Source organism: Hakea prostrata, chromosome 7, assembly GCF_041222555.1.
Source record: "Hakea prostrata isolate BN-2017 chromosome 7, UWA_Hpros_2, whole genome shotgun sequence".
Classification (NCBI taxonomy): domain Eukaryota; kingdom Viridiplantae; phylum Streptophyta; class Magnoliopsida; order Proteales; family Proteaceae; genus Hakea; species Hakea prostrata.
In genome coordinates this window covers 40,060,660-40,114,853 of record NC_142606.1, presented here as the reverse complement: position 1 = coordinate 40,114,853, position 54,194 = coordinate 40,060,660, and the positions used below count along the sequence as shown (strand labels likewise).

The 54,194-nt window shown below is 38.7% G+C and overlaps 1 protein-coding gene and 2 non-coding genes across 3 annotated transcripts; 1 reads left to right on the top strand and 2 right to left on the bottom strand.

Annotated features, from left to right (window-relative positions):
- Nucleotides 1–12,901: 12,901 nt before the first annotated feature.
- On the bottom strand, nt 12,902–12,974 carry TRNAK-UUU (transfer RNA lysine (anticodon UUU)). Its single transcript has one exon. It is a non-coding gene; the product is annotated as a tRNA-Lys (tRNA).
- Nucleotides 12,975–12,993: 19 nt separating this feature from the next.
- Nucleotides 12,994–13,065, bottom strand: TRNAC-GCA (transfer RNA cysteine (anticodon GCA)). The gene has a single exon. It is a non-coding gene; the product is annotated as a tRNA-Cys (tRNA).
- Nucleotides 13,066–31,965: 18,900 nt separating this feature from the next.
- On the top strand, nt 31,966–35,931 carry LOC149011134 (uncharacterized). Its single transcript, XM_089163418.1, has 9 exons — nt 31,966–32,105; nt 32,423–32,599; nt 32,691–32,786; nt 32,871–32,997; nt 33,095–34,667; nt 34,748–34,913; nt 34,994–35,158; nt 35,255–35,407; nt 35,497–35,931. The coding sequence occupies exons 1-9, from the start codon at nt 32,061–32,063 to the stop codon at nt 35,695–35,697; spliced, it is 2,703 nt and encodes a 900-aa protein (XP_089019544.1). The 5' UTR covers nt 31,966–32,060; the 3' UTR covers nt 35,698–35,931.
- Nucleotides 35,932–54,194: the final 18,263 nt, after the last annotated feature.

Here is a 54,194-nt window from a genome sequence, read left to right as displayed (position 1 = left end):
GACTCCATTCCCTAACCCTATGGTCATCCACAAATTGTTGGGGCAAATGCTCTCATGACCCCTCACAACTCTCGGCCGCTCCTTGGATGTCCATGAGCCCAAACCCTAACATATGCAACCCTACCATTGCATGATTAACAGTGGACCACTGAATCTCTGCACGGACTGGTTACTTCTTGTTGTAGGATGAAACAGAGTCACATCACTATAATCACAGGTCATTCGGCTTCAATTCCCCTACCGAAAGGGTAGTAGCATCTAGGTTACCTAGCCATGCAATCTAGACTCCCTATGTATGTCATCCAACAATCATGATAGTGCTGGGAGTATCAATCAGCATGTGTCCCATACCACAACCTTCTGATATCCCAAGCAGTGGATACCCAAATGGATACCCTTCCATCACAATTACATCACATCATCAACCATTATAACATAACCATTCATTCTATATCACAAAGTAATAAAATACATATAAACATCATTTATAGCATACATTCAACTACTAATCATTGAATTATACAACTACAACAAGTTACAAGAGCAATGAATAATATAAGAAATACAGGGGTTGTTACAAAGAAGTTCCTTCAACCACTCCCCCCCCCCTCAGACAACGGTGTCACTCTCATTGGGCTGGTGCGATGGGATTGCCTTTCCTAGGATGGATGATCGAAGCAAGTATCAGGAACACGAACATTTGTAGTTATGATATGATCATTATTAGTTGAAGGGGCGTGTGCGCAACTCAAGGAGTCAAATTTGCCGCCACATACATAGGTAGTAATGATGGCCTCAAATATCCTAATCGACAGCCTTACACTGGCCCTTCGATTGGATTCATCTCCACCGTCCATTTGAAATTTGAAACATCACCTTTCTTGGTACAAGTAGAGGCGTCTCTTCTACCTTCAAACCACTGCTAGTTATGCAAAGCGCTAACACTATGATTTCTATTGCTTCAAAGGAACTCTTGACTTCACTTATCGCATGCTTGAGTGTTCTTCTTCATAAAGTAAGTATCAAAATCCTTTACTCTTCCCCCGCTCATTTTCAAAGGTGGGGAGAACTTTGGTGACAAAATATTTTGATAAGGGTACCTCATTCACTAACCTGAACCCTATGAATAGGGGTGTCAATTTGTAGCCTGAACCGTTAAAACCGAACCGAACCGGCTAGTTATAGCCCGAACCGAACCTCAATGGATTGTGTTTGGGTCGAGGGTGGCAGAGCCTGCACCCACTCAAACCCAAACCACAACCATTATAACCCATTATATAATTTAACATTAAATATTGTTTGAATCATCATATTACCACTAGGTAGTTGGTATAGACTATTAGAAAAATTGAGCATCAATTCAAAGATCAAATAGCCATTCTACTACTTATAAGAGACAATTAGAAGGATTAAGTATGAATGTCCAATTGAATGTGAGACTGTTGATTAAGTATGATTATATTTATCGAGAGGTATTTCTTTTGCATATCAACTAAATACCAACCCAAAATAGAGATGGACTTCATAGGAGGGGGGGAAAAATCAACATTCTCACAAAACAAGAAGCCAATTTGAAGACAATCAATCATAATACAAGTTAGATTTTGAAATGGTTTTTGTTTTGAAGTTTGTTTCACGACTATCCGGTGGAGCCTAAGGAATGAGCTTGCAGTTTCTATGTTACTAATTATTTGAGTTCTTGATTTCTATAAGGTGGGTGGGATATTTCTACAACATGGAATGACTTTTCATTTTTTAATATAACAATTTTGTTTTCCATACAATTTTTGCTCTTGTTATAGGATGCTCGACTATTTATTTTAATTCTTTTTCTTGCATAGCATAAATTATTATCCCAAGCCGTTAGTCAACCCAAGTATAGACCGTTAGCCCAAACCGTTAATTAACCCGAACCCAAACCGCACCAAACCGAAACCGGCCCAAAACTGTTATTTTGCTAATGGGCCTTGCTTGGGTTGAGTGTTTTTGAGCCCGAAACTGTTAAGCCCTACCCGAAACCACCCCAAACCGCACCGTTGACATCCCTACCTATGAAGAATTCGGGGTTAGTGGTGATCCCTTTGATCATGGAGGATATAGAAGAGGCGGAGGATTCTTAGGCCCTTGCTAGAGTACAAGGCCACCACTCCATGGAGAATTCCAAGGAAGAAATCCCTGAGGAGAGGACTGCAAGTCCTTCTCCAGAAATAGAACCCCCCACTACCTGGACATCTAGGGTCAAACCCCTCAGCTCCTAGATCGTAGAATTTGCAGGTGTCATGAAAAAGCAGGGCCTTAGTTCTTCCCGAGTCTTTGTGTCATAGACACCTTGAACATATGAGAAGAGATTTTAGATCCCTAATGACCATGAGATTCATCTTTCTAAGTACAATGAGAGAGCAAACCATCTTCTTCCTAGGGAATTCCCCTTATAGTATGTATGATCCATGCTCAGTGGGCTCTCAGCCTCGAGTCCCCCGCCACCTATTCATAATGCAAGTGTTGTACAAATTCCCCCATTCAATTGTGTACTTTGATATCAAATTTATTTAGACTTTAATATTAGGAAAACAATTTTTCAAGAAGCTTTTGAGTTCAATAAATGAAACTAAAAGTTTGATGCTACCGAGTAAAACAAAAACATATCCATTCCAACATAAGAGAAGGTAAAGTTCATTGAAAAATCAAAGAATTGATAACCTCAATGAACAATCAATGAATTGAAACTTGAATATTAAAAATCGAAGAAACATTTAGGTAGTGAAAAAGAAAACAATTTTAAGGGCATAGATCTAATTACTAACCCAAGTGATAATAGGTAATTTGTGAATCCCTCCAATAATAGCAGTCAATATGAAAACTAAATTACAGAAACAATAGTCAATGGAAAGAGTTGCTACGAAATAGGAGTACATGCACTTATATAATAGTATGATATATAATTTGTAGCAATGATTTTTTTTTTTTTTGGTAAAAATTTGTAGTCGTGACCGAAGGTAAGGAAAATTAAACAGTGGATGAAGGTCGGGTGTGGTAAAGGTTGAGCCTTAATGGGCTTTTTTCCTTTTAGTAAGCCCATAATTCAGTCCTTTACTCTAATATTTGTTGCGAACTTGTGACTTATAAACATAACAATCTTGTCAATGCAGAGTTGGTAGAGTGGTAAAATCCATACTTCTCATTGGAGAGGTCATGGGTTCGACCTTTGCGGACGCCAAAGCTCCCTTTGAGGATGTAACCAAGTTGTGCACAAGCTGGCTTGGATGAACCTCAAACACCCGAAAAGGAAAAAAAAATTATAATAATAAATAAATAACATAACATAACAATCTTGGACTTGGGCCCATTTTTGAAGAGCTTACACAAGTCATGCAATCGAAGATTGGTTTTCACAGTAGAACTTCCATAACGCAACCAATCCCGTCATATTAGTTTGACCAATCACATTTATATTATTTTATTATTAATTTGATTGACTCATATGGTCAACAAGTAAGATTTGCATTCTTGGGTCACAGGATGCTATTCTTCTGTGGCATGAAAAATAACGACCCGAATACTGTTCCAAGGTTGTTCTAAGGTCAGTGCTATCTTTGTAGTTCAGGTAAATGTTTTTGGAACGAGGCGAGAACATTCTATTATATTATATACAAGTAATTTACATCAATAATTACATGAAAGAAGCGCTTTCCATGTGCCTCTTCATGAATGAAGCCATGAAGGTTTGCAATCGCAGCTTCTTTGGAACCAGAACTAGTCTCGCAACTTTTTCCTCACATCTTTTAACAAATCTTCACATTTTCTTAACAAATTGCAGTTTCTTGGTGGTTTTTATCTCAAACTGAAAATGCAATGGGATTTTTGTTTGAAAACTATTATTATACAATAACTTTACTTTCAAACATAATCCCCAATGCTTCTTGAACCAAATCTTGCAAATTCCTCAAAAATCACTACTTTTCCTCTTTGATCATATAATGCTTCTTGCTGAATTTTCCTTCTTGACTGATCTTTCCTTCATCTTTTCTTACTAGAGCTACTCCTATGGCATACCGAGGAGGATGCCATGGACCTATGCGTGGTAGAGCACTAGGTCTTGGACAGGGTATTAAGCGTTCAAATCTCTTTGAATCCCCAATTGAGTATGGAAGCTAGGACTACTCAGGATTTGGTGCCCTTTCAAGTAAAGGAGAGATTCCAAGCTTTTAACATTGGAAGGGTATTTTGTACCTAGATGAGCCAATCTATCCAGAGTTGGTTAAGTATTTCTTCAGTAACCTGACATAATAAGAGGAGGACAATGGCCAAGGCGGTTGGCGATTTGTGGTCTCCACTAGCGTATGTGAGACTCGCATTCACTTTTCCATCAAGGTTTTGGCACGCATCTTACGTGTGCTTTATATTCCAAATTAGTGCTAGTGGGTTCCTTTTGCCGCAGAGGATGGTGACTATCTATGTCCTTATGAACACACAACCATCTGCTCCACTCTATGTGATGTATCAACAATGGTACAAACATGCTTCCATCTACTTGTGTTCTAGACCACATCGTAGGCAAGAACATAGTGCCTAAGGAAGGGCTCCATGACAGGTTTTCTTCTAGGCAAGACTTTGTGACATTCGCTCTTTACATAGACTATCACATCGACTTAGCCTACATTATCCAAGAGCTATCCAGAGAGCTATGATCTTCCGTGTATAGGAGCCAGGGCTCATGAACCTTGCTTTCGGACGATTACTCACTCACATCTTCCAGCACTTAGATGTAAGCTTAGAGGACATTGAGCTGCTTACCAGCAGGTTGGTTGATGTCATTGGGAGATGACTGATCTCTTTGACGGGTCTCCAAGGAGAGGCAAGGTCACAAGAGTTCATGGAAGAGGAGCAAGATGAGGGTCAAGCAAACGAGTAGGTTGAGGTCCAAGAGGAGGAGCAGGAAAGATACAGGGTCGGGGATTACGTGGAGGAGGTTCTGCCTTGCCAAATGGAGGTAGGGGGTCCATCACATCAGGCCTTTTTAGACTAGCCTATAGATGCAACACCTATAGATTCTCCTTAGTAGTATAGGCATTTATCCACTTTAGGGAGGATTGAGTCCTAGTAGGATGAGATGGGGGGCCACATGACTCAAATGGATGCTTGTCCAACTTGGGTAGAGGATGAAGTCCGCCATACACGTGCCTAGGCAAATCAGTGGAGCAAATGGTTTCAAGGACATCCACCACAATAGGCTACTCACTGTAGGATTCTGATCTATGTTGACTTCATTTATAGCTAGTTTTATTTTAACTTAGTTAGTTATTCCTTTTTGTTATAGCATGTGACCACGTGATTATGTAAATGTTCACTAGTTAATTAATGAAGTTCAGGTTATGGTTGTCTCACTTTAATTTTGGTATATTATGCCTTTCTTCCCTTTATATAAAATGTGTACATTTATTTCAGCATGATTATTGTATATTATGCAGACTTGGTGTTGTATGCTTCTTTTAATTTTGATATCTAGTTCTCATTGTACCTATTATCCACTCTAGCATTTTTGGGTCACTTTTGAATCTACGACCCAAGGATGCTTAGTAATCATGTTTCAAGGTTAAGATTTTCAATGAACCTAATTCTGATACCACTCTATAACATCCGCCCAGGTGGTATCTGATCCACCCAAATACCCGAGATAGTGATACACAGTCACAAGATCAAGTTCACATGCAATCACCAACCAATCCATACGATAACATAATCATGAGTAAAAACAATAAAATCCAATAATTAATTAATACTAAGTATCAAGAATAATCAAAAGGATCTAAAATAAGCGAAAACGTAATCAAAACTGATAGATATGTCTATCTGAAAATGGAAAGTTAACTAGGAAGGAACGGGGGAATTAAATTATCCCAAGGTTTACATAATTTTTCTAAACGTTTAAAAGTTTTTCATCATTGGATCTATCTCTAACTCATAATCCCAATAACGAAGTAAACGGACCCTTCATTGTTGATCGGGGAGTACTCCAAATTGGCACACGGATCGTACCACAAGGCATAATCAACTCACACCATTGTCTAAACTGAATCCTCAAGTAAAAATACCTCTAAACTTGGGATCTCTTCTTTACCTGTATAACCATCTAAACAATATTTCCATAAGGGTTGAGTTCCAAAAAACTCAACGAGTAATTCAACAATATGCATATCAACATAATCAAATCCTAGAAAGTAAAGTATGATGATATGGTATGTAAGTACAATGCGATAAAGTAATGCTCCTATTCTCTAACCAATGCAAGTCTTTGTCTAGGTGGACACGCATTAAGGTATGCCACCAGCCTCCTCAGGGTAGTCTTACACAAACCCCAATAGCTCCAACCAAACTAGGAGTCATGACCAAGGTATAGGGATAACAATCCTCTCATCAACTATGGCTAGGGATTAGGGCCACACTCTCTTATCAAGACCATTGACATGAGAACTAGTGAGTGTCAAGGTAATACCTAGCCCAATACCAATCATCCTTAATCACATCGTTCTAGGTTCAGATACCTCCCTTATGACATCAACCAACTTGGTTCAGCATAAGTTAACGTATCCTATGTCACCAACCAACTCGGACTACGGCTCCTCTTAACCCTATTAGTCATCTACATATGATGAGAGGGGGGGGGAGCTCACATATCCTCTCACGGGTTGATCACCGGTCTTGAGTGCCCATGAGCCCAACCCTACCATATGCAACCCTACCAATGAATGGCCCCAACAGTGCAGCTATGTCCCCTCACAAGTTGGTCACCGGACTTGGGCACCCACCAACTGAACACTGTTGCTACAGTCACTCCGCATCAATATCCTCGGATTGGGTAAAGACATGATGGGTGCAACCTAACCATGTATAGCTAGAAATCCTAGGTGTGCAACCTAAGCTACATGCCCATTCTGAAGTTCCTAGGGCAATGGTCATGCCACAACCCCGGTCAAGTATATGCATAATCTTGTTATTCTCAAACTCAGCCATGTCACTTCATAATTCAGTAAGCAATAATAGAAAATGATTCTAAGTAATTTCAAAATATAAAGTGAATGAAATTACCATATAGCAGCAACATATCAGTTATTATGCATGTTCAATATCAAATTATATTTCAATGTGAAACATACACAATTGAATTTCCTCACCTGTCAAGTAGATTTGTAACCTTTCAAAGTCAACCAAAAGATGGCTTAACACATCCCAATTATCCTAATAATGGATCAATCAAGTTAGAAACCTAGGAAGTCACACGTTGAAAATCGAATAGAACCCAAAACAGCAGGGGGGCAAGGCAACCTAGGTAAGGTAGCCCTAGGAGACCCCTACCAACGACCCTAGGGGGTAGGTTGCCAGGACATGCCTAGGTATGGTAGCTTGGGGCAACCCCTGTTGCTGCGCACAAGCAGCAAATTGACATGTTTTTGATAGTTTCATTTTGGGTTTCAAACAACTTCTAGAACAATTAGGGCTTCTAAAAATATCCCAAAAACAAGGTCTAACTATAGTAGTAGATCTAAAACTCAAAATCAGATTATAAACAAGCAAAGCATGAAAGGGGTTTCCAAAATCTATCCATGAGGAAAATCAACATAACAGAGTGATTGTAAAATCACTCATATTGGTCTAAATAGGGTTTAGGTTTCCCAAATATTTACTCTGACAAAAGATGAAAAGAGATGAATTAGAAGAAAAGGAGCAATTATTTAACTTTCAATTTTGTGGTTAAAACTTTGATCGCTCTCTAGATGACCCCCGCAACTTTCTCCCTCTCCAAAATTGCCTCTTTGATATGGATTGACATTTTTAACAATTGGGATTAAAATAATTTTTTCTGGGACGAAAATAGCATTAAATAGGGAGCCGTAACACAAAATCCCAAATATACCCCTTTTCATCCGCGAGCACTAGGTAGGGTTGCCCTACCAATCGACCCTACCCCTAGAATTTGTTCCAGGAGTGAGTTTCATGGGAAGTTGCCCCATGGCACTACCTCTACACTTAGCAACCACATCCGAAGGGTCTTACCTTATCTTGGAGACCTTCCAATTATGCTGACTATGAAATCTTAATCCACATTCCCAATCTGTCAATTCTTGTGTCAATTCTTCTTAAGAAACTACGGATTATTCATCTCCACCATCAAATTCCATTGGTTCAAGTTCTAATCCAATGGTCTCTATTTGGATGGCCCACAATTGTCTTTTACTCATGTTTCTGGTTCTTGGACCTACATGATGGATCTTCAGGTTTGGATCATAGGGGTGGTAAGTACATCAAAGATTTAATGGGACTGACTTAAGTGTAAACCATCAAGGTTTTGAACAATTGACATCCTAAGGAACAACTGAAGAGGCCCTATGTCCTTGACATAAAAAGTGGACCCAATGTGCTTCAAAAATGTAGTTAACAAGGCTTCACTACTCCTAGTGAGGATGATGTCATCAACATAGATCATAATGTAATTGATCCCGACTATCTCTGTATGGATAAACAAGGAAAATATCAGTTTTGGACCCTTAAAAGCCATATTCCAATAGAAATGTACTTAGCCTGTCAAACCATACTTGAAGAACCTGCTTGAGACTCTACAGAGAACGATGTAATCTACAACTACAATCTAGATGGTGAGCATCAATAATCGGGGGGTTGCTTCATGAACACAGTTCTCTGTAATATGCGATGCAAAAATGCATTCTGAAATTTAGCTATCTAATTGGCCAAGATTTAGAAACAACAATGGATAGAACCAACCAAATGGTTGTCGTATTCATTATAATCAAGACCTTCTTGTTAGTTGAACCCCTTAGCAACCAAGCGGGCCTTATACCTCTCAATGGAACCATATGCTTTTCTGTTAATCCAAAAGAAATCCATCGACGTTTTCTACTAGGGAAGGGGTACAAAAGACCCAGTTCAATTCTTGATTAGGACAATGAACCCCTCATCCATGGCTTTCCTCTAGTGTGGGGGCAATGGTGAAATCGGAAGGTTCAATCTAGGTGAGATCAGGAATGGTAGAAATTGTGTGAAATCCAGCCCAAACCTAGCTAAGACACCCTATCTATTTTGGGTGATGAAAGGTTAGTTTAATGCTTGACCTTGAAGTTGGACCTCGATAACAGTGTTGCTACCCTTTGAAAGCCTTAGGAAGTCATGTCAAACCTTTCCTTAGGGTAAATCCAAGGTCCCGAAGTGAAGGAAGAAGTCTTTGTGGGCCCTCTCTATAGAAGACACGGTGTGTGACCCGAAACCCATGGATATTGTTGATGGTGCTCCCTACTTGGAAGCATTATCAATGTTTAGTGAGAAACTATGCATCGAAGAGGGGTAAATTATTTGAAGTACCTAATGAACTCCCGTGCTCAATCCGAAGGTATTTCTAGAAACTAGACTTCTCAATTGACTTGTAGGACAAAACCCCATTCAATTTGACCCCGTATAGCCTCCGAATCCCTGTCCGAAGTTGTTGAACTATGCATTGGTCGACTGGTTGGTCGATTGGGGCCAGTAGACCAATCAATCGACCAATGGTGTGTTAAATCCGAGAAAACCTTCGATTTAGGGTTTTTCACTCTCTATTTAACCTGACTTCGAGTTTCTTAGTTACGGCTGCCTCCTAAACACCCAGAGAACGTGGAAGACCTTTCCAAAACTCTTTTCGGTGATTTCGAAGATTCCTCTGCAGATCTGAAGCCTCTCATCTCTAATCTGCTAATTTAAGGTTTGTATTTCTTCTGTATTATAGATTATTCTTTCTTCGATCTTGTTCTTGATTGAGATCAGGAAGAAGATGCTGCATTCTTGCAACCATCTATTCCATGATCTCATTCTATTCTTTGAGATCTATGATCATCATTGTGATCTTAACCCTAGCTGAATATTTTCTTGAAACCCTGACCCTTGTTTGATTTTTGGAAACCTTTGGTAACCTCCCATGCGAGGGAAACCTCATGGGTAATGTTTAGATTAATCTAAACTTGATTATTCAATGATTTTCTTGTTATATTTGGCCAAGCAATTTATTCCCTTTCATCCTATGATCATAGCCTTTTCATGAGAGCCATAAGGTTGAAACCCTAGTTTCTTGGTTCAAGTCAAGAACCCATCTTTTGACCTTGACTTGATGATTTTACCTTCCTATATAGTTCTAATACATTCTAGGAAGTTCCCCTTCGAATTTCGGATCAATTCGACTTCAAACGAAGAAGTTATGACCAATCTAGTTTCTACATACTGACTCGGTTGGTCGATTGCTTGGTCGACTGGATCAGTAGACCAAGCACTCAACCAATGAAGGCAATAGCTTCATTTTTCCTTCAGTTTGATTCGTTTGCTCTGATCTTTTAGGTATCTTTCCTAATGTTATATCTATGATTGTTAGGGGTTTATTTGCTAAGTTTGCAGTCTCTCTCTTTGATCTTTGGATTATCTTCGGCGATAATCAAGGTAAGGACAGTTATTTCATAATAACATAGATTGTGTATTCTCTAGTTTCTACTTTAAGAAACTCTGAGTTTATTTATTGTTCTTGTATTTTATACTTCTAATGTACTACTGTAAGTACAGTAGCACTTCACTTATGTTTTCTTTTTCATTATTCAAGCTTATATGAATTGCTTATTACTATATTGTTTAATGATTTGATTATGCTTTTGTATTCTCTTTTATATGATGAAGTGTTGATTGGATATGACATGACTGATCTGAGAATGTGTTTGATTAGGTATGGTTTGGGATTGAGAGGTGTCCTTTTGACACTTCTGTCCTTGGACATTATCGGAAATAGTATGGGATGTTTCCGGGGTTGCCCATTGACGCTTTCCCGAATCATTTATTTTCATACCTAGGACTGTCTAGCAGTGTTTGGCTAGGATGTCCCCGTTATATCAGACCCAAATCGGAAGGATATTGAGACCGAATGACCCATGGCAGCAATGGGGATTCACGGGCGCTCAAGACCGGTAACCAACCCGTGAGAGGACGGGAATCACATTGTGGGGGCCATTTATTGGAGGATTGCATATGGATAGACTTAGGCTCATGGGCGCTCAAGACCGGTAACCAACCCGTGAGGGGACATGAGAGCTTCCCGTTTACCATATGTGGATAACCAATAGGGTTGATGAGTCCGTAGTCAGGGACTATTAGGACTCTAGTGGAAAGGATATCGGAAAGGATCGCCAGGGTCGAGGAATGGATGTATCTAGACCTGAGTTGATGTAACTAAGTAGATGACTTGCATTGGCTAGGCTTAACCCTGACATGCGCCAGTACGTAGACCAATGGTGATGTGAGAGAGCGGTGACTTAACCCCCAGCCATGGAATGTCCCGAGGGATGCCGGACCCACTACCAAAAGGCGTTGTGTGATTGACCTACCCAAAGAAGTACGGTGCTATGACTTAAAGCATGTCTGCCAATAGAGACCAGCATACATAGAGTTTAGATGCATACATACATTATCTGTTTCATATTGCATTGCATCTTGTTATGTTCTGCCGCATGTTATTTATGTTGTTATGAGTTAACTTGCCTTACTGGGTTTCTTTCGAAACTCACTCCTTTTGTACCATATCTTTTGTTAGACTTCTCTACAGGTTCGGATTACTATGACGGTATGTATGAGGAAGCGCAAGGTGAAGAAGATGAAGAAGAGCCGACTGAAGATGTGGATTAGATTTCTCTTGTTTCTTCTAGACATATCTATTACTTTACTTGTATTAGCTTAGAGCTTTACTTAGATTTCAATCTACCTTTCGCATATGTTGTGGAGTATATTTCCGCTATACTCTACAGTTGTCTTTTGATTTGGTATCTTGTTAATTCGCACTCTGATATTTTTAGTGATCCTTCTGAGATCTTTTCTTGAATTTTATTATTAACTTATTAGAATACAATGATGGTTCTTGCTTTTGATTACGTTAATGTGCTAAATGGATATGATCGTTCCTAAACTTGATCTTTTGGGTTGTGGATCACTCCCCTGGGTAACCCAGATAGGGTATAGGTTGGGTGTATTTGGGCGGGATGTGACAAGTGGCAAGATAAGCTTTAGGGCTCTAAGTACCATCTTTATTGCAAGTGACCATAGGATGAGAATTTGTCGAATGGCTAACAACGGGTAGATCAACTATGAGACCGATTTGTGGAAGAGATAAATAAGGGTCGGACAAGGTTCGATCAAAGGTGTTAGACGAAGGGGAGGACTCAACCAAAGGTAAAGTGGGTAGAGGGGTGCGGCTAGGGTTGGTGGTTGAGTGTTCGCCAAACTAGAGTTTGATAAGGAGGGGATTCCAGAGGTCAAGCTAGGGTTGGATTGGGTAGGTGGAGTAACCAAAGGAGGAAGGATAGGAGGTGGGACCAATAGAGAAGGGAGAGAGGAATTCTGTTGGGAAGGGGGGTCCTCTCACTAAAGGGAAATCTCGGCTCACGAAAGATGACATGGAAAGAAATAATTAATTTCCCAGTTGTTGGATCAAAACACTTATACCCATGATGCCGCGAATTGTAACCTAGAAAGGCATGGAGATTGGATCGAAAATCAAGTTTGTGTTTGTTAAAAGGCCTGAAAAGAGGATAACCAAAACAATAGAAAACACAAAGAGTTTTATAGTCAAGGGTTTCTCCAAAGAGTTTGAACAAGGGCAAAACATTACCCAGAACTAGAGTGGGAATCATATTAATCAAAATAGAATACTTTCGAAGGCATGACTCCTATATTTGCGTGGATTGTGAGAATGGGCCAACAAAGTTAAACCAGTTTCAACTATGTGGTGATGTTGCTGTTCCACAATCCCACTTTGTTCTTAAGTGTGAGGGCAAGGTAATCTATGTCTACTCCTACATCTCCAAAAGATAATATCAAAAATATGAAACGCCGTCTGTGGGAATCGAACCCACGACCACGTGGTTAAAAGCCACGCGCTCTACCAGCTGAGCTAAGACGGCCAATTAAACCTAATTAATCAGGGCCCAACCGGGTTCGAACCGGTGACCTCTTGATCTGCAGTCAAATGCTCTACCACTGAGCTATGGACCCCGAGTTACATCAGTTTTCCATGGCTTGGTTCCTGATTATAGACTTTGCAACATCCATCCATCTTCAGCCTACTCTAGTGTCCTTCGTTGAGCTCTTTGGTTTGCTAATCAGTCATAGGTCATTGTTAAACTCATCCTCTGATTCTCTTCAGCTTACCACAGCTAATATTGTGACTTCTCAATCTGGTCATCGAACATCTGACTCTCTACTGCTCTCCGGCTTCTCTCAACACAACTTCCCATATCGTTCCAATGATGGCCATTTTAATCACAACAGCTGCTCTGTTCGTAATCATTTTAAGTAGCCACCCTCTGGTCCACGATACTCTTGTCAACAATATCCTTATCAGAATAAATCATGTCAGTCCACTGAGAAATCTAATCCTCGATTTCTCGTCATGCACCTGACTTCTCTTCACAGCAGCAATCCTTCAGTCGATCTCTGATCCAACATCCTGTTCTTCGGATCATCAACAGTCATCTAGTCAGATTTGTTTTCAAGGTGACTATTATGCTTCTCATCACCCACGACGGTTCAACAACGCATTTCTTGGCACAATTTTTTCTCTCTGGCCTGTCTTTTTGAGTCTTGCACTTTTTACTGGATCTTAGACACTAGTTCTAATAATCATCTGACTGCAGATGTGAGTAATCTAGTAGTGGGTTTCACCTTATTTTGGTTCTGACCAGATTTTTATCAGTAATGGCCTTCCTCGTTCTAATTCTGCTATGGGTTCCGCTACTTATACTTGTAATGGCTGTGATATTACTCTTGTACAATGTTCTCTGCCAATAATAATGTTTCGTTTCAGTTCTACTCATCTTTATTTCTGATTAAGGACTCTCAGACGAACCAGAGGGTGTTTCGCTGCCAGACTGACAGGAGTTTATATGCTTTGCCACTTCCACAACTATCCATTACTACAACCACTCCTGCTGATGTTCATACCAGTGCTCTAATCACCGACGGGAACTGCAGGCTTGGACACCCATCATTCAAGGCAGTTCGATACATTGCCAAGGCTTTCTATTTGCCTTGACATCTGTTAGACACACTGCTTGTGGTGCTTGTGAACGTGCTAGGAGTCATAAACTCCCTTTTCTGTATGGGACTATACTAGTTCTGCATAACCTGCCAAATATCTTTGCAAGTTTCGTCCGAAAGCAATGAGTTTTATAAAAGAAAACCTGATTTCAACTAGTTTCGGTCAAATTTGGGTGTGCTTCAATGGAAATATTGTACCGAAACAAAATCTGCCTAGTTTCGTTTCAATTTAAAAAAAAAATGCAAGCATTTTGATTGAAATTTCAAAGGTTTCGATCAAAATTTATTCCATGTTTCAAATTTCTTTCATGTGTAATAACATTCTTTTTACTTTTTTCCAATTTTTGGACTTTGCAATGCTTTCACTTTGTCGTTTAAACAGTGAATCTGATAATTAGTATTTTAGCATCCTAACTTCTCTTTCCCCTTGTAGACATTGTATTGTTTTCTTAATCTTCTTAAGGAATTGTTCATTACTTTGTCATTAACATATTTTCAACTTCTTTTGTTTTCCGGTAACATAGAAATGAAAAGAAAAATATAAAAATCATTTTATTTGGTTTAGTTAACATATAAATGGAATAAAAAATAATAAATAAATAAAGAACATTACAAAATATTTGAAAATAATTTAGAAATATCTAGATAACGAATGAGTGAATTTTGGCTCTGATTCTGACCTTGATTTTGGTCCTAATTTTGGCATTGATTTTGGCCCTGATTCTGACCCTGATTTAACCCTAATCCTGGTCCTAATTTAGGCCTATGATTTTGGTCCTAATCCTGGCCCTGATTTGAATTTGGACCCTCCACCCATATGGAGAGGAATTAATTCTAATCTACATGAGTGAATACTTGACACATGTCAAATTCCTAAAGCATGATCATGTTTTGTAGAAAATTAATAAAAATAAATTATATCATCATTCCCAATGTAGTAAGCATCCATCTAATTTTGGCCCTAATCCTGACCCTAATTTTGGCTCTAGTCTTAATGTTAATTTGAGCTTGATCATATACTAGATTTTTATCCTAATTTTCATATTAATTTTGACAAAACTATTAATCTCGATTTTGACCTTCAGTCATTTTGACCATACTAGACTATGAGTTCATTTTTTATATTATTTTTAAAGTAGTTTTTATTTTTCGAACTAAGTCATTTTTAGTTACCAAAAAACATTGATTTTTTTTTTTTTTTGAGAGTAAGGCGAGATAATATATTATAAATAATAAAAATTAGTATATAGAGAATTAATGTCTAACAAATCTACACCCCCCCCCCCAACTTTTCATCATGAATATTGACATCTTTCTTTTGCCTCAAATGTGATATTTCATAAAAAAATTATTAAGGATAGATAGTTGTGTTTGTAACTAAAATATCATTTTCTTAAACTACGAAAAAAATATCAATACTAAATTATCGTTGATTTACTTGTTAACAAAGTTTTGAATATGAATTTTTTTTTTTTTTTGTTGAATAAGGATATCAACGGGAGAGGTTTTCAATTTATATCACCAAAGCAATGGGAGACTTTCAGAGCTTAATATAGAATTATGGAGTTTGAATTTATCTATGTTTAAGGGCCTATTTGGTTACATGAATCCAAAGATTTCAAATCTTTAGATTCATGAATATGAGAATTATACCCGTTTGGTTGTAAAATTCTCTAGATTCATGAAATCTAGAGATTCACCTTTTTACACTAAAAACGTGAATATGTAGATTTATGGGTAAGGGGTGAAATCTAGAGATTTCAAAAAAGCTATACATTTGTATATTCACAAAAATCACGTCAATCAAATAGTTTTTAGGATGAATCCACAAATTTCATTCCACAACCAAACATTTAATTTTATAAATTATGACTCCATAGATTTGAAATCTATAGATTTGAAATCTCTAGATATTTGAAATCTCCAGACTCATGTAACCAAACAGGCCCTAAAGCAACACTATCAACTTATTAACTATTTTATCATTTTGTAGAAGTTTGACCATAACGGATCTATTATGGTTTGATTTAGATTTTGAATTCAAGTTTTTAATTTTGAATTCAAATTTGAAAATTTTAACGAATCTTGTACAACAGCTATGTTTATTTATAAATACATAAGACTTACCCATCAAGGTAAACAACCAACTTATCAAAAATAGAGTTTTTCTTTGCATTCTTTCATGGTATTAGAGCTAAGGTTTTGAGTTTTTTTTTTCTTCCCCCAAAACACTATATTTTCAATGCCCACTGCTAACACTCCATTTCCCATTACAATCTCTCCAACCTTGTTTCTGTCAAGCTTGATGGAGCAAATTATCTCATGTGGAGAGAACAATTAGAATCCATTTTTATTATCTGTGATTTTATGCATCATCTTGATGGTACTGGATCAATGCCAAATCAAACTGTCACTATTGGAGAAACTCAAATGCCGAATCCAACATTTCAAACCTGGAGAAAAAATGACCATTTTGTTTGAGCATGCATCAATGCCACCCTCACACCTTCTCTTTCTTCTCAGATTCTTGGCCTTCAAATAGCGAAAGATATATGGGATTCTCTTGCACAACTTTTCCAACAACAATCCACTACTTGAAGGACTTATCTTCGCAATGAATTGCAGATGATCAATAAAGGAACGAGCACAATTACGGACTATCTTCACAAAATTAAGTCCATCGCTGATTCCTTAGCGGCAATCAATGACAAGGTAAATGATTCTGACTTGATATCATATACATTAAATGGTCTTGGTTCGGATTATCTCACTTTCATCATCACTGTGAAAAATATTACCCCACCCGTTACCTCAATCGATTTAAGAGCCAAACTACTTACTCATGAGCAATGGTTACGCCGTGGCTATGGGAACATCCAATCAATCTTAATTGATTCCCATTCCCCTACTGCATTACTTGTTACAAATCATCCTAAATTTAATCGGCCTAATAATAGTATTAAATCTTATCCACCCAACAACCGAAACCCACCTAGATCTGACTTTCGAAATTCATCAAATGGCCCTCCAAGATCTCAAAATTCCTATAATCGACCAAACCAAATCACCTTTAATATTAATTCCTTCAAATGTCAAATATGTGCTAAGCAAGGCCATTCGGCCAATAGATGCTATTTCCGTTATGCCCAGAGCCGAAATAATCATAATCCACCACCTCCCATTCCTTATGCTGGCTTACATGGTACCCAAAATACCCAACACATTACACCACAAGAATGATGCACAGTGGATACCGGATTCAAGTGCTATCAACCATATGTCATTTGATCTAGCCATGCTACATCAATCTGCCACTTACAAAGGAGAAGACCAGGTTTCAGTTGGTGATGGTAAGAAACTCCCTATAACTCATATAGGCTCCTCAATTTTGAAAACAAATTCAAATCATGTATCTCTTAATGACATACTAATAATTCCCCAATTGTCAAATAATTTAATTTCCATTTCTCAACATACGTCTGACAATAATTGTTCTGTTGAATTTTTTCCATGGGGTTTCTGTGTTAAGGATTTGGAGTCAGGCATCACTCTACTGAAGGGTCCAGTCAAAGACAAATTGTACTCTTTCTCGGCCAATGCTGTGCCTCCTTTGGCTCTTTATGGAAATAAAGCTCCTTCTGATATTTGGCATCGCCGGCTTGGTCATCCTTCTTCTGCAGTCTCATTTGAGAAATAGTGTCTTATTTAATTCCTTTGAAACACTTGGATCCAATAAAATTTGTGACGCTTGCCAAGTAGGCAAACATCACAAATTACCATCTTCTATTTCAATTAGTCGAACTACTCAGCCATTACAGCCTATTCATTGTGATTTGTGGGTCCCACTAAAACTTTGTCAATTAGTGGATTCAATTCATATATTATTTTTGTTGATGATTTCAGTCGATTTACTTGGTTTTATCCTCTGCGATTTAAATCTGATGCAATTTATTGTTTCAAGCAATTTAAAAATATGGCTGAAAACCTGCTTTCTACTTCTATTAAATTTTTTCAAAGTGATGGAGCCTTAGAGTTAACAAGCGGAGCTTTCAAAAACTATCTTGATGAACGTGGCATTGTATCCAAGATTTCATGTCCTCATACTCCAGAACAAAATGGAGTTTCAGAAAGAAAACACAGACACATTACAGAGATGGGTTTATCCCTTCTATTCCAAGCTCACATGCCCAAAGAATATTGCTTAGAAGCCTTTACTGCTGCTGTCTATTTAATAAACCGGTTACCTACACCGATATTGCAAGGAAAATCTCCTCATGAAGCATTGTTTGGCTTAAAACCAGATTATTGTTTATTCAGAGTTTTTGGCTGCCTTTGTTACCCCAACTTGACACCCTACAGAGAAGACAAATTATCCCCAAAGTCCAAGGCTTGTGTCTTTCTTGGTTACAGTCTTTATCACAAGGGTTATAGATGCTTAGATAAGGACACTGGTAATGTATATTTATCTAGACATGTTATTTTTTAAGAGAAGGAATTTCCCTTTTCAAATCCCCCATCACACCAATCATCAAACAAACCACCAGTCGAACTTATTTCTCTACCTGTTTTCATCCCACACAACCCACCAAATGTACCTCCACTCACTTCACATTCTTCTTCACCTATTTCAAACAACCAACCATCACAAACAGCCCCTACAACATCATCACCAGCCATATCAATGGCAAATCCAACCCAAGATGTTAATCAATCCCCACCAACAATAGACCAACCACAGCCCCAACCATCTCATCCTATGATTACTAGGAGTAAAACCAATTCCGCCAAACCAAAAACCCCTCTCTCTTTACTCACTATTAGACACCCAATACCTCAAACCTTTCTTACCACCATCTCCAACATCCCAACTGAACTTAAAACCTACAAATCAGCCTCAAAAGACCCAAAGTGGATTGATGCAATGCAAAAAGAATACAAAGCCTTGATAGACAATCAGACTTGGAACTTGGGGCCTTACTCTAAGGGTATGAATATTGTAGGTTGTAAGTGAGGTGCACAGGATCAAGACAAAAAGTGATGATTCCATTGAGAGATACAAGGCACAATTAGTTGCCAAGGGGTTCAACCAGCAAGCAGGAGTGGATTTTTATGAAACATTAAGTCCAGTTGTAAAGCCAGCCACCATTCGAACAGTATTAATTATCGCACTATCAAAGTCACGGCCAATACATCAACTTGATGTGAAAAATGCCTTCTTGAATGGCAACTTAGCAGAAGATGTTTACATGGAACAACCACAGGGGTTTGTTTCCACATCTAAACCAACCTATGTTTGTCATCTACAAAAAACAATTTATGGTCTCAAGTAAGCTCCACGAGCTTGGTTTCACATATTCAAAACATACCTACAAGGAGAAGGTTTCAAGCAAAGCGTGGCAGATTCTTCCATGTTTACACGCAACACCCAAGGTACAATGACAGTATTGTTGTTATATGTAGATGATATAATATTGATAGGAGCCAATGACACTACAATTCAAGAGGTTATTCAAAGCCTGAGCAAAGAATTTGCAATGACAAATTTGGGACACTTGCATTACTTCTTGGGGATTGAGGCTAATCGAAGTTCAGATGGTCTTTTACTCACTCAAAGTAAATACACCATCGATTTATTAAAGTCTATAGAAATGGAGACTTCAAAGCCATGCACAACCCCAATTGTAGTTGGAACAAAGTTATCATCAACAACAGGTTATCTTCTACCTGATCCAACACCAGACAGACAATTAGTAGGAACGTTACAATATCTGACGATCACTAGACCAGATATCTCCTATGCAGTCAATCAAGTGTGTCAGTTCATGCAATCTCCCACAGAAGATCATCTACAAGCAGCAAAATGTATTTTACGTTATGTCAGGCATACTATTGGTGCTGGTGTTCTCTTGAAACCAGCCCAACTTTCTTTCATAGCTGCTTATACTGATGCAGATTGGGCAGGATGTCTAGACACACGCCGATCAACTAGTGGGTTTTGCACTTTTCTTGGGGATAATTTATTATCATGGTCTTCCAAGAAACAACCTACAGTATCTAGATCAAATACGGAAGCTGAGTACAAATCCCTTGCCATCACAACATCTGAGTTACTATGGCTTTCTTATGTTCTGCGTGATTTGCAAGTGCAACTTCCAAGAGGAATGGACATTTACTGTGATAATGTGTCTGCAACACAAATGGCTGCAAATCCAGTGCTTCATGCTCGCATAAAACACATAGAAGTGGACTATCATTTTGTCTAAAACTTGGTTCAGAACAACACCATAAAAGTGCACTTTGTTCGGTCAGATGATCAAATTGGAGATGTGTTTACTAAGGGCTTAACATCCCAAGCTTTCTTCAAGCATAGAGATAAACTCTTGCACTTGCCAATGCAGAGTTTGAGGGGGGATGAAAGACCATAACGGATCTATTATGGTTTGAATTTGATTTTTGAATTCAAGTTTTTTATTTTAAATTCAAATTTGAATATTGTAAACGGATCTTGTACAACAGCTATGTTTATTTATAAATACATAAGACTTACCCATCAAGGTAAGCAACCTACTTGTCAAAATTAGAGTTTTTCTTTGCATTCTTTCACTATGAATTTTATTTTTAGTTTAATTGTGATACTTTTTTTTTTATGAATTTAAATTTAATATTTTAGGTCCAAGAATATGACCAATTAAGGCTAGGGACAAGGCCAATCAGGGCCAGGGCCAAGATAGGGTCAATCAGGGTGAGGGACAGGTCCAATCAGGGTTAGGGCTAGGGACAGGGCCAACCCATCCCGACCTGGCCCAATTAGGGCCAATCAAGGCGGGAATGGACTTGGTTTGGCCCTATAGGGCTTAGGTCTAAGGACAATAATCCTTGGCCCTGAACTAGGGTCAGGGCGGGAATTTGCTCATATTAGAACATATAGGATTGGGCTTAGGATTGCAAAAGTCCGGCCCTGCCCAGCCTTGTTGCAGCCCTAATATCTAATTGACTAGTTGAACATGATTCTTTAATAGTAGGAAAACAATTTTTTAAGAAGCTTTTGAGTTTAATAAATAAAACTAAAAGTTTGATGCTGCCAAGTAAAACAAAAACATATCCATTGCAACATAAATGTGTACTTAATGCTTCATTAAAGAGGCTACTTCATGTGATGGGACTAACAATACGACCGTGCTTAGATCCAACAAAGTCGTTTTTATTGGTATTGCACATCTCCTTTATTCATCAATAGAGAAGGTAAAGTTCATTGAAAAATCAAAGAAATGATAACCTCAATAAACAATCAATTAATTGAAACTTGAATATTAAATCAAAGAAATATCTAAGTAGTGAGAAAGAAAACAATTTGAAGGGCATAGATCTAATTACTAGGCCAAGTGATAAAAGGTAATTTGTGAAACCCTCCAATGATAGCGGTCGATATGAAAATTAAATCACAAAAGCAATAGTCAATGGAAAGAGTTGCTACAAAATGGAGTACATGCACTTATATGTGATTTTTTTTTTTTTTTTTTTTTTGTAGAAATTTATAGACGTGACTGAAGGTTAGGAAAATTAAACAGTGGATGAAGGTCGGGTGTGGTAAAGGTTGAGCCTTAATGGGCTTTAGTTCTTTTAATAAGCCCATATTTAGTCCTTTGCTCTAACATTTGACCTGTCATATTTGTTTGACCAGTCATATTTATATTATTTATTATTTGATTGATTCATATGGTCAACAAGATTTGCATTCTTGGGTCACAGGATACTATTCTTCTGTGGCATGAAAAATAATGACCCAAATACTGTTCCAAGGTTGTTCTAAGGTCGGTGCTATCTTTGTAATTCAGGTAATGTTTTTGGAACGAGGCAAGAACATTATATTATATTATATACAAGTAATTTACATCAATAATTACATCAAAGAAGTGTTTTCCCTGCGCCTCTTCATGAATGAAGCCATGAAGATTTGCAATCGCAGCTTCTTTGGAACCAGAACTAGTCTCGCCAATATATCCACACACCAATTTGTTTCACGAACTTGATGCACCACCCTACGTGGTTGGTGGGTTAAGCTTATCTCGGAGCATGAGAATAACCTCCAAAAGTCCAAGAACATACCAAGGACGAGGTCAAAGACTATTAATAATCTAAACAGTGTTGGATGAGTTTGTGATGCACATGGGGTACCTTAGCATCCCTGTTGTGGAGGGTATGCAACCCGAGACCCCCCCCGGGAAGAACTACACACACACCCCTCGGGGAATTGAAGAACCCCTCAAGGAGAACCACATACGTCCACTTGGGGAGTTCAACAACCTCTCATAGAGAACCACCACCCCCCTCGGGGAGTTGGATAACCCCTTGGGAGGAATCCTTTACACCCCCTCGGGGAGTTGGATAACCCCTTGAGAGGAATCCTCCCCCCCCCCCCGGGGGGGGGGGGGGGGGTGGGGGGAACCCCCCCCCCCCCCCCCGGGGGGGGGCCCCCCCCCCCCCCCGGGGCCCCCCCCCCCCCCCCACCAGCGCGGGGGGGGGGGGGGGGGGCCGCCCAAAGCAAAGGGCGGGGGGGGGGGGACACCCACGCGAGGGGGGGGGGGGGGGGGGGAAATCTGGGACTTTTTTGGGGTTTTCCTCAAAACCCTAATCAATAATAAAACCATGCAAGAAATAGAATACGATATTAAATTTAGAAAGTATTGGGCATACCTTACACCAGACGTATATTGAAGAAGATTGATGCAAACCTTGAATGCCAAATTTGCAGAGTGACGAAGCCTTCTCCAATCACGCGTACCTCTTTCTTGTGGAGAGAGAAGAGAACAAAAGAACTTGAGAGATTGGAGGGACCCCATCATAGCTATTTATAATAGCAATCCCAAAACCCTAGTCCACTTCCACAATGGACCGGTTTGGCCCATCTCAAACCTAATGGCAGTGCATCGGCCCGATGTGTTGACACCCCCATCAATTATTAACCCCAGTAATTAATCCAAGCCCATATATTGCCTAGGATAAACCTAACAATCTCCCACTTGAGCTAGATTAATTACTCTATTACAATTGATGTGGTCATGGAATCTCAATCACAAAAATCTGCCATTAATCCTTGATCCAGTTAACAAGTTCACTAATGTCGGACAATAGTAGAATATATGTCTCATCATACGACATATTTCTTTTTATCAGTCACAACAGAAGTTTACTTACTAACTAAATCGAAATGAGATGAACAAGGAATATTCAACAATTGTGATCACATAAACGACATTATTCCTTGTTGATCCTTCGTCATACCCTTGAATATCGTCATATTCATGGGTTGCCTTGAACACCGTCACATTCAAGGTCAACACACATTTAGGCACAAGGCCATTGTCAATAGTCAATCCGTCAATTATGACTAAAGCCACACTTGAACAATGGTAAAATTATCATTTCCAAAACATCACAACAACAAAGCACAAATAAATTCATGCATGCATCAAAACATCCATAAGAAAATAATTCCTTCATCATATATATCATCAATATCAAGTCATTAACTCCCACTGAGTTCTCCCACTAAACAAGCATAAATTTAATCAAGAATAGGTCATAAGATCAATCAAACTACCAAATAACAATGATGTGAGTGCAAAGTTCAATCATCAAAAATTAAGAATTGCTAAGGGAAAAAGGTTTCATCCCCTGTATTACTCTTTCTTCCCATCCTTAGAGTCTTTCTTCTCAAGCAAAGATTTACGTGCATTACAATCTCTCTTAAAATGTCCCTTTTGATCACACCAGTAACACGTAATATCATCATGGTTCTTCTTTTTCTTGTTATATGGATGATACTTGTTTTTCTTGGAAGAAAATTGTTTGTTCTTATGAGACCCACTAGAAAATGTCTTGTTGTGTTCAATCAGATTCATAGTCTCGATTCTTGTCATTTTCTTGTCGCTTTCTTCTTGAGCACATATGGAAATAAGGTCTTTCATGGTCTTTTCCTTTGTCTGTGCATTGAGTGAAGTTCTAAGGGTAGCATATAACTCTGGAAGAGATTTGATAGCAAGATGAACTGGAAATTCATCATCAATCGTTGTCCCAAGATATTTTAATTTATTTGCAATAGAAGACATCTCCAGAAGATATTCTCTAACACTTCCCACACCATAAAATGTAGATGAAGTCAGCTTGGACATCAATTCTCCTTTCTCCCCTTTTTGTGATAACTCAAACACTGTTTTTATCTCTGCATGATATTCTACGGCAGTGTCTTTCATCTCTACACTATCACGCATGGACTTTTTCATTATAATTAAACTTTTCTTGTTGGTTGTCACCCATTCTTTATGCTTTAGCTTCTCCTCATGTGTACTTGCAGCGGAAAGATCAGCGGGCTTTGGCTCTTTAAGAGCCACATCAAAATCAAGCAATCCAAATGTAGCATTTATTTCATCTACCCATCTTTTATAGTTTTTCCCATAAATAACAGGGATGTAAGCCAAAGCATTAGCTTGAGTAGACATCTTAAGAGGAGAACAAAAGTTCAAAAAATCAACATAAGTGAGAGCAGACATTCAAACAATTATATCATGATCATATTATGAGAATCACACGTCACTCTCAAATATACATGTATGAGAATCATACCATACCAAACGTGCTAAAAACAAAAATTTTAGCCAACATGAGCCGACCAAGTAATATTTCAACCTTTGGGTTAAAATATAGAAGGCCTCACATGTAATCTTACAAATACTGCGAGATAGTAATGATTTTCTAAAATTCCTTCACCTTTGGGTGATAAGAAACTTATGAAAATCACACTATACCAAACATGCTAAAAGCGTAAACCTTAGCCAACATGAGCCGACCAAGTAATATTTCAACATTTGAGTTAGAATATACAAGGTCTCACATATAACTTGCAAATACCGCGAGACAACAATAACTTTCAAAAATTCCTTTCACCTTTGGGTGATAAAGAACTTCTAAATTATTCTTCCCAAAACATCATAATGTATTAACCCACATTTAAAAAAATTTGAATGCAACAATAATCCTCGAAAATCTCATTACCTTTGGGTTAATGAAATTTCTTAAATTATTATACATTCCCAATTGAGTGCAAATATCAATATTACTTAGATAACATCACCTTTGGGCAAATGTCACCAAACTTTGACTATTGTGGCAGACAATAAGAAGATGGGGGAGATGCCACTTTGGTGGATTACATTCCTCCTCTTATTATCTCCATCCATAATTTGTAGTCGAGAAGCAAAATATGCACAATATATTAATATAAAACACAATCAGCAAGGGGTTAATACAAAATTAAATATTTCTTTTCTTTTCTTTTCTTTCCTTTCTTCCTTTTCTTCTTTTCTTTTTTTTTTTTTTTTTTTTTTTTTGTGAAGAAACCTTTCTGCCCGCGCGCAGTGCGCCCACACAGCTTCAAAAAATGCTTTTTTTTTTCTCTCACTTCTCTTGCCCTCTCTCAACAAAAACTATATCATTATGATTCTTTTATTTTTAGATCCCAAAAATAAAATTGAATTAACAAATGATCTAACTTTCAATTAAACCCTGGATCCTCCCATTAGATTCAATCCAAAATTAAATAACATAATCGGATATCTCCTTTCTAAAAAAAATCTCTTTAAACCATATAATATGATCTATGAAAAATTATGATTAAAACAAATAATCGATTCTAGTTTCTAGTTTTGCAGGAAAGGCTCTAATGCCAATTATTAACCTTCTAGGGTTTTCCTCAAAACCCTAATCAATAATAAAACCATGCAAGAACTAGAATACAATATTAAATTTAGAAAGTATTGGACATACCGTACACCAGACGTATATTGAAGAAGATTGATGCAAACCTTGAATGCCAAATCTGCAAAGTGACGAAGCCTTCTCCAATCTCCTCGTCTTTCTACCGTACCCCTTTCTTGTGGAGAGAGAAGAGAACAAAAGAACTTGAGAGACTGGAGGGACCCCATCATAGCTATTTATAATTGCAATCCCAAAACCCCAGTCCACTTCCACAATGGACCGGTTTGGCCCATCTCAAACCTAATGGCAGTGCATTGACCTGATGTGTTGAGACCCCCATCAATTATTAACCCCAGTAATTAATCCAAGCCCATATATTGCCTAGGATAAACCTAACAATAACTACCCATCATACCCACTCCGAAATGTGGGGAAGTGGATAATGGAGTACCGGCTCCCTTAAACCCACTAAGGAAAGGAACGTGTTTCCTAAGGCAACTCGCCCACTCTTCAACTAAATAGGCAAAATCAACAGAGGGACCGCCTCTAGGTAACCATTATATAACCTCCATCCTAATATGGGCAAGGTACAAGATTCAACTTCCTATCATTCTCTACGCTTCGAGAACCCTCTCAAGGCCTTCTATTGTTACCTAGACTAACTTGGGCGTCGGAGGTGGTCCCCCAACCAACACAAGGTCGGGCCACTCTAATTTCCTTTGTGAGTGCTGCAGGCATCACACCTACTCGTATTCAGTTGGAGAAGCCTTCAAGAGGTCGTCCAACTACCCGACTGACGCGAAGAAGGTCTAGACGCAACAAATTGGCGCCGTCTGTGGGAAACGTCACGAAAAGTCATGGTGAGATGCACCACCAACCATGTTGTTTTGAATTCCAATCAAGTTACTACTTGAGGAAGAGAAAGGGAGATGGAGAACAGGCGCGATGAAGGTGTTCAAGAGCAAGTTCCCCTTTCTCCCAATCAACAAAATCCAATTCAAGTGCAAGGTTAAGAGGGAATCCCAGAGGTTCCTTCAAGAACCATACCAACTCCATTTGGAGAAGGAGGTTCGAACCAACCACCAATTCCAGCAATAGTAGCCAATCTACAAAATATGCAAAGGGAAGTGCAACAAAAAATGTTGGAACTCCAAGGAGTTGTTCGAGGCTTAGTTCATCAAGTCGGGGTGCCACCAGGACCCTCTCGAAATACTCAAGAAAGAAGAATAAGTGAATCCACTCGGGGTACTTGAGCTACACAACGTCCAGTGAATGAGGTTCGAGAAGGGCAAACTCGAAGGACGCCCAGGCAATTGAAAGAGCGTGTTGAGAAAGAACTCAAGGAGTTCATATTGAAGAACCACCTCCCCAAGGAAATCAAACTTGGGGAAGTGTATTCAATCGTTTGGCCAGGGTCAAGCAGACCCAAGACTTACCAAGGAGACATCCAGATGAAAGAGTCTATGAACAAGAGGGCGAAAGCCAAGGAAGGAGGGACGTAAGGTCAGGTAACTCGAGAAATGCAATGAAATATGTAGATGTAATGTAAAATGTGAGTATGCTCCTATGTATCTAACCATGCTAGTCTATATAGGTAGACACACATTAAGACATAGCACCAGCCTCCACTAGGAAGTCGCACATAGACCCCAATGGCTCCAACTGAATTGGGCGTCATGACTGAGATATGGGGATAATTGTCCAATCATCGACCATGGCTAGGGAATAGGGCCACACTCTCTCACCATGACCATTATCATGAGATATGATGCATGTCAAGAAACTTCCTAGCCCAATGCAAGAGGTCATTCTATGTCATCATGTTGCCCTAGGTTTGGATATCCTTCATATGGTTCCACTTTGCATCTTCAAGATGTTGACATACATCTTTGGCAATTGTACTTCCAATGATATAAGCATGAACTAATTCAACGAGATATGAAATGAGCCAACACATAAGAAACTGATCTTTATGAATCCACTTAGGATTTAGTTGACAGAGTGTGATGGGAGCACTGGAAGAAGAGGAAGGGACTGATATGGTGGTAGGTGGGCATACAGAAGAGCCCTCTACAAATTCATAAAGCTCATAAGTCTTCAATGGGGTATCAAGTTGAGAGCTCCATAGCAAGTAATTGGTTTCCGTAAGCTTGAAGGAAATAAATTTATTCACATAGGAAATTAATTTAGGGTTGGGAGACAACCTAGTTCTCTAATGCTATATTAGAATTTTGAATTAGGATTAGTGTAGGTTGCGTTGAGTTGAGAAGAAGACGGGAGAGAGAGAGAGAGAGAGAGAGAGAGAGAGAGAGAGAGAGAGAGAGAGAGAGAGAGAGGACACTAAGTTTACAAGGTTCAGTTGATTAATGCAGCCTACGTCAATGGGGGAGAGTTTGAGATAATTCTACTAGTTTGAAATGATATGTTACATGTTATTTATAGAGAATCGAGCCAGCAAGAAGTCCTTATTCTCCAGTCGTCTTGGACTTTGGTAGTTGTGATCTTGTTCTTCAGAGTATTACATGCCTTGTAGAGTTTAGGTTTACATGAGGTACTAGATAAGAGTTTGAGATTACATCAAATACTAGATAATATGTTGGCTAGGGTTTACAAGAATCATGACTAGGTTCAAACACTTTGAGTGCTGTGAATTAGGTAGAATCCTTGTCATCTTCATGTGCTTCAAAGGTGGTGGCAACTAGGGTTTTACGAACTGCATGCCTCTAAGAGGAAGCCCTAGCAGCCTATGTTTGAGGAGTGGCAACTAGGATTTTGTCTAAATTTCCAGAAATATTCTTTGACTTTCTCAGTTTTAGTAATTGAGGAGGGGTTCTTGGGTTTTTATTTTATTTTTTTTTTTATTTTGAAGGTAAATAGGATGGAAATAATAGCAACTATTGCCACAGAACTCCACAATTTTTACTTGTGGACCTCAATTTGCTGATATGTGATTCTCAGGTGAATTTCTACATATGAAAGTGTGCACGATTGGTTAGAAGGCATCCAGATAGAATCCACGATATCCACCATTGATGGATTCTGTCTAGATACCTATGATGAATGTATGTACATTAAAAGTCTTTTAATTTGCCAATGCAGGGTTGGTAGAATGGTAGAGATCAATGCTTCTTAGTAGAGCTTCTCAATGAAGAGGTCATTGGAGAGGTCATGGCCCAGATGAACATCAGCTTCCAAAAAAAATGTCTTTTACTCTTATATTTGGATCATTGAGTGTTTTTTCATTCGTGTGGCTTAGTTGTCTTTGTAAAATATATATGGTAATTTTAAGCTCGATGGCTATATAGTTTTTGTTTTCCATGCTATTCTAATGGCTTGTGATATTAGTTGCGAAAAGGCTCCTTTTCTGTTGTTATTATTACCTGTGGATGAAGACTTAATTTTGTCAATAGTCTGTATTTAATGCTCTGATTTATGAGGTCTTTAATACTATGATTTAATAAATTATTAATTTTGGCAACAGATTTTTTATTTTTAATTATTAGGGGGTGAATGAAAGAGTTGTTGAACAAATATTCAATATTCTTTGGGAGAATATTAATGAGAGAGACTGATTGCATTTATTATTTATATATGATTGGACAAAAAACCGCATTTTTGATAAATTAGAAAATAATTTACAAAGTATTTTAGAAAATTGATATTATATATTAATGTGATTTTATTAAATACTCAACTGTTCTCTTGCTTAACCATTGAACTCACCATCTTTTTACTATTATTATGAGAATGAATTCTTACACCCTTTGCAAAGCACAAAATATAGAAAGCCAAAGCAACTAGGGTGCATGTTTTGAATCCAAAAAAAAATAGTAAGGTGCATGCATATATAAAGTGGTATGCTTATATATCAATGCTCTAAATTTTATATATATATATAATGTACATATACATCTATATAGATATATATATATATATATATATATATATATATATATATATATATATATATATATATATATATATAATGTACATAACATCTTATTGCTTAGTGCGACGCACGACTATTGGGTGATTGTGTGCATATATTTCTATGACATATGATAGACACTCGTTTTATTAATTATAAATATGAAAGTACCATGAGAAAAAATGGGCACCTTGCCAAACTGGTCAGCCTATTACCCTGCTTCATTTATCAATAGACCTCTATACCCCTCCAGCAAAAGACTGTTATGCCTTTCTTTCTTTTTTTTTTTTTTTTTTTTCTTTTCTTTTTCTTTTCTTTTTCTTTTGGTATGAACCGTTATACCTATTTCTATATATTTAAAACTCATGGTATGAAAAGTCCATATGTTGCTTCCAACTTGGTAAGAGGCTTTCAAAACCAATTAAAATGTTATATTTAGTTTGCTGAGTGCAGCAAAAGATCTGTGAAGCTATTTGAAGAAGTCCAAGTTCTTGTTGGTCTAAATGATTGCATATGGTTTAATCATGAGTGCCAAAAACCCAATAAAGCTATATATTAATTGGATGGTGAAGGTGACCTTAACTGTGGTGAATTTTTTGATGTTCTTTCTGAATTCTGTCAAGAATTGAAAGAGATCCTCCAGGCAAATATAATGCTTTTATTAGATTGATTTTATGTACCGAAAATAATTTACACTTCTAATTTCAATAATTTTGTAGAGATCCTTCGCATCATATTTAATTATTATTTTTTGGTCAGTTTTGATCCAATGAAATATGTGAAGAGGCATTTGTATCATAGACTTGCCAACTGGCAAATTTTGCGAATCTGGCTGTCAAATTTAACTAACTAGCATGAACATCATCAAGACCCAAATCTAATAAATATTTTTAAAAAAAGAAAATCTAATATTTTGTTGCAAGAAAAATCTAATTAGTTAACAGCTTGTGGTGTTGTTTTAGAAAATCCCTATTAACTAGACTTTGTCAACTTTCTTAGAATGTCAACACACGGTTAGAATCAATTGTTTTCTTTTATAGTTGAAGTTTGAAGTTAACTCAAGGATTAGAAAACTTATGACGATATGTTTGATAAAGTCACTAATCTTGTCTGAAGTTAATAATTACATCGATTACATTTCAATCCTTGGTATGTATCATGGGGGAGCATATGGAAGAACCATATAAATAAAATTTTAGATTTTTATGGGAGATGATGGAGTTGGAAATCCTCTACTCATTAAGATAAAGGTTTGTGCTCTCATACTTTTTCACTACATATTAGAATGGGGTTTACGTTTGAGTTTGAATTCTGACAAAATGAATTAAAGGTGGGATCCCTGTAGAACCCTGTCAAAAGTGCAGTGAAAAAGGGGGAGGTACAGACCTTTATCCTAACAAGTAGAATATCAAAACGGGATGAGGTAGTCAAATTGCCCCTCTTCGGTCTTTGTGTAATGCAAATGTTTTCATATAATATTCCTTTCCAAAGTGAATAGTTGCATTATGACTCCTTGGCATGCTAGTCGAGGGTCAATGGTAGGGTATGCATGAGAATCATGTGAACAAGTAATGTTAAATTCCCAATTTTCACGGAAGATTAAGCAATTGTTTTGATATTCTCTTGCTGTGTCTTGCTTTGAGATTCGCCACGTAACAAGAAACCAACCATATAGGTTGGAGAATCTTCTCTCTATATGAGTAGAGGCTCCGTCATTTAGATCTACACTTAGGGCTTTAGGGTAGGGTTCCCACCTCTGAGGTAAAGCTGGTTTTGAAATTATGTAGTGTAAAGCTATGATCCTCCCCTAGGGTTAGGTAATCAAACTCTAAAAGCTATTCGTATGTAGAAGCACCACGAAATAAAAACCAGTTTAGAGTTTTTTTTTTTTTTTTTTTTTTTCCCCCCCCCACCGTCGGTGGGGAAAAAAAAAAAAAAAAAAAAAGAATTGCCGGCCTTAAATCGTGGAGTACACAAGAGTCATGCCTCCCATCTTCTTCAACCATGTTATACCACACCTGCTATGACAAAGTCAGAAACATTCTGGCTTTCATTCATTTGTTTTTTTCCTTTTAAATTTTCCATCTTGTAAGTTATTTGAATATAGAAAACAGGTTTGATATTTTCTTTATAGACCATTCTCTCTTGTTCTCTACAAATAGCCTATTCTCGGCTGCAACTCTTCTTGTTTTCACCAGCTATGATCCAACAGAAGTAGAGCTGATTTGATCATCTCAGCCGACCTGGACATTAGCTTCAAGTGTCATCAATGGCGTCCAGAGTTTGCTCCAGAGAACAAATTGAAGGATACTGGGTATGGTTCCTTCCCTGTAACCTTTTTTTTTAAAGCTTCTTATGAATTTTTGAGGTTTCACTATATACAATCTTTGGATTAATATAGATAACCATGCAAGAGAGGAAGTCTTTCTCAATCTTACTGGGTTTTACTCCATTTGGTGTTTAGTGGAAGTGAATACAATTCCGAGAAGAACACATAGATGCTTTTCATTCTTGAATCTTATCTAAGGAAACTATCTGATTTGTATCACTGGTTCTTTATATTGAAAGATTTTGGAAAACTTTCATCTTTGATTGATGTTTAAGAATCATCATGAAAATTTGTTGTTGCAGGAAACCAAAAGCGTAGATGGACCAAAGGTTCATCCCGAAGTGCCAGTTTCAAAGATGGACTATTCATATGGATGGGCAGGAAACTTGATGTTCTTGGTTGAGCTCAGGAGGAAGGTTACCAAGTTTAGGGACATCATGGACCTTCCCCCTTGCAATGGCTCACAACCAATCAAAGAGGTACTCTTCCTTAAATTTTATTTTCTGACTTAAATTTCTTCATCATCTTGCATGATACACAAGTTTTCCTTTTTTTTGTATATGTTTGCAGTTGTTGATTATTACTGTTGAGGAACTCCATAGGTTTTATCCTGAAGTTGTACCCAGTCTTCCAGTCCCAGAAAGGAATGGAATGTCTGTGCATCAGGTTTGGCTTTTATTCATTTAGAATCTGTGATTGTTATTCTATTTGATGTTTCCATTTGAAGACAATAATTGTGTCCTCATATAGGCATTGGTACACTTCTACAACGCTTTGCAATCTATTGGAAATTCATGGCTTAAGAATCACCAGTGGTTGGCCAAATTCAAGTGCAAGGAAGGTGGTGAAATTGAGAACATTTATTCTGAGGAGTTTGGTATGTTTTCTTTCTTTCCATACGACTTAACATCCTTGGCAGAAGTATAATCCAAATAACAACTGATCTTACTGAAGCTGGCCATTTGTTATTGAAGGTGAAAGAGTTCTGGAGAAGCTTGGTTACATGATAAAGATGACAATGGAACTATTTGATGTGATGGATCAAGATGATCAAGAAAAGAACAGTGATAAGAGTCCAGGAACTTCCCGCAGATTCGGAGAAGTCTTAACTAGATCCTTCTCAAACATTGATGCCTCAATTTGTGAATCTCCGATCACCCCCAATTCTGTACTTCCAGAGTTGAGCTACAGTTGTGCAAAAAATGGGGAATTTGCAGATGTTCCTTATTCCCCAACCCGGTCTCTGAGGACTTCTGTGGGGAAATTGAAACCCATTGATTTAAAGAGACTTTCCTTCCACTTGTTCCCCCATGTTTCACCATCTCATGGTTCAACAGATATGAATAAGAAGAGCAAGACATCTGAGAAATCTGAGGAAGATAAGAGCGAAGAAGTGAACAGCAATTCCATGATCAAGCCATCAGACCCAGCAAGTGAGTCCTCAGTACAGTCACCTTTGCTACCAAATGTATCACAACCTCCAACTCCACCACAACCACCTGCAACCGAGTCCAAGAAAAATGTACTGCCACCAGCAGCATCAGCACGACCATCAACATTGCTGAAAGATGTAATGCAAAAACCACTACTCTCACCAGCATTTCCCCAAAATTTAGCTGCACCGGCACAATCACAAGGATTGATAGTGGCCCAAAATGCACCACCACCACCACCACCGCCACCGCAACCACCAACATTGCTGAAAGATATAGCAATGCAACCAGCACCAGAACCGGCATCATTGCCACAATATGTAGCCTTACAACAACCACTACCGTTGACATTGGCTCAAAATGCACCACTGCCACCGCCGCCTCCACCACTTACATTTCCAAAAGATGTACTAGTGAAACCTCCACCAGAATCACCAGTGTTGCCACAAAATGTGGTAGTATCACTGACATTGGCTAGAAATGCACCACCACAGCCACCACCGCCACCACAACAAACATTGCCACAAAATGTGTCCTTACCACCACAATCACAACCAGTGACATCGGCTCAAAATGCACCCCTACTACCACCACCACCACCACAAGCACGGACAACAAAACATAATTTGTCAGTCCCACCACCACCGCCGCCACCACCACAAGAACCGGTAATACGACAAAATTTATCAGTCCCACAACCACCACCACCACCACCAGTGCCCACATTGCCACCAAATGCAGCTAAAACATCAGCCCCCACTCCACCTCCACCTCCTCCCACCAATCCATCAAAAGGAATGGTACCACCACCACCCCCTCCCACCAATCCATCAAAAGGAATGGTACCACCGCCACCCCCTCCATTGTCGCTAAAGAACGGAGCAGCTCCTCCCCCGCCTCCAGTAGGTGGAACAAAAGCACTAGGTCTTAAGAAAGCAAACCAGAAGTTGAAGAGATCAAGCTTCATGGGTAGCCTTTACCGAACACTAAAAGGAAAAGTAGAAGGATCTAATACGGATGGGAGATCATCTCATGGGAAGAAGGCTCAGATTGGAGGAGGCTCTGCAGGGGGGAAAAAGAGCATGGCTGATGCACTGGCAGAGATGACAAAGAGGTCTACTTTCATACCGAAAACCTTCTATCTCACTCCTCTTCTCTTCTCGTCCCTCATTCTCTTTTCATTTGATGTTTCAGATCAGCATACTTCCAACAAATTGAAGAAGATGTTAAGAAGCATGCAGCAACAATATTAGAATTGAAAAAATCCATCAATTCCTTCGAAACAAAGGATATGGCTGAGCTTCTCAAGTTCCACAAATACGTGGAACACCACCTCGAAGACCTGACCGATGAGAGCCAGGTAAGGGAACAGGGAACAAGCATGATCATCAGTAATCATTGTTCTAGTTCTCTCCACTGATTTATTTTCTGGGGATTCAGGTGCTGGCAAGGTTTGAAGATTTTCCAACAAGGAAGCTTGAAACATTGAGGATGTCAGCAACATTGTATTCAAGGTTGCAAGTAATAGTCACAACATTAGAGAGCTGGGAAATAGTTTGTCCTCTTAACCAGCTTCTTGACAGGGTTGAGTGCTACTTTAACAAGGTAAAACTTTTCTCTATATATTTCCATTTAGTTTCCATCTTAAAGTAAGAATATTTACTAGATCTTTTGTTATTCATCCAACAAATATTCATATAGATCAAGGTAGAAGTGGATGAACTGGAAAGGAAAAAAGATGATGAATCAAAGAAATTCAAAAGTTGCAACATCCATTTCGACTTCGACATCCTGCAGAGAATAAAGGAACTGATTGTAGATGTTTCATCAGGTTGCATGGAGTTAGCAATAAAGGTATTCCAAATCATTAAGAATACGTCTCTATGATACCCATTATTTTCACAACCCATTCATAATATATGGAACTTCGGTGTTTCCTCCAGGAGAGAAGAGAGGCAAAAGCATTCAGCACTGGAGGAAATGGATCAAAGACTGATGCTCGTTTGAAGGCTTGTGTAAAGACACTGTGGAGAGCATTTCAGCTAGCATTTCGAGTGTATTCCTTTGCAGGTGGACAGGATGATCGTGCAGATAGATTGTCCAGAGAATTGGCCCAAGAAATAGAGATTGATCCTTCTAACTAGTGATATCTTTTGTAAATCATCCATCAAATATACTAGTATAACTTAGACACAGGAACTATATGAACTTCGAGATTAGAATCATATATTTAGAAATAGCAGAAATTTTTGTTCGTGGATTTCAGTATATCTTTAATTGAATTGTGAAAAGGCGTGTAAAAATATTAATCGTCTGAAAAGCGCATGTTATATCTTATTATTTTCTTTATTTCATAATTTATTTATTTTTTCATTAAAAGAATTTAGAATGGGATGTGTTTGGCTGTCTTAGTCTCTTAGATATCGGTTCTAAGGAAGGCTTGAAAGGGTTTGTGCTTCTGTTAAGTAGGTATGGAGGTGACCCCTTAATCTTATACCTGAGTATATATACTCATGATGTAATTTATCTTTTCGCTATTTTGCTTAATAAAGATGACCTTTTAACAGAAAAAATAAAAATAATAATAATGTAGGCATGCACCTATGTTGATCTTGTTAGAGAAATGAGTCACTGAAAATGATAAACAACCTCCAAAAATCAATAGAACTGAGCAAAACGTATTGAAACAAAAAACGTTGTTGTTGCACTCTTTTTCTGCTTTGTTTCTTCAATGGAAAATACTGAACACAACATACAATAATATAGGCCACACTTGAACGACTCTTTTCCAAAAACTCTCCTAAACGTAAGGAATACACGTATCCCTCAATTGACTAACAAACCCACCTAAAAACAAGGAGCACACCTGCTGTAACTAATAGATTAATAAGCATATCTACTGTAACTAACTAACAAACTAATGTGAAATACCTAACCCCACTCCTAAAGATCGTGCCCAATTTTGCAATCACTTTCAATACTCCCCCTTGATTCATAATTGGATACGCCAAGCCTACTCCTAAGATGATAGTGCCTCATTGCTGACAAGGACTTGGTGAATATGTCTGCTAGCTGCTCAGCAGTGCTACAATACTCCAACTGAATCTCTCATGTGCTAACCAATTCACGAACATAATGATGTTTAATCTCAATATGCTTACTCCTACTATGCTGAACAGGATTTTTTGCTAGAGCCATTGCTGACATGCTTGTCACAAAGAAATTACGCTTGCTTCCTTTTGTGATTTTCCCAAATCATTCAACAACTTCTTGATCCACATTGCCCGGCATGCTTGCTGAAGCCGAGTGCCACATATTCTCGCCTCGCAAGAAGACAATGCAACACACTTCTATTTCTTAGAGCTCCAAGTCACCACCCCCGATCCAAGCTCAAAACAATTGCCTCGATGTACTCTTCCTATCATCCAACGACCACCGCCTGATCACCGTCTCGAGAAACCCATCATTCTAAGATCTTCCTTCTGTGCATACCAAATGCCATAATCTGTTGACCCAGCTAAATATCTTAGAATTCTTTTGACTGCTCCAAAATGTTGTTTGCTAGGCCTATGCATGTATCTTGACACCATTCCCACTGAATGAGCAAGATCAGGCCTACTGTGAGTGAGATACATCAGTGCACCTACAAGACTTCTGAACTGTTTGCCATCTGCGTAGCCATTTCCATCATTATCTTTCAGCTTTTCATTCATGTTCATTGGAGTGGCAGCCACCCTACACTTGGTCATTCCAGTTCTTTTGAGTAATTCCTCTGCATATTTCTTTTGTGAAAGAAATATTCCATCTTTTGTTTGCCTTACTTCCAATTCCAAAAAGTAACTAAGCTTCCCAAGATCTGACATCTCAAACTCCATCATCATTTTCTGCTTAAAATCTAATATAAGAGAATAATTAGATCCCATGTAAATCATATCATCTACATATAAACAAACCACAATGCATTTCTTTGCTGCAGTGTACTTTATATACAATGTAGGCTCATTTTCACTTTTGACAAACCCACATTGTATAAAGTATGCATCTATCTTCATATACCAGGCTCTTGGGGCCTGCTTTAGCCCATACAAGGCCTTCCTTAGCTTGTAGACTTTGCCTTCTTCTCTAGGAACGCCAAATCCTTTTGGCTGTTCAACAAATACTTCTTCCATTAAGTCCCCATTCAAGAAAGCAGATTTTACATCAAACTGAAAGACTTCCCATCTCATTTGAGCAGCAACTGAGAGAACAATTCTAATAGTCTCAAACCTTGCCACTGGAGAGAATGTTTCATCCACATCAATGCCAACTACTTGACTGTAACCTTTTGCTACAAGTCTTGCTTTGTGTCTCTGTATACTCCCATCTGCATGAAACTTGGTTTTATAAATCCATTTCAACCCTATTACATGCTTTCCTTCTAGTAGCCCAACTAACTCCCAAGTCTTGTTCTTCTCAATTGCCTTAATTTCATCAGCCATAGCCTTCCTCCACTCCTCCTTTTGAATCGCTTCTACAAATTTGGTGGGATCTAGAGCAAATAAAGCAAATGTACACCTTGCATATACATCTGCAAGGGACCTCATCTTCCTTGGTGGAGTGCTTTCTGGACTGCTGCCTTGAGACTCACATGGTTGTCCTTCCGATATTTCACTTGAGCTTGCTGGTGTGGAAGGAGTTGAAGGGGATGATTCTGAACTTGAACCACTTTCTGTTCCTGCTATTCTTTCTTCTCCCACATCCAAATTATTTAAGACTTCGTTGTTCTCTCCTTTCCAATTCCATTTTTCTTCTTCATTGAAGATCACATCTCTACTAAATGATTATCTTCTTACTCACAGGGTTATACAGTCTATAGGCTTTTGATTGAGATAAATAAACAACAAATATGCATTTAATAGACTTGTCATCAAGCTTATGTCTATTTTGTGAATGTAGAAAAGAGTATGCAATGCATCCAAATATTTTTAAGTGAGAAATTGAGGGTTTAATGCCATACCATGCCTGATAAGGAGTTTGATTTTGAACTGCAATTGTTGGTGATATGTTGAGTAAGTACATTGAGGTTGTGACAGCCTCAGCCCAAAATACATCTGGCAGTTGTTTAGCCTTCATCATACTCTTTGCCATTTCTACAACTGTCCTGTTCTTCCTCTCTGCAACACCATTCTGCTCTAGTGTATAAGGTGCAGTGAGTTCTCTTTTCACTCCTTGAGACTCACAGAAGCTATTGAAAGCAGTTGAGGTAAATTCTCCCCCTCTGTCTGTACGTAGGACTTTCAACTTCTTACCACTCTCCACTTCAGTCATGGTTTTAAATTTTTTGAAGTGTTCAAAGACCTCAGACTTTCGATTCAAACAATAAACCCAATTCATCCTACTATAATCATCTACAAATAGTAGGAAATACTTACTTCCACCTGGGCTTTCTGTCTTCATGGGACCACATACATCAGCATGTACAAGTTCAAGTGGTGCTTGAGCTCTCCATGCATGTCCTCTTGGAAATGATCTTCTAATTTGCTTTCCATACACACACCCTTCACATATCGATCTGTTGGTGTCAATCTGTGGAAGTCCTTCCACCATTTCCTTATCCTTCAACAATTTGAGGCCTTGAAGATTTAAGTGACCATACCTCAAGTGCCAAACCCTTGACGCTTGATCTTGCTTGGTAATGAATGCATGTTCTTCTATGTTGTTCATCTCCATAGAGAACATGTAGTTCTCTGTCATTAACACCTTAGTGGTAAGCACTCCAGTCTTCTTCTCCTTAATCTGGCACATGTTATCTTCAAATAAGACTGAGTATCCTCCAGAAACAAGTTGCCCCACACTCAGCAGATTATGTGCAAGCTCAGGTGCATATAACACATTGATAATGTGTTTGAGTTTGCCTTCATTTGTTTTGAATGCAATGGTACCTCTTCCTTCTACTTTGATCTTCCTGTCATTTCCCAGTTTAATATGAGTTTTATGAGACTCATCTATTTCATAAAACATGTCTTTGTTGCCGGACATGTGACTAGAACATCCACTATCTATGAACCAAAGACTAGTTCTCATCCTTGTTATTGACCTCAACAGCCATAAACAAATAGGCCTCCTCCTCTTCTAGTTCACTTTCTTCTGCAAAATCAACCTGATTTTGCTTTTCCTTGCAGTCCCTAGCAAAGTGACCGATTTTGTCACAATTGAAGCATCTTCTATTGTTTGGTTGCCAACCCCTTCCTCTGCCTCGATTGTTGTATCTTCCTCTTCCTCTTGCAAAGGAACTTCTGTTGCTTTGTGAAGCTATGGTGGTCCTAGCTTGAAAAGCCTTCTCCTCTCCTTTCTCCATAGATCTATTAATCCTGTCCTCATGAGCCAACAGTGACCCCATAAGTGCTTCAAAAGACAACTTTGTCAAATCTTTAGACTCTTCTATTGCTGCTACAACATGATCAAATCTCTGTGTCAAGCTCCTCAAAATTTTTGCCACCACCATTGCATCTGGCATCTGCTCTCCAAATGACTTCATGTGATTCACAATAACTTTGGATCTTGAAAGATAATCCTGCACTGACTCACCATTCTGCATCTGCAGCGTTTCAAAATCCCTTCTAAGTGACTGCAACCTTACTATCTTTACTTGTGTTGAGCCTTGATACTCCTCCAGTAAAGTATTCCATGCATCCCTTGCTGTCATAGCATCAGAAATTCTAGAGAAGATTGATTCATGTAGACCTTGTTGAATGAAAAACAAAGCTTTGGCATCTTTTTTCTTGTTTTCCCTCAGTTTGGCTTCATCTCCTTCATTTTCAAAATACCCATTCTCAACTATTTCCCACAATTCCTATGATTTGAAGAGGGTTCTCATTTTAATCCTCCAAAAATCATAGTTTTCTCCCTTGAAGACTGGTATCATGGACTGCTGCCCCATTACTCCATTGGAAGCCATGAAATCAAAAATAAAAAAAAAAAATACTAACTGGCTCTGATACCACAAATGTTAGAGAAATGAGTCACTGAAAATGATAAACAACCTCCAAAAATCAATAGAACTGAGCAAAACGTATTGAAACAAAAAACATTGTTGTTGCACTCTTTTTCTGCTTTGTTTCTTCAATGGAAAATACTGAACGCAACATACAATAATATAGGCCACACTTGAACGACTCTTTTCAAAAGAACTCTCCTAAACGTAAGGAATACACGTATCCCCTCAATTGACTAACAAACCCACCTAAAAACAAGGAGCACACCTGCACTAACTAACTAACAAACTAATGTGAAATACCTGACCCCACTCCTAAAGATCGTGCCCAATTTTGCAATCACTTTCAATAGATCTGTCATCTGTGCCCATCAAAGTTAATTTGGTTTATATCAGTTTTGTTTGTGAATGTATGCCTTTTTTTAGTGAATGTTCAAATCATGGTCTGTTGATCCCAATTGTGCACACATTCATTTTATTTGTACAATATTGCTTAAGTGCAACCAAACCACATTAAGTGCCATGGTAAAAAAAAAATTCAACGAAATTGCTAGAGTCCAAAATCAAATAAGGGGCCGAAACAAATATGACAAAATATCGCTGAGAAATCGGCTATTTATCAATATATCATTGATAATTCAATAAATTGCAATAATTTTGGCAAAAATTCGCCAAATATATACAAAATTTCTCCAATTTTTTTAGGTAAAGTTCTATTTGAATTTTTAGGTTTTCCATAGCTTCTCTCTTATTTCTTGCATTTTTTCCTTAGTTTGCTTCGACCTTCAACGTCTATCAGTAGGAAGAGAATATTCTTAGGGAGCATTAGCATTGACTTGGGGGTTAATATGGATATCACCTTCCATTTGTATCTTGAATCCACAACATCAGCTCTTCTTTGCATTCTAACCCTCCTCCAATCTACATGATAGTTTCCTTCTAAAGGTCACATGCTAGAATCTTGGTGATTTCCTTCAATACATATTTGATTAGAATCATGCATGATTCCATGTACATGAATATTGTCTGAATTATGCATGTTACCCCATAAATCTTGCAATCTATACTTTCCATATATGCTTCCACTAGGGTGGAGAATCTGGATCCTCCATTACTTACATCATAATTCCTTGCATCGAAGAATAGAATGTCGCTAATTGGTCTCGTCCACTTGGTAAAATTTAACCAAAGCACCCTCCAAATGTTGGCAAAATTTCACCGACATTTCGGGTTTTTGTTAGTTTCTCTCGCCAATGAAACCCCAAAATAGAGTGAAATTTTGGACCTTGAGTACAACCAAACAATGTAATTAGGGGACTCACACACACGCTCTCTTCAATATTAGATCTGTTGGTGCAACCTACAAGGGGGTGAATAGGTTGCAACTAGTAGAATTGCCCAATTTTCCAATTTGATTGCAAATTCAAAGTAAATTAAAAATCAAATGAAATTAATCAATAATTGTCACATCCACCTTAAAATCCACCTAGGGTATACCCTATCTTGATTACTCAGGGGAGTGATCCACATCCCGACGATCTAGTTTAGGAAAGATCATAACCACTTAGCACAATAATATAATCAAAAAGCAAGAACAAATCTTTGTATTCAAGTAATTTAATAATAAAAGTCAAGAAAGGATCTTAGAAGGATCGGAAAAGAACATCAGAGTGCGGAAAATGATACCAATAGAATAAATAGTCAACATGCGGAAATGAGGCGGAAATTCCCTCTACAACAATAGCGGAAGGTAGATCGAATAAAAATAAGGGTCACAACCGGTTCCCAAATAAAAAGGGGAACAACTAAATTACAGTCTCAACGAATCAAATAAAAGGTCAAAAGAGAATAGGACGATATCCCATCGCTGTCACACAAGTGTAAAAGCCGGACTACTCCAGATAAGTACCAATCTCGTAATGATAGTCTTCATCAACTTAGTCGCCATAACCAGTATTGTGTGAGTCACCAACTTGGTCTTCAGAGTGTTGACCATCATAGTCAACAGTAGTACCTGCAGGAAGACCTAACAAAATGTGTTGCAAAAAGGAGTGAGTTCAAATGAACTCAGTAAGGCAGGTTATTCCATAATAACATAAATCACATGATGCACAGCATAGCATGATTGTAAAATCCAGCTTTTACCTAACCTTGACCCGACCCGGTCATTGTTGTGTTTGTAGGTCCGAAGACCCGAAGTGGAGGTAGGAGGGACTTATGGGCCCTACTGGTTGATGACGTAATGTCGGAACTCCAGCTTATGGACATTGATGATGGCTCCTTCCTTGAGTACATTACCGGTGTTAAGTTAGAATCTGCGCCGATGAGGTGAAACAGTTGAGATATCAAACGGACTCTGGTGCAAAATCCGAAGGTACTCCTTAAAACTAGACCTCTTGAGTGAACTGTAGGAGAAAATCCCATGCAATTTGACCTTGTATAGCCCTCCAAGTCCGCACCTAAAGTTGTTGAACTATTCTGTAAAATTCTGCAGAAATATGTTTTGGTCGATACTATTGGTCGATACTATCGACCAAATGTATCGACCAACAAGTTTGCTGAACCCAGATTTAAAGATTCTTGGAATATTCTTTTCTAATTATTTATTCCTTGAGGCTGGAGCCATATTCTCGCGTTTTTAACATCTGGGGCGTGGGGGCCTCCCGACTCCTCCTTGGTAGTGGTGAAGCATCTTCTTCATCAATCATTGCCAACCACTCCTTCCTACTTTCTTGTTCCACTTTAAAGGTATGACTCTCTCTCTCCTAATCACTTTCTCACTCATCTTTCCTCTATTTTACTGTTGGGACCATGGCCAAGGTGTTGCAACCTTGCATACACCTTGCCATGAACCTTCTAAACCCCATACAATGATGTTTTCATCGATATGACTACGATTGATTCACCTCATGATCATTAACTACACATTTCCATGATTTATTGCTTACCAACTTGCCTTACTTACCAAAACTTAGATGAAGCTCATGATTAACCTAATCTATACCTTGCATATGTGTTCCATATTACTCTAAACGATTCCCTACCTAATCCCCCATGTTTTCCCCTAATTTGCATTGAGATGTAGCCAATGCCACGACCTACAACTCTTAACCTTAATATGTCGATTTGGGGATTTCCAAATGGACCATTGGATTATGAAAGTTTCTTGATAATTAGTGTCCCCATGTTGTGCTTAGACTATCCTCCAAGTTTCGTGTCAATCCGAGACCCGAAGACCAAATCCGGGCAAGAATCCAAAAGCCCTTGCTGTCCCGGAATTGATTTGGTCGATACTATTGGTCGATACTATCAACCAAATGTATCGACCAATAGAGTTGCTGTCAGCAACTTTTGCCTAGTTCTGATTCGTTTGATCTCAAATTGTTCTGATTTCTTCTCTAACCTTTCATATATGCTTGTTTAGGACTTTAAGGCTATTTGGGCCACTTGCTTGTGATCTTGGACCATTCTCATCTCCAATTCAAGGTAAGGATAGTTATCGATATAATTACCTAAGATATGGAATTTTGACTTGGTATCCCTAACTTAGTAAATATAGTTTCTATTTCATTTTCTTATCATGTTAGACTTGCTACATATGTCTTTCAACAGTAGCTTTGTGTTTACATTATGTTATTTCAATGTCTTATCATGTTTATCAATTTCAATACATGATGACTTATGTCAATGTCATGAATTGAATGTTTATTATGATGTTGTATCTTGTGAACTGATATGATGAACTTGGGCATGTGATTGCTTAAGTATAACTTGGGATTGAGGGGTACCCTACTAGTGCTTCTGTCCTTGGACATCGGAGGGAATAGTATGGATGTTTTCCGAAGGTGTCCATCGACGCTTCCCGGGTTATTGAATGACATACATAGGACTTGTCTAGATGTATGGCTAGAATGTCCCTATCATATCAGACCCGATTCGGAAGGGCATTGAGACCGAACAACCCGTGGTAGTAGTGTGGATTTGTGGGCGCTCAAGACCGGTATCCACTCCATGAGAGGACATAAATTGCATTACGGTTACCCGAAAGGGGCCATGTATTGGTAGGGTTGCAAATGGCTAGACTTGGGCTCACGGGCATTCAAGACCGGTGAAATGATCCGTGAGAGGGACGTGAGAGCTTCCCGTTTACCATTTGTGGATGACCAATAGGGTTGATGAGTCCGGTGAGTAATATCCGTGACTCTAGTGTGAAGGATACCAGAAAGGATCCCAAGAGGGGAGGAATGGACGTATCTCGACTGACATGATATGATTAAGTAGATGACTTGCATTGGGCTAGGCTATGCCTTGACATGCACCAATACTTAGACCAAACGGTGATGTGAGAGAGTGGTGACCGAAACCCCCAACCATGGATTTGTCCGAGAGGGATGCAGGACCCAATTTCCCTCGGTGATGAGTGACTGAGACTACCCAAAGAAGTATGGTGCTATGACTTAAAGCATGTCTACCATAGATGACCAGCATACTTAGAATAAAATCATATTGCATTATATGCTTCATATCATCTGCATCATGTTATGATTATCTTGTGGTTTATGTGTGATGGAATAACTTCATTGCTGAGTTCTTTTGAACTCATTCCTTTTCTGTTGCAATATTTTGTTAGGCTATTCTACAGGTGATTACTCTGATGGCACCCTCCTAGGCGGACCCGGATCCTCATGCTCTATCCGGAGGCTAGCTACCTGAAGACTTCGGTGACCATACCGAAGAAGATCACCCGGCGTACCAGGGTTAGCCCTGGAGTTGTATGGGAGCAGTCATGTTGGATCTCCATGGTCCTCACCTTTGAGGAGGACATATCCATTGTGGAGGAGACTTATGAGTAGTTACCCCTTCTTTTGTGACAGTTAAACTTAGAAGAATTGTAATAACTTTAACTTACCTTCATAACTTGAGACTTGTACTTAACTAAATTTTGACCTCACTTCCGCTTGGTGAAGGGTGGATTCCGCCCACTTGTCTTCTTATTTATCTGATTTGATATTTATTTTCGCACTCTGATTATCCTTGATATCTTATTCCTGAATTCTATTTTATTGATTGTAGCTTAATATTGATTGTTCATGATTGTGTTATTGTCGATGTGGCTGATGTGGTCTCTGAACTATGGATCTTCGGGGCTGTGGATCACATCCCGGGTATGCCAGATAGGGTACCGGCTAGGTGGATGTGACAATGATGCAATATGATATGAGACATATGGTGCATGTATGAATCTAACTCTATGTATACTGGTCTCTATTGGTAGACATGCTTTAAGTCATAGCACCATACTTCTTTGGGTCGCTTGTCACTCCCCTTCAACCATTTAAGATATCTTGGATTTGCCGGGGTAGTTGGGTAAAGTTTTCGTCACAATCCATGGCTAGGGATTAGTTCACCACTCTCTCACATCACCATTGGTATAAGTATTGGCACATGTCATGGCAAAGCCTAGCCCAATGCAAGTCATCTATTCATTCGTATCAAGTCAGATCCGGATACGTCCATTCCTCCTCAACCATTTAAGATATCTCGGAATCCTTTCCAGTATCCTTCACACTAGAGTCAACGTATCCTATGGCTCCAACCAACTCAAACTACGGACTCATCAACCCTATTGGTCATCCACAAATAGTAGGCTGGAAGCTCTCACATCCTCTCACGGGTTGGTTACCGGTCTTGAGCGCCTGTGAGCCCAAGTCTATCCATTTGCAACCCTACCAATAAATGGCCTCCACAATTTGATTCATGTCCTCTCACGGGTTGGTTACCGGTCTTGAGCGCCCACAAATCCCTACTACTACCACGGGTCGTTTGGTCTCAATACCCTTCCAATTCGGGTCTGACACAACAAGGACATCCTAGCCACACCACTAGACAGTCCTAGTATATCATCTAATAATCCGGGAAAGTGTCGATGGGCGTCTTCGGAAAACATCCCATACTATTCCCTCCAATGTCCAAGGACAGAAGTGTCAATAGGACACTCCCCAATCCCAAATTATACCTAAGCAAACACATGCTCATTTCCATCATACCATATATCGATGATACATCATCATATTGAGAAATACGTCATAACATCACATGATCAAGTGTATAAGTAAATGACAAGTATAAATAGACATGATAAACAAAGTAATTAAGCATGGTGCTACTGTCATAAGGTAACTACAGAAGTCATATGATGTCTAGAATCAACTAATAAGGTAAGCCTACTAAGTTGCCAACAACAGTGTAAAAGTCATACAGTCTATGTTATATGGCGATAACCATCCTTACCTTAAGCCGTGATGATGAGGATCCAAAGGTCACAAAAGAATGATCCAATGATGGTATTAAAACCCTAGACAAACATAAATGAAAGATTTGAGAAGAAATCGGGAAAATCGGAGGTCGAACGGGTCAAAACGGCGAAAAACAAAGTTCAGCAGTATGCTTGGTCGATGCTCCTTGGTTGATGGGATCGACCAAACAGAATTCAGTGCGGGCAGAATAGTGGATTTTGGGATTTTTGTCCGAAATCGATCTTCCGGGGCTCGGATCGACCCGAAACTTGGAGGGATTCATTGTAACAATATAAGGACAATATACAACAAGAATTAACACAATCTAATGGCCCAATTGAAACCCTATGTTCTAAATACAAGAACATAGCATGAAGTGAAATCAAATGAAAAAGCAATGAAAATGGAGGGATTAGCTAGGGGAACTAATGGGGAATGGATTAGAATCATATGCTAGCATAGAACATAGGTTTAACACATTACATATCTCAGTTTAATTCAAGAATGAAAGATGTTAATAAGAAGTTTATAGAAATGCATATGCAAGAATCAAAATAAGAGTATATCATAAGTAGGAATGGAAAGAGATCATGGATTAGTGAGGAATGAACACTTGGAGTGATGGTTGCAAGGTTGCAGCATCAACTCCAAGGTTACAACAGTAAGAAAAGAAGAGAAAAGAGTAGGATAGAGAGTGAAGATGAGAGTTCATACCTTGTAGATGATAATGGAGGCAAGAATTAAGTGATTGGCAATGATTAGAGTAGAATAACCTTCACCAATACCAAGGAGGAGCTTTGGGGAACCTTCTCCACGTTCTCAGGTGTTGCAATGATTAGAATAGGGTTCAAAACACGAGGTTAGGCTAAATAGAGGGTGGAATATTCTAAAAGAAACTTTAACTCGCAGCTGGGCAGCCTTGGTCGATGCTCCTTGGTTGATGGGATCAACCAAAGAGGATCGACCAAGCATAGTTTAGCAACTTCGGACAAGGATTCGGAGGGCTATACGGGGTCAAATTGAGTGGGGTTTTCTCCTACAAGTCAATCAAGAAGTCTAGTCTCAAGAAATACCTTCAAATCGTGCACGGGAGTTCATTAGGTAGTTCAAATAATTCAACCCTCTTCGATGCGCATTTTCTTAACAGTCACTGACAATGCTTCCAAGTATGGAGCACTATCTTCAAAATCCATGGGTTTCGGGTTGTTCGGTCTCAATGCCCTTCCGATTCGGGTCTGACACGACAAGGATAAACCTAGCCAGCCAACTAGACAGTCCTATGTATGTCATCCAATAACCCGGGAAAGTGTCTATAGGCACCATCAGAGAACATCCCATACTATTCCCTCCGATGCCTAAGGACAAAAGTGTCAATAGAACACTCCCCAATCCCAAGTTGTACGTAAACAATCACATATTCAAGTTTATCATCTTTCATGCATCCAATACTTCTTATCATAAAAGTTAAATCATGATATTGAAATGAATCATCATAGACATAAGTAAACAAGAATGGTAATGTAACATGATAAGAGTATGAAGATGTCAATACTACTGTTCCAACACATATATAACAATCTTATGAAGATTTAAAAGTAATCAAAAGGTTCTATTCATAAACAAGAACATAAATTATAAGTTGGTGATCTATATATTTATGGAGATAACCATCCTTACCTTGGGTTGAATTGATGATGAATTGAGAGTACCAAGAAATAGTCCAAAATAATTGTTAAGGCCCTAAACAAACATCAATAATAAGTTAGAGAAGAAATTAGGAAGATTGGATATTAATCGGATCAAAACTGGCCAAGGTTGCTGTCAGCAACAACTTTGGTCGATGGTTTTGGTCGATGGTATCGACCAAAACGATCGACCAAAATTTCCTTCGAGACAGAATGATGGATTTTGGGGGTTTTCATCCGAAATTGGTTTTCCAGTGTTCGGATCAATCTGAAACTTGGAGGAACACCTAACAACAGTAGTAGGACACTATAAGTCAAGAAATTTACCCAATCCAATGGTTCAAACAAAAAGCCCCAAATTGAGCTAACAAGTTCAAGTGACAAATATCATGGCATGAGTTGGGATTGATTGCATTGTCATGGAAATGACATGTAATAGCTAGGGGAACTAGTAGAATTTCGATTGGAATCATATAGAAGTGATAAACATGAACATAGCATGCCCTACAACTCAATTTGGTACAAAATGACATGATATTAATAGAAAAATAGAGGAATACATATGCTAGGCATGAGGTGGAGGCATAGCATCAATGGATGGCTAAGAAACTCATAGGTAAATCATGTGTAGACACTTGGAGTGGTGGTTGCAAGGTTGCAGCACCATTTCCAATGTCTCACCAGCAAGAAAGGAATAGAAAAGAATAGAAAATGGTAGGATAGAGAGTGGAATGGTGATTCATACCTTGGTGTGGAAGATGTAGACAAGAATCAATAGTAAACAATGAGTTTTTGATGAGGTGCCCTTCACATTAGCCAAGGAGATGCCTTGGGAAGCTCTCCCCACAATTTTAGGTGAGAAAATGATTGCACAAGGGCTCAAGGCTCAAGGTCATAATAAATAGAATAAGAATATTCCATGGAATCTTTAACTTGGTAGACTGGGAAACTTTGGTCGATGGCATCGACCAAAAGGATCGACCAAAATGTTTCTCAGCAGAAAAACAGGTTTAGTTCAACAACTTCGAGTAGGGATTTGAAAGGCTATACAAGGTCAATTTGAGTGAGGTTTTCTTCCACAATTCAATCAAGAAGTCTAGTTTCAGGGAATACCTTTGGATTGTGCACAGGAGGTCATTAGGTACATCAACTAGATTAATCTTCTCCGATGCGCAGACTTTCCTTAAACACTGATAATGCATTTAAGCAAGGGGTATCATCATCAATGTCCATAGGCTCGGTCTCCGAATCATGATCATCAATTATAATGGTCCATAGGTCTCTTCTACCACCGCTTCGGGTCTTTGGACCTGAATACAACAGTGGATTCGGGTTAGGGTCAAGGTTAGAATATGGCTGGATATTACAAGCTGCCCTCCGCATCCTAAGCTAGAATGTCCAAGGTTTCCCCCCCCCTTCTACCAACAGAGCCCTGATATTCTCTTCCTTATGGAAACACGTACCGAGGCAAGAAAAATGGAGCAATGGACCAATTGTCACATCCTCCCAGCCGGTACCCTATCTGGCATACCCGAGAGTGTGATCCACAGCCCGAAGATCAGGTATCGAGTAATCAACCTCCCACATAAACAATAACATAATCATGAACAATAATAATAAAAGTGCGAAAGATAAACCATAGATCCAAATAAGAAAAGGATGAATCACATATAAATCAGAGTACTAGATATAATCAGAGTGTCTAAATCAGATAAGTAAAGTGAGGCGAAATCCCACTCTACAACCAGCGGAAAAGTAGTTCTAAAAGAGAATAAGCAAGATAATCTAATCTCAATAGCAGGTACAATAGGTAACTAAATTTTTTTCAATCTTATAGACAATATCCCTATAAGTATAAATCTCATAAACGGCACAAGGGCGCTTCCACTCTATGGTCGGACTAAGCATCGTACGGAGCATAACCACTCGCGGGATCTTCAGTGTAATTGTCGTAACCGCAATCACCTTCCTGGAGATATGCCTCTTCTCCTTGCGCTTCTTCATACGGGCCGTCATGATATTCAGAACCTGTAGAATAGTCTAACAAACATTGTACAATAAAGGAATGAATTTCAAAGAAACTCAGTAAGGCAATTAAATCCATAATAACATAAATGGCAGGATTTCAGAACAAACATAAATGCAATATGGTATGAAACAAACAATGAATGTATGAATCTAACTCTACATATGCTGGTCTCTATTGGCAGACATGCTTTAAGTCATAGCACCGTACTTCTTTAGGAAGGTCTCAATCACTCATCATCAGTTGGTAATGGGTCCGGCATCCCTCGGGACATTCCATGGCTGGGGGTATAGGTCACCACTCTCTCACATCACCATTGGTCTAAGTACCGGCGCATGTCAGGGTAAAGCCTAGCCAAATGCAAGTCTTCTACTTAGTTACATCAAGTCAGATCCAGATACGTCCATTCCTCGTCCCTGACAATCCTTTCTGGTATCCTTCACACTAGAGTCCTCATAGTCCCTGACTACGGACTCATCAACCCTATTGGTCATCCACATATGGTAAACGGGAAGCTCTCACATCCCCTCACGGGTTGGTTACCGGTCTTAAGCGCCCGTGAGCCCAAGTCTATCCATATGCAACCCTACCAATAAATGGCCCCCACAATGTGATTCCTGTCCTCTCACGAGTTGGTTACCGGTCTTGAGCGCCCATGAATCCCCATTGCTACCACGGGTCGTTCGGTCTCAATACCCCTCCGATTAGGGTCTGACATAACGGGACATCCTAGCCCAACACTACTAGACAGTCCTAGATATGTCATCCAACAGTTTAGGAAGGTGTCCAGAGGGCATCTCCGAAAACATCCCATAATATTCCCGTAGTTGTCCAAGGACAGAAGTGTCAAAAGGACACCTCTCCTTTCCAAACCATACTTAAGCATACACAAGCATCAATTCATAACATCACATATATGGTAACTTCATATATGGAAAGAAATCAATAATTACAATTAACTTGTATATAACCGGTAAGTAAATCATACATGAGTCAATTCAATATAAATAAGTAATGCTACCGATATCAAGACAGTACCACAGTAGTATAACATTATAAGAATCTATTTAAAGAAATAAATTAACAAGATTCATATATAGAAACTAAGATATGCAATTTATGTTGTTAAAGAAGTAACCATCCTTACCTTTTATAACTTGCAAAGGAATCCTAAGAAATCAAGTAAGATCTTGACAAACTTGAGAAGAAGGTCCTAAACAAGTGTATACAACATATTAGGAAAGATCCCTAATCAAAAGATACCAAAACATCCAAAACAGACCAATTCACGAGTTGTTGTACTCATTGGTCGATTGGATTGGTCTACTACCCACCTCGACCAATGCAGACAAGTAGCCTATAAAATCGGAGTTTTAAGATATAAAATCCGAATTTGGTGGTTCAAAAGGGTACTAATCAAGGGGTAAACTACATTAGTAGTATCCTAACATATAGGGGATCTCAAAACACTAATCAAATCAAGTCATCAAGATACAAATTAGGAAACAAAAAGTTACCATAATTAGATCAATCATGGTTCTTGAAGAATTCAAGATAGAAATCAAAGACAAGAACAATAGGAGAATGAATCATTGATTCAGATAAAGGTATCATGAAAGGCATACTTAGATCTTCAAGAAAATAGACCTAAGAGCATAAATCTAAACAAGGAAACAAAACCTACCATATATGTAACTATCATGATTCATGAAGAAAACATGGTATGGTAGAAGAGAAACAACTAGAGATTGATAGATCATGGATCATGAAAAGAAAACACAGCAATTGACTACTAACATGATCAATATAGTAGATCTAAGGAGGTCAGAATTCAAATCAAAAGATAAACAAAGACAAGATCATGATTTGATCATGATTCCTTCAAAAGCTTGCAATGATCATGGTTAAGATCATTGCATTAGCCATTAATCCTTAGGAAGATCATGAGAGACAAGTCCAGAGATGTTTGCAACAGAGAATGCAGCATCTCCTCTACTGTCTCAACTCAAAAAGGAAAGAAAAACAGAGATGGAGGAGAAGAAGAGAGTGTAGACAAACCTTTGATGCAAAAGGAAGAGTTTTGACGAAGATCCGTCAAGAAAAACACCAAGGATGCAAGGGAGATGACTTGCAGAGGTCTTTGGTTCGTTCCAAAGAGTTTGGAGGCAGAAAATACGAAGTAGACTCGATATTGGACTTAAATAGAGCAAGCAAGACCTAATTGCCAAAGACAGCACCCATTGGTCAAGTGGATTGGTCGACTGGTCCAGTCGACCAATCAGTCGACCAATCGCCGTTCAGCAACTCCTAAACAGGGAATTGAAGACCCAGATCAAATCCAATCCTAAAGGGGTTTTGCACACATATCAAGTGACTTACCTAATAGGTAGAAATGCCTTCAAACCATGATAGAGAGCACTCCAAGTCCATCAACTAATCCGATCTTCATCAAGATTCAGTTTCCATAAATAGAACCTCATCATCAACTCTCATGGATTCAAAGCCAGACACCAAGTCCTCCACTGGGATGGCCCAAAGCTGACTTCTTACTTTACTTCGGGTCACTGGACCTACAAATAACAAGGTTTCCGGGTCAAGGTTAGGGCTGGGTTTTACACCAATAGACTCCGTATGCAATCTCAATTCCATGTCGACCCAGTTGGGAAAAGTGGAGGTATGTCTCTTTTTTGGAAAGCACACATTCACCTAGATATCTTAAAACCAATAATCGTTTTATTGATGTGAAGATTAGTGTACTGAAGGAAGATCCATATTTCCTAACTTTTGTCTACGGTGACCCCATTCTGGTAAATGGCATCTGGTGTGGAAAAAAATTGTTCAACTTGGTGAAGGGAGGCCCAATGCTTGGGGCTTGATTGGGGATTTCAATTCCCATCTATCATGGCAAGAAAAAACAGGAGGCAAGATTGAATTATCACAAAACTGTGTTGTTTTCAAGATATGATAAATGATGCAAGTCTTGTGGATTTGGGTTGTAATGGAACAGTGCACACATGGACAAACAGATGTAAAGGATCAGCAAACATTAAGGTCCGCCTTGATAGGGTATTGGTAAATTGTGAATCGCAATTTATATACCTAGAAGCTGCAGTCTTTAGTAAGCTTTTCCTAGGCTTAGACCATTGTCCAATTCTATTAGATACTATGGGAGGAAGGTGCAGGGGTAAACATCTTTCGCTTCAAAAGTGCATGGTTCAAACACCCAGAGGGCAAACCAATAGCTCTGCAGGCATGGCACAAATTATCTTTGGGTCCCCCCAGCTATTAAACTATTGACAAAGATGGACAATTGTCAAGAAGCTATGAAGATATGGAACCGCAAGACTTTCGGTCATGTTTAAACAAAAATTCAGAAAATAAAAACAAAGTTAGAACAGCTACAGATTGCACCAAATGGTTCCTTTTCTATGGAAGAAGCCCAAAAGCTAATAGAATTACTTGAAGAGGAGTTGAGAAGGGTAGAGAAAATATGGCTGCAAAAATGCCACAATGAATGGTTAAAAGGAGGCGACACCAACACAGCTTACTTTCATGCTTGTACACTCCAGCGAAGACAGGTCAACCGCATACTTAAATTGAAGGATAAGGAGGGTATGTGGACTACTTCAGCTGCTGATATCAAAGCTATCTTGGTGGATCA

What these genes read in the sequence shown, in the direction of transcription:
- LOC149011134 (XM_089163418.1), top strand. Translation starts at nt 32,061, where the DNA reads ATGGCGTCCAGAGTTTGCTCCAGAGAACAAATTGAAGGATACTGG. An exon ending in CATTTATTCTGAGGAGTTTG is followed by an intron (nt 32,998 to 33,094) that starts GTATGTTTTCTT and finishes TTGTTATTGAAG; the next exon opens with GTGAAAGAGTTCTGGAGAAG. An exon ending in TTGAGTGCTACTTTAACAAG is followed by an intron (nt 35,159 to 35,254) that starts GTAAAACTTTTC and finishes ATATTCATATAG; the next exon opens with ATCAAGGTAGAAGTGGATGA.